General features: G+C 38.9%; 1 protein-coding gene across 2 annotated transcripts; it reads left to right on the top strand.

The window, feature by feature from the left end:
* The first annotated feature begins 919 nt into the window (after window positions 1–919).
* Window positions 920–57221, top strand: svild (supervillin d). Of its 2 annotated transcripts, XM_053511565.1 has the most exons (28): window positions 920–1278; window positions 20917–21380; window positions 27199–27233; window positions 32028–32110; window positions 33249–33361; window positions 35678–35768; window positions 37253–37647; window positions 38333–38465; window positions 43220–43367; window positions 43512–43595; window positions 44002–44082; window positions 44164–44344; window positions 44780–44952; window positions 45080–45235; window positions 47169–47305; window positions 47533–47680; window positions 49499–49644; window positions 49779–49954; window positions 50302–50440; window positions 50629–50929; window positions 51044–51301; window positions 51943–52150; window positions 52240–52373; window positions 52628–52783; window positions 53960–54103; window positions 55418–55530; window positions 55681–55830; window positions 56563–57221. In XM_053511565.1, the coding sequence occupies exons 2-28, from the start codon at window positions 21064–21066 to the stop codon at window positions 56647–56649; spliced, it is 4287 nt and encodes a 1428-aa protein (XP_053367540.1). In that variant the 5' UTR covers window positions 920–1278; window positions 20917–21063; the 3' UTR covers window positions 56650–57221. The 2 variants fall into 2 exon arrangements, with proteins under 2 accessions (XP_053367540.1, XP_053367541.1); XM_053511566.1 differs by lacking the exons at window positions 920–1278; window positions 20917–21380; window positions 27199–27233; window positions 32028–32110; window positions 33249–33361 and adding an exon at window positions 34365–34451.
* Window positions 57222–72089: the final 14868 nt, after the last annotated feature.

Raw genomic sequence — 72089 nt, forward strand, 5'->3', positions numbered from 1 at the left:
ATTGTAAATTTTTAGATAAAACGTAAGCTGAACACACACACACACACACACACACACACATATACATATGCATAAATATATGCATAAATTGCATGCATTAAATTCATGCATAAATTGGGAAAACACGCCATTGGTTGTGCTCTGCTGTATCCGCATTCATCACAGATAGGGGGCGGTGCTACACAAACGGCAGCACTGTTCATACTGACTTTCTGTCGTTTAATCCACCATGACCCACACAGTCTCTCTCACACACACACACACGAGCGTGTCAGCCATGAGGAAAGAAAAAAAAAGAGTATGATGTATAATATGTTGAAAAAATATAAATAATATTATCAATATACTGTATAACGTATAGCAATGCATTTAGCATTAACATAAATTCATGTTAATAAAATGTATACATATGTAAATATGTACACATTTTATAATATTTATAGTTCTTCCTTTCCTAAATTGTTTATACATTTTATATATAATAATACGACAAATATTATAAAAACCTGTATATTATAAATATAAAATATATTATATTATAAAAACCTGTATATACTGTATATTTAGTATAGTACAAATGTGCATAAGTTTGCTAAATTGCTACATGAAGTTTTGATTAGTAATGTTACTTACTTTTTATGAAGGTATTTTTTTGCATGCATTGCAAAACCTTCTAACCTCGAACACAAACTCGGAGATTTTAGTTCCCCATTAAAATCAAAGAACCCAGTGAATGGAGCCTGAACTTAAGCTGAATCCCAAATGACTTCTCCCTCCCTTCCTCACTATGTCAGCGCACTACGTGGCGTATGGAAGGACGCGGGTCCTGGGCAGTGCACTACGTGTGCGGATTTTCATGTTTGGGATTGAGCCTGCGTGTTCGCCTTGTGTTCAGCATGAACGCGGATCAGAGGGCGGGATTTCAACTTTCAGAAACGACTGAGACGTTGAGTTCATTCTGCTCCCAGTAGCCGGACTGTCAGTTGTGTTTATGCTTGCGTTTGACAGAAGTTTGTCTTTTCCAACTTGTCTGATCGCATCGGAAAACACTGCAGACTTCTTGTTTAATCCAGACAAAGCTGTAGGAGCTGGATCGCCTCTGCGCGAACAAAGCCTGGCCATTTGAATGAGAAGTGCACTTTTAGTTCGGAGCACAGCACACTGCAGTCAGGAGGAAACGCACCGGTGATCTCCTGTTACTGTTGCAAATTTAACTGAACTTCAGTGGGAATGGAGTAGCCTTTAAGCCCTGCCTCACTGGGAATAAGCACTAGACAGGTAAGTGCAAACTATCTGAGCCTGCACATGTTAACACAAACGATTTTAAACTCTTTATTGATTTGCTTGAAAACTTCACATTAAGCAATAGTTCATGATCCATCCTGGTGTGTTAATAGTTGATCTATTGTAAATGACTTGTTTATAAAATTAAGCATCTCTCAGGTTTATCTGATCTATCTGGTAGGCTGCTTGATAAAAAAAGAAAAAAGTGTAAATAAAATAATAATAATAAAAAAGTAAAGATTTCTACTCTGCTACTGTATATACAGTGTGGTGAATGTTCTGTTCTGTTCAGTCCTGTTCTGGGGGTTTTCCCTAATCTTAATTAGGTTTCTCATCTTTCTTACTTTCATTGGAAACATATGCATGATGAGGACATGGACAATGTCATTATGTCAAGTCCCTTTAGTCGTCTGCATCTGGACAGTGTTCCGAGTTCTCCGAGCTTCTGGGAAAGTGCTCTGTAAGGCACCTGCAAAAACAACAGCAAATGCAAACTAACAGAGCGGCTCAGAATGACTTCACCACACCTCGCAGGATTAGGGACTTTTATGCTGTTGCATCAGAGAAGCAGTTTCATTATTCTCGCAAACAAAAGACCCTAGATGCTGTTCACACCGAACTAAATATTCATCTGATTCCTATTATTGTATGTAGAGTTTTGAGTCGCACCAGTGTATAACCACCTATTTGTTTTCTTCTGACATTCCCTGGATGTTTAACCTATAAGCCCTTTCAAAGGAAAACAATAATGAATTAAAAAAAAAAACCAAAAGAAGTGCTAAATCCAAGCTATAGTTCTTTCTGAAGGGTGTTATAATCTTGTCGTAATGCATGAATGCACGTCTTCAGAGTGAGGAGTGTGGTGCATGATCTGACATACGTTTATTTGTCAAGGTTCAGTTAAAACATGTCCTCAGGTGAGCAACGATGACAAAGAAAGTGATGGAAAGGCATAGAAAAAACAAAAACACTGTTGAATAGAGTACCTGGTACTGTGCACGCATACTGTACGTGCACACAACAATCTGCTGTCTGTTAGACATGCTGCTAAATGCCTCAAAAGCTCCGACAAGTCCTAACACACATGCCAAGGGTTTAACATTCCAGGTTCTTCTCGCCCACCTTGTTTATTTTGATCCGTGTAACGGAAGATGTACACACAAGCCTTTTTGTGCTTAAGGGATTGTATTGGATTGAGTGAAAATGTTGTCCCTCATAAGCAGAGGTAGCGAGAGATGTTCTTTCCTTTGCCAACAACACCACTGATGACGTGAAGGGGACGGTTTTTGGCTCAGATGAATGGAAGACGTTTTTAGCTGCCTACTTTGTTTCATATCCAAGTTTTCTAGTCATGTGTATCTCATTTTTTGAGAATAAATGATGTTGTTGAACCCCGGCATTACACATGGCAGGCGAGAAACCTACCACTGAGACAGGAACACATCTCAACCCCATACACATAAAGGCCAATTCAATGTATTAAATGTAATACAGAATGAAGAAAAAATGCCAAATCTTTTATTTATTTATTTTTTTGCTTTACTTGGACTGACGAACAGCTAGGCCACACTCGCTTTTCAATGTACAAGTTGTAAACACATTTTATTTGTCATATATACATTACATCACAGTAACAGTCTTTTCTTTATGTATCAAATTCAAATTCAAATTTTATTTGTCAAATACACAGTCATACACAGTACGATGAAATGCAGTGAGATGCTTATATGACCGCCCATGACCTTAAAAAAGAGAAAGAGAATGTAAAGAGAATGTAAAGAGATGTATTCAAGCTTGTTTGAAAGCAGGGGTCAGGGCACAGGGTCAGCTTTGATATGTTGCCCCTGTTGCTGAGAGGGTTAAGGGCCTTGCTCAAGGGCCTAACAGTGGAAACTTAATGGTGACCTTTGACCATCTGATTTTTATCTCAAAACCCAAATCGCCTGACATACTGTAAGATAAATTGCCTCTCTTCTTGGTCAGATATACTCAGAGGCATCTCCTTTAACAAGAATGACAGGAACACAAGCCACACCTCTTTTACTTGGGCTGACAGGCACTTATGCCTCTTTCACTGGGACAGATTTGCACCTTAGACAACCTATTGTACTGGGAATATCATGCAGAGATGTTGAGGCTACGTTTTCCAAATATAGTACTAAAAGAAGATGTGTGTGTGTGTGTGTGTGTGTGCTGTCAGAAAGCTGTTCTGATTCCAGTGCTGCCTGATATGCATGTTATTTTCTTAATGGGTTCCTTCCAAAATGACATCACAGAAGAACTACCCATATTCACCTGGGCTTTTAGCTCCACCCCAGCTGAGAAAACAACGAGCTGAAAATCCAGTGTTGCTACTTTTCCCTCTGCAGACCAGCCATTCAGCATTGCACTCAGCAGAACGGAGAGAGTCTTGTTGCCCTGCCCGGGTTTTTATTTGAGTGTCCTAAAGCCACAGATTTTTAGACTGCGTTTAATGGATTCCAAGAAATGAGACACCAAAACGATAGACCGCAATCCAGCGAGGACCGTGTATGTATTCAAGCCTTTGTAGAGCAAGCAGTTTGTGTTTATAAACATGTTCCTGCATCCACTGCTGTCCAGCATCTTCTGCTAGACATTCATCTCACTCCAGATGTTGACACATCATTTTAGCTCCATCTTGGATGTTTATGGCTTTAAAAGGGAATGCTTTTGCAGCATGCTGCTTAAGTTTAACACTTTATTGCCTCTTATCATTACGGTACAAACTTACTCAAAGAGGATAAGACCCTAGCCAACCCTGAAACACAATCTGCATGGCAAGGTCTTATACTGTTTATATTTTCTCGGTTGTGTTCTAATGTTTTCATTGAAAACGCCTTGAAAGATCTGAAAACGATACCATCAGTCAACAGTTTTAAAGATTGACGTTTCAGGTTGTTTGGAAAGTGGTTAATAATTTTTTTATTTCATGGTTTATATAGTAGTTTCAGCTTCAAGGTTAATTATATGTTATATCAAGGTTTGTTCTAAGATTAGATTTATCTAGTCCTCGTTCGACGTTCTGCGCAGCATAAACTCTGTTGAGATTAATGTGCACATCATGATTTGGTGAGTTTGCAATATGGAAATTGCTTTTTATTTTCTCAGTAACAAAAAGAGGCAGCGGTGGCTTAGTGGTTAGCACTGTCACCCTGCGCACTTCAGTTTCCTCCCTCAGTCCAAAGACATGCAGAGTAGGCCATTCTCTAGTTGTCTGTAATGTGTGAGTGTGGGTGCATGCCCTGCAAAGTATTGGCACCCTGTTCAGGGTGTACCCCACCTTGTTCCCTAAGGCTCCTGGGGTAGGCCCCATGCGACCCTGCATTCAGGTTAATGCGGTATAGACGATGATTTAGTACCAAAAAGAGCAAAACAAAATAAAAAAAAAGAGAATAATAAAGGCTATGTTCAAATTACCAACCTGTAGTGACTCAAATATGATTTTTTTTTATCCTAATGTGACACAGATCTGATTTTATTCTGTTTTTTAAGGGCTGTCTGAACACCCAAATCTGATGTTTTTCAGATCAGATCTGAGTCACTGTCGTACGTGGTCCTAGATTGGGTATATTCAATTCAATTCAATTTTATTTGTATAGCGCTTTTAGCAATTTTCATTGCCGCAAAGCAGCTTTACATAGTCAAAAGAATTATTTAGGTTTGTATGAAATGTGAATTTGTATGAATCAAAAATATATATTTGATCATGCAAATATATATTTGATCATGTATATATATTTGATCATGCAACTTTTTGCCCCTGCGCATGTGTACATGTTGTTGTCATTGGGGAGCATGGGTATTTTATAGCAATGTTAGCACAGTCTGCTAAAACAGTTAAAACAAGGCGTCTGGCTTCCTTCCTTTTTCTGGACCTCAACAAGTACAGCCGACTTACTACATGCCATCCTCTGGAACAAAATCACAAGCATGCTAAAAGTGAATCTGTTGTTTGAAATGAATAAGCGCTCAAACAAATATGATGCGTTTTACCACATCAGATGGTGGAAGCAAAAACAAACCAATGTGCGCGTGAGTGCCGTTTCAGAGGATGGATGCATCCACACTGGAGTCAGATAAAAGTCACTTGTAATTATTAACGTGAACTCTCATGACATGCAAATCCGACCTCACCGAAAGTTTAAATTGGACAGCGAGGTTCGGCAGTTTATAGCTTTTATAATATATAATAAGTGATAACAGGTAGCTAACTAGTTTCAGTAAAGTAACTGGAACTAGATATAAAAGTATGAAGGCATGTTGTTTATTGATAATCCGAAAATAGGCGAAATGCTGTTATACAAAAGGTATAGAATACCTCAACAGGGTATAAATAAAATGCTTTGTTGAAAAATCAACAGCATATACAGTCTCGTTTTTTTTTATTACAAAATGGCCAAACCTACCATCCAGCCACTGGATGTAGTGCTGGTCCCAAACCCGGATAAAATGTGTCAGGAAGTGCCAAGCTGTTCTAAAGCAACCCCTCGACGGGAGCAGCCGAAACACCAAAACACACACATGACCAATACAGTCATGTTTTATTCCATACTTAACGAACAGGCCTAATTATTGAGTAAATAAGAGGAATCTAACGTGTTGTTTAGTATAACGCGGCTAAGGGTTATGAGTCTTTCGAGCCAAGTTATTATGCTCGGTACAGCACCCGAGTGGAAAGTGCGTTTTACTAAACGATCACTTTCTACATTGTTGTATGCATGGTGTGCAACAGTAATCTGAAAATAACTGCCTCTACCACCTCTGTCTTTCTTCTTGCACACTACTTTTCTATCCAGTGACAGTAATTGTGGCTTGGCTGGGAAATACTACACTGTAAATATTTAGTCCTGCTGAGGACGAACATGACAGCGCCAGGATTCTGTGATGAAGAGCTTGGGTTGTACACAGCAGAACGATTCTAATAAGACCTGTTAAAGCACTTAATGTTGTAACTTTAATAGTTGTTGACATGCCGTGATGTCCGTTCTGCACAGCTGGTTACGAGTGAGGAACGCAGCAGGACAGCTGGAGCTGTAACGTTGCAGTATTTTTAAAAATACTTCTTTTCCCATGCTTCCCGTTTTAATTTTACAGTTCATTGAACAAAAATAGGGGAAGTCTGTATAAGTGACCTTAATATTAATCTTGCTTTTACTACTCATTTACTTCCTTTTTTTAGGTTTTGTCAGATAGTGACAGAACAAGAATTAAACAGGCTGGGGAAAAAAAGAGTAAAATGATAATGGACATAAACTAAAATTTGAATACTAGTTGGTTGGTGTAATTGCAGGTTGTCCTTAAGATTGGTGCTGTAAAGTGTCTCACCCAGATGAATAAGTCAGGGATTTTTAGACAGGATCATATAACAGCATTATTCATCTCCGGATTAATGCTTTGTTTTTCATAATTATGCATTTACATTTATATCTTTATTAGATAAAAAGAAACACATTTGCTAAATACAATTTCATGCCCTTTCATGTAGTGTCCATAATAAAAAAAAAAAAAAAAAAATCTTTCAATGATCTTAATTGTCATTCAGATAAAACTTAGCCAATTTAGATTTCACATGAAAAGACATAAACCTGAATAAAAAGTGTTTTATTCTAAAATGAAAAGTTGTTAAGATATTGCAACATGAATTTGACATGGTTACGGACACTACAGGTTTTTTGGGGGGAAACATCCTTCATTTTGCACAGAATGCCGTAATTTAAGCAACATGTTTTACAGGTCATATGCTTCTATAGGCTTACATCAATTTTAGTATCAATACTCATGAAGAAATATGAATAATTTAATTTTTTTCATTATTACTGTTTAAAGCCGGACAGTATAACACTGAAAAATGGTGCATATAAAATAATTTATCCAAAAACAGCTGAAGTTAGCAACTTGAATTTTTGGGGGAATCAAGATTCGTCCATGTTGCATAAACTTAAGAAAAACTTATTTGACACATTTCCTAGATTATATGTATTTAATAAAATAAATAAATAAATAAATAAATAAATAAAATCAGCACTAATACTGTGTTTTGGCCGACTATAACGTAGTAGTGTTAAATAGTGCATGGCTACATAAATGCAACGGTAGCTCCAGCTGCTTTCCAGGGTTATGGTACTTGCTCGCTCTCTCTCTTAAGATTTTTATTTTTTTTTAACTGCTAGAGATGTGTTAGTCTTTAAAATTCTTGGCTCACACCGCCCTCTCCCTTTCTCCTACCGCACCCTCTTTCTTTCATTCTCCTTCTCTCTCTCTAAAGTCATTTAACACCTACTCTTTCAGATGGTGTTAGGTCTCAGAACACACTGTGAGTGTAAACAGTTCCACGTTTTATCTCCCTTCTGTGTTCCGATTGTTCCAGGTTTTCACCTGGAATAAATTCACTCGAGACTGATACCATCATTAAAAGCAAATGAGCTGGAATGTGTGGATTATTGCAACTGCTGCTAAACATGCTTTTAAGCTCTGACCTGGCAGAACAGGGCAGGAAAGATAGGAATCAGAAGGGTAGGAATATTTCTCTGGAATATTTCTACAGTACGCTAAATCTGAAAGTTGTGGAGAGTTGGCTGATCTTCATAAAGCAAGGTCTTTTTTTAAAGAAAACTAAATTAGACTAAAAGTTCATGAGGTCAAGGTTAGGTTTAGGTGTATACCGAATGGCGCTTAAAGAGATGCATTAAAGCCAATGAAAGGCCACCACAAGGATACCAATATTGCATTCGACTTGTACCTTAAAAGTAGAAATTTGGGGTGAGGCTTTGGCTCTTCCAGCTACACAGTGGGGGAAAAAACATGGATGTTGCCACCATGTTCATCTTTTATTAGCAAAAATCAAGAAAAGCGATGAATGATGTGTACAAACTGTGTACTGCACAGTCAGCGTAATAAACTGAACAAGCTAATACGTCTGTATGTTGGTTCACTAAATCAAATACAACTATACATCCAGTTTGTGTAATAAAAATAAAGAAGTGCTACTTTTCCTACGTTTTACGCAGCCATTTGAGTTGCGACATCGCATTGAGAAGATCTCCTTGACGTTCCAAACAGGACTTCCAAATTAAAGAGACACTTTTTCCTATTCAGAGATCAGAAACTTTTAAACTATGCGTTTTAGTGTACCGCAGCATAAATCAAGGCTTGTTATCTCGCTGGCTCTGTCCTGAAGTTGCCTCCACCATTATCTCAGTGCTGGAAATCTCTCCGACAAAGACATGGTTGTAAATTAGTGACAAAAAGAGCCATCCTGGTTAAGGACAAAACAGCGCTGTCTTTTTCATGGCTGTCCTGCAGAGGACATTTTAATGTCTAAATGACCAGAGTATATCTTTTTTGGGCTGAATGAGAGCTTCCGCTGCCACGCCCTTCCTCTTTGTGTTATCCGAGTACACAAAGCTTAAGAGGTTTTGAACGTGTGTTTATTCAGTCTTGCATTGCAGTTGTGAAAAAACCCTGTTGTGAGAGTAAATACCTGGTTTTGCAACAACATTCTCAAGTTCCCCTCTTGCTTAAGTGTGGGTGTTTATTCTCGCACGTTTTATGATTTTATAGCCTTGATTTGGTGCATACAGTATTGTCGGTAGTAGGTTGTGGTTCATTCGGTGTTGGTAGTGTTTTGCACTACTCTTGTACTAAAGACAGTAAACAGCAAGCCGGAAGTAAGGGACAAAGTGCTAAATGAGCAGAAGCACTGATCCAGGAACAACTATTGCTCTAACTGTCATCGGCCATGCTGACACAGGCCTCTGTAGACTGGCACTGCAGTTTGTGTCATGTTGCACGATTAGAAATGATGATGAATTCCTCTTTTTTTTTTTTTTTGCAATGAGCATTCAAATAAATTAGGATTTCTTTTAAATGATCCTTTAATAAACCAGACTTTGTGGGCTGGAGTGGAAAGTGATGTATTGCAATCTCTTTTGGCAGAGCTAGAGAGAGATTTAGGGGAAAGGCAAAAATGCAAAGGCATGCATGCATCTGGGGTGTAAATAAGCACAATTTAGCAATATATCTGTATATGCTATGGATTCTGCGTGGGTGTTTTAGCACAGAGCTTCCCATCCATCCAGCTGCTAGATTTCCCAGAATACTAGTTGGGCTTTTGTGGATAACATAAGCTCTGATGTGAAACGCTTCCATTTCTGTGTTGGCCTGATTGCGGTAATCCCACTTGTTAGTGTGTTTATGGTAGCCGTGCTTCTCTAGTTGCGATGATGGTTTGCTGCCATGCCATAGAGTAAAATCAGATGCTTTAGTAATTAAAAACAAACTGATTTAGAAAGCCTAATTGAAACCTGTGAGGCATGCAGGTATGAGATATTCTACTCTAAGCCAAGCGCAACATAAACACTTAAATAAATATGCGACATTAACATGCCATATGTTTTCATTTTCAGACATGACGTTCCCAAGAATTGCCTGCGTTTATAGCAAGAGCGATTGGATGAACACTGGGAATGAGTAGTTACAGATTGTTGTTTTGGCATAACATCAAAACCAGACCACCTGTTTGCTATATGTTATTCCATGGCCTCAGGGGATAAACACTAATTCAACATTAAAAGAGAACTGGTTAGGCTCCCTACGATAACATCCTTAAGTATCAGCCTTAATTGTTCCATAGTGCGTCAAGTCACGTTCATGACATCCTGGTATTGCACGCTGGCACTGATTAATTCAGACGAGCCAGGTAATTGACGCATGCTTGAAATGCTTGAAATGTAAATGTTTTTTAAATGCACGCTGATTTCTTATCTTGTGTGTTTACTCTATACTGAGTTCTTCAAACAAAACTTTCCAATTGCTTTTAAAGACAGAATATAATGAAACTCATTGACTTTTCCTATACAGTCAGGGTACCTTGCTGTGAAACGCTCTTATCACAGTTTTCGAAAGTGTAGAGTATCCAGTGTATATCAGACTGCCTGAGGCTAGGAATAGCTTGGCACCTACATATCATCAGAAATCCTTTTTTCCATTACTTTGCATACTTATAAAGTGAAGGCTTCTGAATATTATTCAAAAAGATAAGAATATTTCTTCTGAGCTAACGGAGGAATAATGAGTCAACCTTCATTACTCAACTGAGTCACTGAGTTCTACAAGCACTTTAAATAAGACCAACTAACCAGGCTGGGGTCATTTAATAACAGTTTAAAGTACAGTAATTAGGTTCCATAATTGCATTGACCAAAAACAAACAAAAAACTCTTAGATAGAAAAAAACCTCCAAAACTATGTACACAGGGTTTTCAAATCAAATACGGACTTTTGATTGTTCAGATTGTTGTTGTTTTACTCTCATCTAGTCCCCTGCCACACTAATGCACTTATCCCAGCGTATCACTAGTGCTTGGACACCAACAAAGTAGAAAGTTTTCTCAGTTTTCATCATTGTAACTGCTCAAACGCTGGCCCCCCAGGAACTCATTTATTAGTTCTTTCCTTTAATAGAAGAAAATATATATTTTGCAGAACAATGTATATCAAACCTCATACTCTCGATCTCTTATGGTAGCTTGCACATTACAGGAACTCACCTGGGAGTCATTGCTACACCACAGTCCTGGGAGTTATTGCTACATCACAGTCCTGACCTCGATCCAAGTGATTTCCACATGTTTGGGCAATTAAAGGAGTTTCAGACATGAAGCAGGCGGTCTGATCATGGCTCTGGCATAATGAGAAATCTATCTACCTTGATGATATCCAAGCACCAGCAAAACACTGGGCTAAGTGCATTAGTGTAGCACGAAATTATATAAAGAAATAAAGGTTGTTTTTAATCTCAGAACTTTATTCTGTTATTTTGCACAATCAAAAGTCCTGATCTTCAAGTAAAAAGAACTAGTATTTTTTTATCCATTCTCTATTCATTTTAATTCACTTGAGCATTGAATTCTTTAACCTTATTGCAAAACAGTTAAACTGCCCACTAACCCATAAAGGAGGGAGTGGAGGAAGGGGGTGGAGAGAACAGATGAAGAAATGGTTTTTAGAAACAAAGCATTAGCAGATGGGCCTGTAATGGGAAGCATATTTGTCATGTCCCGCGCCTGGTGTACTGTACACGGTGTGATGAGTCCAGGGATATCTGCTGTGTGCCGGCCAGGCTGTTATAGAGAACTGCTTTAGGCCTAAGCCTCTGCTTAGCACATGTAAATGTCAGATTGAGTTATTGGATTACAGACTGATGAAGCATGCTGAGACCCCTCTCCCCATGGCTGGTCACATGAGCTGCAACAATCACAAACACCCCCTCCTCTTCTTTATTTCTCTTTTAGTCACATTCACACTTTCTCTATTAGCTCATTTGGTTTGCTCTGCTGTAACCATGCTGTGCTTCCTGGGTCGAGAATGTGTGAATTCCAAATGTGTGGCTGGAGAGAGATATGTGTGTGTGTGTGTGTGTGTGTGTGCGTGCACTGTGAGCAGGTAAGAGCATTTATAAAACAGATAAGTGCTGTTTAATCTATAATGCTTGGAGGTCACTGTGTAGACTGCTCATGTCTGTCATTTTGGACAGGATAGATTTGACACTTTTTCATAGTCCTTTAAACCCAAGCTAAATTTGTGACACTGCCTTGACATTATTAAACAACACATTTGAGATCTGCAATTGCCAAGTAAAGTGTTGAATGAGTAAAAACTATGTATAAACCGTTGTTCAGGTCAAACCGGGACTTTTGATTGCGCAGGATAGAAGAACACAGTTATTAAAGTGCAAACTAATTTGATTTTGCTATATAATTCCTTGTTACACTAATGCACTTATTTCAGCATTTCACTCTAATCAAGGTAGAAAGATGATCGCACCGCCTGCTTGTCCCCCAGTTAATACTTTAATGGCCCAAACATGTGGAAATAGCTTGAAGCGTACAGAGGATATAGCAATAAGTCCTTGCTGAGTTCCTGTAATGTGCAGGTGGTGTTTGTGAATGACTGTGTGTAGAATCCCACAGACAAATGCATCTCTTAAGCAAGTTGGGCAAAAGTTTTATCTGTCGCTATTCAAGGATCAGGCATTCCACTCACTGAATGTTCACACATGTTTTGCAAAACTTTTGGGATGGAAACCTCAGACACTCCACATAACCTAATACAACTTAAATTCTTAAATTAAGATTTTGATATTTGTTGATACCACAGAATCTGTTATGATATGATACATTATTCTTTATTATCATCTGACTGACAAATTATCCACTTTGTTTAGAATCCAAGGTAGGCGTGTTGTTCTGTGATGATGATGATGATGATGATAATGATAATGATGATGATGATGTAGATAAGCACTGTTTGAAGTATTAGTCATACAGTCAAATCATTATGATAGAATATTTATCTGGTCAGTTTGAAAAATATTAATTAGCTTTACAACTCTGTTGACTTTCCTTTTTTGATAACGGATTTATGATTCTGTCAGTCATTGCATTTTCAATCGATGCTTTGCTCCAAATAGTCCGATTGTTGCACCTTTTATATTTTATATCACAATATTTTATATCATGATACTTGAAAACATTTTCGTGGTATGCAAAGTGTAATATGTTATAACAGCACTACTTTTTTTCCAACCGCAACGGTGTAGTCGGGTTTGAATTAGTTAAGATAGCTGTGTTATCGCAGAAAACTGTGTCATTTTCAGTCAGTAGTTGCTTTTAGTTTGGTTTTTAAACCAGTATTTTTTAAAAAGTATTAGTTCCTAGCTCTCACTTACAGTATGCAAGATCTCATTTATTACTGAGTATTTTTATGTCTATGTCCTTACTGCACTGGTGGACTTTAACAACACTAGTTATTTGTTTAAAGGGTTATTGCTGGCGAAGATTTGCATGAAGCTTCTGGGTTGCTGACGTTAAATGTACGCCCAAAACCCCCAAACCATCACCCCAGTGCTTGATTCTGTATTATGATATGACAAAAATATTACATTGTGGCATATGAAGACATGTTCGTGATACAAAGTATACTAGTTTACTAGGGTTTGCTTACAAAATTCTAAGTGCTTTTAGATAAGCTTGAGCATTACATCACATATAAAATAGCTACAATTCCGTAGAAATATTAGTTCCTTTTGCAGTCAGTAACAACGAAGTCATATATAAAGTAGGGCCTCTCGATTATGGTATAAATTGTCGATACTGATAGCAATACCGGTTGTTGATCACAGGTGTGTGGGGTTTATTTGGATCTTGTAAATGTTCTATTGTGTAGTACTGTTTATTTTTTTCTATTTATAGCTGTATAAAATAGTTATTCGAAATAACAGTGTACAAATATAATTAAGAGAACGTATCCGAGATATCTGAGAAAGTATCATAAATTTAAAAAGCAAACAACATATGCAACATATTCTATTCTGTTATTATTTCATTTAGTTTATTAAGAAACTGAAGCCGACTGAATAACCTATGCTCGACTAAATAGCAAAAATTTTCCACTTCTTGGCTAACAACAAAGATCTCCCACACATGCTGAAATGCGTACTTATTATACTCCCTTGTTATAATGTGCACCATATAAAAGCAAGGCTGCATCAATTAATAAATTAACAAATCGATGTGCACAGCCGTGCTGAATAGTCTCTCAATGTCTGCCTGCATGCATGGAGCGGTAAGGTAAGCCCATTATATACAGTATGCATTGTTATTTTTGGGACTCCCCTACATGGTTTTACTTCAGGAAAAACTTTTGCATATTGCAAATTTGATGCCTTTTAAAGAGACTTGGCACTAATCCCAGACTGGCGATGACATGTTGATTTGGTTGTCAACTTGTGTTTTTTGCGTCATCACAATAGTATTGATTTATGTGATCAGCCAGTTTCCAGTGATTATCGGTGGCCAATCGATCGGAGCATGATTGTAATGATTATTTTGGTCAATATTGAGATCACGATTATTATAGACAGATATAATTTATCAACCTCCTTAAAACCAGTGTTTTCAAACGGCTGACTTGAATTGAACCTTCAGCTAAGCTGAATTGAACCTAGAACCCAAGATTGCATAAAATAAAACAGTTAAATTGCTGGCAAAACCTGACAGCATTGCTATAGAGCAAATGGATGCGCTTGATTTTCACCACGAAACGAAAATGTTATTGTGGAACGGAATGAATAATAGTTTAATCTCGATTGTCTTGTTTTCATAGTAGTTGGAAGCCAATAATCGTTAAAAAAAATGTATTCAATTGCACAGCCTTAAGATAAATGAGATGATACCACCTGTGGTAAGTTATTCTGTAACTGTGGTAAGTTATTCTAGCACATGATGTGAAATCGCATTGCCAAGTACCAACTGGCATCCTGAGCTGTTTCCACAGTGTAACAGAATTTTCACAGTGCTGTCAAGAAAGATCCAAGAGACTGATTTATGAAACGTGGGTGTCTGAGTGCAGTCATTAGGTCTCCGTGCTCCTCTGTTGTTGACCCAAAAAGCTTTGCTCTGGCCTTGAGAGAGAAAAAGAGTTGAGCTCATAACTGCTGTTTTGCGTTTGCACATCCATCAAAGTGATGATTCATAGTGTCCTGGCTTTCACCCTTCTGTATGTTTATTTTATATTTAACAGAAAGTAACTTTATGCCATATTACACTTTGATGATGTCAGCATTATGTGCATGGAAAGTTTATCCATTTACATTAAATTACCCCTTGTACTCTTTTAAAACCATGGATTATTGTTCTAATAATGATATCAAATGTAAATTGAAGAATGTAATACATAAAACAAACACCAGTATAACATGAATTTTCATCATTACAGTGGCTTTAACCATACACAGGTCTGCAACGCTTGTGAAACACTGCTGCTGCCTCCAGCTGCTCTGGTTTGAGTGTAGATTTCATTAGACAAACACGAGGAGCTTGATATGAGCAGGTTACAGGTCCAATGTGTTACTTAAGCTCGTAAAAAAAAAACTGTAAAGGATTAGCTCACAGCACCAGACTGGTTCTCTTACATGCACATGTTGAAGGGCAGGGAGATGCACAGCGTAGCTGGTGGTCCCAGTGTCTGGAAGAAAAGCAAACATTCTGACCCGAGCCATGGAAGCGGAAGGAAGAATGTGGCGTGAGTCCGCGTGTCCGGTTTCAGGGGAAAACTGGTGTCGAAAGCCTGCCCTTGGACCAGCTATGTTTAGGCTGAATATTGGCGAGGCTTAAATTAGCTGGCTCTTCATATACTGTACACGGAGCTGCCAACAGATGGGATTTAGAAACCAGATACATTGAGCCTCATTTTTTAGTGAAAATTCGTGAAAATGTTTGCATAAGCCGAACCAAGCTAAAATTAGCTAAAATTTGTATCCAGGCACCCAGCGCTTATACACAGCTTGATACATGTGGCGCAATATTTAGAACATAAAAAAGAAAAAATGTCACAAATGTCACAATGTGCTTCCGGTGAGATACATGATCTTTTCTTTTTTTTTTTTTTTAACTGCTAGTCATGCTACATTACAGGGCTGCTCAATGCTCTGAGGAACGCATTAACTGCCTTCTTTTGCATAGATGAGCTCATAGATACACGTGACTGACTGGCGTGGCTCTATTTGACAAGAGAACGAGAAAGAGAGAGAGAGATGCCATCCTCTCCGCCCAGAGAGAAGAGGAAATTATGTTCTTTTTTGACTCCCTGCCACATATGGCTAGGGAGCACTGCAAGGCCAAAAGTTTGTGAACACCTGACCATCACACCTGTGTGTCCCACAGTTGAAAAAAAGTATTAATATCACTGGAATGAAGTGTTGGAAAGTTTAACAAGTGCATACGGAATTGAACACCAAGGTCGTGTGATTGGTGTTTGAGCGAAGCAGCAGCACACAGTCAGGAATTAGATCTGCAGAGCAAATTCCCGTAAACAGAAGGATACTGATTTCAGTAACAGTGCGGATGTGAATGCATTACAGTATACTCTCAGGATATGACACAGTGGGCATTTTCAAAGACAGAGCTTCCTCTATTGGCCTGCAGCCCCCATTTCTTTAAGGCAGGGGTCAGAGGTCAAGGACGATGAGAAGCACAATTGACCACTCCTGCAGCTGAGATTGATCAAATCATGCAATATAGATGACAGGCTGGTAGTTAATAAACGTTTTCTTGAACCTTTAACACTAACACAGATATTTGTCTCAGATTGCATTTAAACTCCTTTTTTTTCTGGGATACTTTAAGCCCTAGCAAGCTTTTTAAAGCCCCTTGAGCCATGTTATGTTAGGGGAAAAAAAAGGATCACTCCTTTGTAGAGCTACACAGCTTTTTTAAATGACTTATACTTTTGATTTTTTCTCCTTGTTTGGTGGTAAAAAAAACTATGATATGTTTCCAAATGAAGCAAGTCCCTTTCTCTGGCTCTGAAATGTTTCTGCTCTGGTTTCAGCCTTTATAGGTAATCCTAGAAACTACACATTAGGCCATGAGATAACTTTTTGAATTACGTTCTCTTCTAATCATGGATTCAGAATCGCTATTAAGATTTACTCCAGGGATTTGCTCAGTAAGGTCATCTGTGCGGCTTTGTTTTGGATTGTTGTTGGCATTCTGTGTGTTTTCGACTGACGCTGCTCAGGCTTCATGCCAGAGCCTTGTTATTCCTGGGGGCCTGTCACTGACTCGGTTTTCTCGTTTATAGTCAGTGAAAAATTTTTGAGACTTCTCGATGGGGCTGATCTTATGGATTGTGCTGTGTTTTGTAACTTAGGGTGTAGCTTTTAATATAATCTTGTGCTCATTTCCTCATTCTGGAGTCTCTGGTATGGTGTCAAGATTTAGCAAACATTGACTTGACTTTAGTAGGCATTATCACCTGAGTCGTATAGATTAAGGTGTACAGTTATGTGGTGTTTCTGCTTCTGTTTACTGTTCTTGTTTAACCAACACTTCATCAAATGGTGGACCATATAGTCTGGATGCGGTTTCAGCAAAGTAGTGAATCTAAACATTTGAAAGATATTATAGCAGAATCGATTTTTTATTATAGCAGAATTTATTTTAATGTATAAAGCTGATTGTTGTTATGAAAACAGAAATGCTCATGAATGATTGGATGGAGAAGTATGTACAAGGGTGAGTCAAAATGATCTGCACTTTGGCGGTGGAATTTATTTTAATTAACTTAGAAAAGACAAATACAGTGGAACCTCGGATTGCGAGAAACGCGGTTTGCGAGTTACCGCAAGACGAGCAAAGATTTTTAATAAATTTTGTCTTGGAAAACGAACAAGTCTTGGTTTACGAGTACCGAGTACCATATATGGGCATGCGCTTGCGCTTCTTGTTTTGACGCCGAGCATCACGTGATCACAACTAAGCCAATGGTATTTCTGTCTCTTGCGCTGCAGAATTGTGGGTAATCGTCTTCCCTGCTGGATCTTAGTGCGCATCTCTTACTCGTATAATCAACATCCGTGTGCGTGTACTGTTCACTATAACACTGTAACAACGTGTGTGCGCATAAAATATATTTTATTTTGTGTTTGTATGCATATGTGTACTGTTTATTATAACATGTGTGTGCGGGTGAGTGTAAAGCAAAAGAAAGTCTCATTAGAGAGGTTAAAGATCCATTTTTTCTCCCTCTCTGTAGAGCCTGCACTTTGTCATTGGACACCATGTCCCTTCACACACACACACACACACACACACACACACACACACACACACACACACACAAGGGTTACTGTGAAAGATGAGAAGAGGCAGGTCGGGGGACTAATTCCTCCTCTCCTCTTACTTCAGCTTCACACACAAACACACACACACAAACACACACACATACACACAGCGCCAGTGCGCATAAATGGAAACACTTATCTGCCGGGATTTATCTTCACTTTTTTTAAAAGGTAAAGTGCAGGTTAATTAGTTTCATTTTTACTTTATATTTTGTATTAATTATTTTTATGTATTTATTTTTTGGGGCTGTCAAACAGATTTCCATTATTCCTTATGGGAAAATTCGCTTTAGTTTACAAGTGTTTTAAAATACGAGCTCACTTCTGGAACGAATTATACTTATATCCAAGGTTTCACTGTATATATTTTCTAATATAGTCTCCTTGCTTTTTAATACACTTTGTCCATCTGTCAACCTTTGTTAATTTTGTCCATTTGGCTTTCATATTACCTCAGTTAAAAGTGTTTTAGGCTGAGCTGTGAGCCAAAAATGCACTGCTGTCTTCACTTTTTTATCAGAAGTGAATCTTCATCCTTCTGGGGCCGCTTTCAGGGGACCAAACAGGCGAAAGTCTGATGGAGCGAGATCAGGACTATAGGGAGGTTGCTATACCACCTCAAAACAAAGTTTTTTGCAGAGTGATGATTATGTGGGCAGAAGTGTGCGAACGTGCATCGTCATGCCCTTGAGTAGCAGTCCTCTGCGTTTAATCTGGAGTTTAGTCTTCAGCTCTTTAATCAGCATCTCACTGTAATGAGGTCTGTTGATTGTTAAACCTTTTTTCTGATGATGTTCCAATACTGTCCCTTTAGAATTTCAGAAAATTGTAAGCATCAATTTTCCAGCTAATGGTGGACGTCTGAACTTTTTCTTGGTCTGCGATAGAGGATGTTTCCGTTCCATACTCTGCCGTTTACTCTCAGGGTCATAGTGATGAATCCATGTCTCGTCACCAGTAATGATTCTCTTTAAGAAACTTTGTTTGTTTTCTTTTATCCATTGATGAAATGGGTCATCCATTTTTGCTCGCACCGTAGTTCCAAATAAACCTATGTAACACGTTCACACCTGCAAAGCATTGACTGTGGAGATGGAGATGGAATGGAAATCGCTGCGTGCTTGGTGCGGCCAACACAGATCATTTTTGACTCACTCTCATATATTCTCCAACTCCAGACTTTTTGTGGCATTAGTCAAAAGTAATAATGTTAGAAACTTTAAATTGATGTGTTATTTATGGTTATTAACCAATAATAGACATAACAATGGAGGGGAATTATTGTCACCATTTAGTCCTGAATGGAATGCTTAAACTGATCATAGCTTTTATATAGTTAAATACCCATGGTTTATCTCTTTTATTAAAGTACTGTACGCTTCCTTTTGCTTGTGTTGGACATGCGCTGTATTATTGTATAAAGCAAGCTAGGTTTCTCTTGTGAGACACTGTGTAGCCCCTATAATAAAATACAACTGCTTTTTCCATCTGTAGAATAAAACACATGGGCTGAACTTGAGGCAGCCTGTCAGCAATAAAAGTGTCACATAGTGTCAATGGACAAACATAGACATTGACAAACTGCTTTTATAGGAACGAAAAAGCAGAATTTCTTGCCTTGAGACTTAAGAAGTGGCAATAATTTAATAGTTAACATGAAAGTTTGTTGGGAAGAACAGTTAATCAGAAAGTGTGCCAGCTCTAAGAGTGCATTGTTATATCGCCCGTTTGTGAGCCTCAACTTTGTCACTCGAGACCGCTCTGAGCGCTCGTCAAAGCTGAGATCACCGACATTCCTTCTTCTCCACTTTCAGCTTTCTGTGATTCCCTCTCTCCTCTTTTCATACTTGGTCTTTTCAGAGAGCTCGTTCTCCTCCCTTGCCCTTTCCGTTACTTCTTAGTAAAGTGCTGTTTCATCTTTTTTTTCATGCATTCCACTTTTTTGCAGCTCATTCTGGTCAATTTCCTCAATATACCTTTCACTCAGGCCACATTTGTTTGGTTCATGCTGTTCCCTTGATTCTTTCTTTACCCCTCCCTTCTTGCCTCTTTTTTCCTGCTCGGTCTTTTTTAGGTCTCCTGCAGTGTGATCTATTAAATGCAAGTTCCCAGATGTGGCCCGTTAACCCTTGCTCTGTGCAGCAGCCATCCAGCTGAGCCGAGCTCACTAACATCCCCCTAAGACCACCCCCCGCCGTCCCCTAGACCCCCACTAACTCAAACACGTCTGTACGCAATCTCACAGCCTCATGCTGCTACATGTTTTGATCACTTGGAAGTAAGAGAAGGAAATTCGAAGAGTAATATAGATGTAATCACACGTCCATCCGCAGCAGGATTTAGACATGCAGACACAAGCAGTGCAGTGGTGCTGAAAGCTCGTGCTTAAAACCAGGTCCTGTGTGCTTTGGAGTGCTACCGAATTTAACTTCAGTTCATGTTTAATAGCGAAACGTAGGAAGGGATATACTTTCTTTTCTTACTCTCTTTGTCTTCGAAAAGAATGGCTGTTGAATTTCTTTGCAGATCAAACCAAGGAATTAAATAGCTAATTATGAGGTGTGGGAACAGGGTGAGGTTTAATGTGCTGTTGATGACTAAGCTTTTATGTCTATAGAACTAATTGCAGATTATTTGAAGGTCATTATGGAAATAAATGCAATTTAAAGTCTCTCTCTTTCTATTTCACTCTCTCTCTCTCTCTCTCTTTCTCTCTCTGTGTCTCTCTTGCTTTCGCTCTGGGCTGTGGAGGTAATTTGAGGCAGAGCCTGATGGGCAGGGTGTCACAGAACTTGCTCATTGCTTGTGCATTAAATTAAAGAGTTTGGTTTGGGTAGGACTTTGTATGCAAGCATTTGCAAAAGTTTCACTATTAATCTTAAAACCGAGTGACCTCTACTAATGCTTTTTTTTTTATCTTTCCACAGTGAGATGCTTTGAGCTGCACTGAGTCATCCCCTGGAAAATAACCCGCAAGTCCAACCTTTTTCGCCAGTGAAACTGAATCGAAGCCAAATTGTGCGCTGTTTTTTTTTTTTTTTAAACCCAAGCCCCAATAGCTGTTCGGTAAGACGATGGATGCATTAGAGACTCTGTCAGGCTCTTCGCTGGATTCCAAAGCGGAGCGGATTGCACGCTATAAGGCTGAAAGGCGGCGCGAGTTGGCGGAGCGGTATGCCAACCTGGAGGATCTGTCCTCCAAATATACCAGGAGGGAGAGAAACCGGGACAATGCAGATGCTCCGGACAAAGCATCGAGCACTGAGCAAAAGCCTAAAGAAGTCAGTGTCAGTACACAAGGTCAGCCTGCTGAAGTTACAGCCTCGGAGGAAGTAGAGAATGAGAACGAAGTGCAGAGTGAAACTAACAAGAAACAGAGAACTCGGCACGGGTGAGTTGGGAATCCGTCATGAACCCTTTATTTTTGATATATCATCTTTCTGAGCTGTTCTGCAATAGGTCAAGTTTAGAACGAGGGTTGGGTCAGTGCATGTCCTGCTGTTATGAAATCAGAGCTTTTTCCCTCTCTCTGCTGGGTGTTTTATGCTTCTGAGAGTTTACAACTACTGGGATTCTAAGTAAACACTTGTGTGGGGCAGAGAACCGGGTGATACAAATCAGCCGAATGAGAATGTGCAAATGAGGGGAATGAGAGGCAAAACTTTTCCTTCCTTGTTTGGAGCTTTTTATCTTTTAGGAAGTGGCACACATTGCAGAATCGCAGGCATGTTTGGTCTTGACAAAAAGAATGAGCAAGTTTTCTTGGCTGTGGATGAGTTTTTCGAAAGGAATCACTTGCGGCTTGTGCCTGGATGTGTACAAACAATGCACTGTGTCCCATACAGTGAGTCACTGTCCTGTTTCCTGCATCCTGTATCCTGTATCAGTTCATTAACTCAATGTGAGGAAACTTTAGACTTTTACACCAAGAAGACGTCACATTTAGGGTTTGTACTAAACTGTGCATTGTTATTCTGACTCGGTGCCTTTGAAGAACATGAGCTTATCTCAGCGCAATGATCATGACACGACAGTCCGCCATTGTTCCTTTATCTTCAGGGTGTTATTACATGAGCAACCTGCCATTCTGACTTTTATCCATTTGTCATTGTTCGTAAAGAATTGAATCACTTCCCAGGTCAAGGTCTTAATGTCTTATCAGTTAAGACTTACTCTTTCAGATTGTTTCAGGTGTCTTCTTTAAATCAGGGTCGAGATTAAGGTTGCAAAATTTGATTTCAGAGATTTCTGGACCAGGTGTGAAGGGACGGGGGAAATATATTTGGTGACGGGAGGAAAAGTGGGTGGGTTTGGGGGGAGATTTGAAAGGATCATGCGTTTGTAAATATTGTTAAACAATACCACAATTTTAACATTAACCAGTTTAACTTTAAAAAGTTCCCTAGTCTGCTTTTTTCACCTTATCAGCCTTACATAACCATCAAACCAAAATCTGAAATTTAGTTGGAAAATACTACATTAATGTTCCTTGATCACTATATTTATGTGTTATTTTGGCACCTTAAGTATTTTTGATAAAGAATACTTATACTGTACTATTGCTTAATTATACTTTCAAGAAAAAATGCTGTACTATTATATAGACATATTCAAAGTACTTAAAAAAACAAAACAAAAAAAAAACCCAGTTGTACAAATATAATTAAATAAAAAATAAATCTATACAACAGAATGGTCATCATTGGCCTCCACGGTCCCTGGTTGGACTAGAGGGTCCTAGATGGATGGATGGATGGATGGATGGAAGTGGTGTGGTTGCTGATAATTGCTTTCCGTTAGTAATAAAAGTAACATTTTACATAAAAAGACCACAAACAAAACATATATTTAGGTAAAATTTATTATTATATTTTTTTAATACTAGAGTATCATAGCAACATTTTACTTTCAGTTGACTTGACCTGATGCTTAAATAATTTTAAACACTAGTCAGATCGAAATCCGATGTATTAAACAACCAAGCAGGCAGATCAGTGCTAGACTTAATTCTTGCTATTAATTATTTGTCAGCAACAAATCCCTAATATCTAATTATTTTTGACTTCCGTCGATCCAAGAGCAGCAGCACCATCAATGGTTTTAGTATAAAATACAGAATGGTATGAAGATGTGAAACTGGGGCTGATTTCATTCTGGGCCAGACTGTAGATTCTTGGCATTCAAGTCATTACACAGAAAAAAAACACACCGTAGAGTCGATTTAGCCTGTGTTGCCGAAACATTTGTAACACATTGTCAGCAGGGATTAGGAAGGCGCACGTGAAATATAGTCATGGGTGTAATGAAGCTGAGACAGGTAGGTATTTCATTTGTCATCTTTTTTTCTCAACATGCTTTTGGAAGAACAAGAAAGTAGATCGAGTCAGCCATCACTATCCAATCAAAGCACACAAAAGGAACAGATGTCAGCTCTGTACGTTTTTTTTTAAATGAAAAGGTTACGTCTTTTTTGTTTATTGATATTTAAAAGAAAGTAAAGTAGTAGAGCGTTTCAGACTTAAATCACATCGCATCTACAGTATCTTCTAGTCTGCCTTGAAGTGTGTGATTTGCTCTTCACCTCACATTATTCTCGTTATGCCGATAATGAGATGTTGTGATATACAGTGTTGCATTGATGAAGCCATGTTTTATCTTTATCACTGTGTTCATGTAAATAACTGAATATTTAAAAGCAGAATTCAAGGTAATTTCCCAAGCCAGGATAGATTGACTAAGAGAAGACAAAACTGTGATCATGTGACACTCCACTAGACTACACTGTGATCATGTGACTCAAAAATGATATGAGAAGAATGCTTCGTGTCACATCTCTCTCAAGTGAAGCATGATGCAGGTTTCTCTTTGTTTGGGTTGGGTTGAGATTTTTGAGATTGGCAGATTTGCTGTAAAAAAGCAACTACAGTACTAAACTAATAAAAAAAACAGCTTGAAAGAATGCAAAATCTTAATAGTACTTCATAATTGGAAAGTCACATACACTAGAACTTTGTTTTGGCCAAAACATGGTATTGGTGCCAAAAAGTCTCAAGTAGGTTAAAAAGTGAATTTTCAGATAGGATCGTATACCACCACTTTTTCATGATGCTTAATGCTTCTTATCTCCCGACCCATGCTGCATATTTTGTTAATATACATACACATTTATATTTTTATCAGATAAAATTAAACACATTTGTTAAATACAATTTCAAGCCCTTTTATGTACGTAGTGTCTGTAAATTTTGGAATTCAAATCTTTAAATGATCTTAATTGTCATTCAGAAGAAACTTGACCAATTTAGATTTAACATGAAAAGACATAAACCTTTTCATGTTAAATGTGTAGTATTCCAAAATGCAAAATTGTTACGATATTACAACATGCCTTTGACATGGTTACTGACACTACAGATTGTTTTGCTTTTTAAGCTTTTACCAAAAACCGGGATGCTTTAATTTAAGCATACATTTTTTAAAGGTTATGTGCTTCTAGAAGCTAACACCAATTTCAGTATCAATACAGTATTCATAAAAACATATGAATTTTAAAAAATATAGCCTGAAAATGGCCATTTATTGCACATATACATTTTTTATGGAAACAAGATTGTACACTTCCATGTCGCATAAACTTTAAAAATAGCTTCTATTCCACAAACATTTTCTGTATTACTGAATATGTATAATATAAAAAAAAAAATTAATCAGCACCACTATGGTGTTTTGGCTGCTTGCAAATTAATGCCACAGTGTCAGCTACACAGGACTATTGATATGTCGCGGTAGCTTATTACTATGTGCTCATCAGACATCAGGCTTATAACCTGATGTTGTGTTTGCAGTGTATTATATAATGCTTTTGTCTGGGCATAGTAATAGCACAGGGATCCAGTTTAATGCAGTTAAGTTGGTGGTAAAATGGTTAATCATCAGGCCAGCCTTTCTTTTTTTTCCATCTGCTCTGTGTTTACACAATGAAGGCCCCAGGTTGTGTTTGCACCCTTCTGAGTTTCATGGAAATCTTTCCAGACCACATGACAGTGATAACACACAGTTTGCTAGTATTATGAGATTTCTTGCAATGCATTTAAGGAAAGCGAAACAACTAACATGGATCTTTGTGACTTCATAGTCACTAGTACCCATGATGCCCTTTTTTTTTGTCCGTTTAGCACATTCTCTGCATTCATTGATTTATTAATTTCTCCTCTCTCCTCTGACCTCTTTACCCTTTTTCATCTTTACCCTGGTTGGTCGCTTGGTTGGTCACGGCACATGCAGTTGACTTTTGACTTGTCTGACGGTTTAAGGTCAAGGCTTAAGGTTCAGTGGTGTTTCAGTTACAGCTCTCATGGGACCTGAGTCAGGGGGTCAAGCACACATACATAGTGCTACGAGTGTAACACAATGACACAATGATGAGAATCTGTAACTCTTTTATGTATTTAAATATGCAAAGTGTGTGCTCTCTTTTTGATTCCTTGATATTTAATGATTGAAGACTATTATGGTGGAGCAGCGTCTTTAGCCGCCTGCTGATAAGGTCACGGTTTCTGGCTAGATGATACCAGTTTTACCCAACCGACTGTACCATTTTTTTTTTCGCCAATGGTCCAGGGAGAGTCCTTGTGATCGTTTGAAGTCATAGGGCCACCAAAACATTGTCCGAGTTGGTTGTCGTCATGTCTGGCTTACCTGAGTTTCCACTCTCTGGCATCTTCATAGGCACTAGCATTGTTAAGCTCTTGTAGTATCTGTACGTTGTAGGTGGACTGGATGATATCGAAGATGGTCAAGTCGCTCTCCACCAATCCAGCTGCCTCGGTTGTCCCATTCAATATCAAGTCTTCCTTACTTTCACTTTTTGATTCCTTTTGCATGTTCTTTTTCTTTGAACTTGAATTTTATAATGAATTTAGTTGCTCGATGAATCAAAATTTAAACAAACAAGGAGCTTCATTTATTCTTAAAACAACATACTAATAGTCTGCCTTTTGTTCGTATATGTATTCATGCTTATTTAAGACACGTTATCATGTTCATTCCAGACACCATACCAGCATTTGGTTCTGTTCCTATTGAAGAATAACAGAGGTCAGAAACTCTCCTAAATAACAACTACATGGATACATGAGGAGATCTGTGACTGTTGTGTAGAATAGCTACACAATGAATACATCATTTCAGCATAGGGGAAAAACAGCACCAGCTGTGCGAGCATATAAAGCACGGTTTCAGAGCGGTTGTTGCTTCTTGCCGCGAGCAGCGTGTCACCAGGACCATGTACAAAACACACTCCTGTGACGTCTTTAACTCCAGACATGTGTTGAAACAAAAGCGCTATATAAAGATTCCGCTCTGCTTGTCATGCCACGTTAGTTTGGATATAAAACACAGCTAAGTAATCACTTTTTCCTAAAAACTTTTTAACCCCTACCAAACAAGATGATCAGAAGGAGGAACTGAAAGGTTCCTGGAACCTGGAAGACCTGTTGGTGTGATGGTGGTTGGAAACGTGTCAAACCCATAGTTTTTTTTTTTTTTTCCATTTTCTTTCTGTTTCTGACAAACCCACATGATGAACATGCTTACACATTTGCATGTCAGTAATTACAAACCATTAGTTACAGACACTAAATTCTGGTAAATGCGCTCAGGCTTACTCTGGAGTGGAGCGCTTGATCAGTCATCTGTTCTGGGAAAGGGAAATGGCCGTGACTATGTTTAGTAAGTTTACTTTATGCTTTGTTGCGAATCAGGTTTTCATCAAGCATTGTAGGTGCTGTACTATGTGTGTGGCATTTGTGTTAAGGGTCTTCTTGAATAAGTGTTTTGATCAGGGTTAATTCCCTCATCTTGCATTTGTCTTGCTTATGTAATGGGTACGTTTTAATTAAGGCAGGCAGCTGCACTGCATCTTGTGCCATTTCTGCTGAATGTCTCTCCGCCAGATCCAAACAGATGCAGCAGTCTCACTGTAATAGCATCTTACTCTCACTTCTGCCACATCTGCATTTTCTTATCTAGTTTTACTTTAAATGCAGACAGATTTTATCATGCGCTATATGAAACTGGCTTTATCATGTATCGGTCTAGAATAGTTTCCTCTCCTAACAGACAGGGGGTGGAGTGGACTTCAGGTGAAATTGCGTCATATGATGCATCGTTTCTTCACTGCTATGTCTCTCTCTTTCTCTCTTCCACAGACTGCTGGACACAGAGGAAGTCAAACTGCCAAAGGGTAAGTTACTTTCCCCAAGTCCCTTCAATGGGCCTTTTGTCCTTCCCCTCCCTCTTCCTCTTCTAATGCTGCTGTGCTCCCAGATTCCCTTTCCCTGTTAACTAAGTAGGAAGAGCAGCATCCTGTCATAGCACACAGCTGAAACGTAAGGCAGTAGTTATGATTCAGGATGACGGGGAACTTTCCAGATGACTCCAGGAGGGTACTGGTCACATGTAGTTATAATCAAGGATTTCTGCCAGTATTGCTAATCTTGGTACAGTAAGGATGGTTTAGTCATTAGTTTATAAGTTTATACCATGCCCATATATGGATATTTTTGCAAACAGTTCCTACCCCCTCTGTTTTTAAACATCAATTTAAAAAATATCTCTGTGCACTGAGAACTTGCCCCAAGATCAGCCACAACATTAACACCACATAAAAGTAAATTCTGTCCCAGTTACAGTAAACTGGTCTCATAATCATCACCCAAGGCTCACGCATGTCCACAGGGACCAAAGGCCAGCCCATCTGGTCCGATCCCACAGATAAGCCAATGCAGCACAACCAACAAGACTGTCCACCCGACTTACAATCTCCCTAGATCCCAATCCAGTCGAGCGACCATTGGGATGCACCGGACAGACAAGTTTGATCCATGACGGCCCCACCCGGAGCCCAAAGCACCCAAGAAGGCAAAAAAAAAAAGCATAAAAACAATGTGCACTATTATTAATTATAAAATATAATTAAATATAGGTGTGGTTGAAACTAATTGACTAATTTTAAATTTAAAGTCAAACTAGGTGGTGGTGTGACGTCAGTGTTTTTAAAAACAGCTAATTTTTCCATTCGCATACAATTAATATACCCTGCAGAGACTTGCAAAAAGATCTATCTTCAGTGATACAGACAGACAAATAAAAAACTTTTTTCGAGCAGAAATCGTTTCCTTCACAAAACGGATGTCTTCTCTACAGATCTGCAAGTTTGAAAGACAACCTTTTCCAAATGGTGTGGTGTTGCGGTAGCTCAGACTCATGCTGCGTAGGCTTCATCCCCATGACCTTAAAAAATCCAATAAGATGCCGGTAATCACTGCATTTCCCGACTTCAGTCATTATAAGTAGCACAGTTTGAGTATGAATGACACAAACCAGCTATGCAGAGCCACTAGACACAAAGCAGACAAACAGTCATTTTTTTCTTTTTTTGAAACTTTTCCTATTTATCCTCCCCAGTTGCCTGTAGTGAGTAAATTAGTGTGTGAGTGTGTGTATGTATGTGTGTGCCCTGCGATGGATTGGCACCCTGTCTAGGGTGTACCCCGCCTCGTGCCCTACAGTAAGTCCCCTGGGATAGGCTCCAGGCTCTCAGCGACCCTGAATATAGTATAAAGCGGTATAGACTCCAGATGTAGAACTGGTAGATTTGTTTGTATCCCCCAACTGCACTGCATTCTACAACATGAAATATTAAGTTGACATATACGTTTTGGTCAAACACTATAAGATTGCATTCAGTCACATTTAGCTTTGCCCACAGCACACAATGTGGTAACCAGTCCTGTCTTTAACATTTTGAGTCCTGGAAAAGCCTGTGCCATCAAGGAAAAACTTTATTGATATGATATCCCTGGTCATTTAATACATTCAGGTCATCAGCTGACTTCTTCTTTTCAGTATTATCAGTATTATGCATGATGGATGCATCACTTCTTGCGCATCACTTCTTACCCTGATGTACACATGGCTTTGGCTTAGGGTCAGTCTGAACTCATCAGACCTCAGAACTTTTTTCCATTTCTCCAAAGTGCAATATTTATGCTTCCTAGAAAACTAAGGCCTGTTTTTCTGATGAGCCTTATTAAGAAGTAATTTTCGTATGGCCACAAAGCTGTTTAATTCCAATCCTTTAAGTTATTGTAACATTGTAACCAAATGGGATTGCTCTTACTTTCACTATTAAATATAGCCATGGTGTTTACTGTTGATTTCTTTTTTTTTGTGTTTTAAACATTCATGATTGTTTCTGCCCATATAACAAATTGACAGTTCAGCACTATCCTTTCAGGTTTTTGTAATGTGTTGCAGGGTTCGTAACCCAGTTCCAGTCATTTCAAATCTCCTTAGTTGTTTTTTTTGTTTGATGGAGCCCAAAATTTTGAACAGTCTGAAATGTGACATTATTTGGCCAGGCAGTGATCGAAAGTATTCCACTTATTATGAAAGTAGAACTATTTCTTCAATGATGTTCAATAATTGCAGTGAAAAGTGCTGTCATCCAAAGTCTCCCCAACAGTGTTTAGTTTGGTTAAGATCTACAGTAGGTGCTTTGAAGGCCATTGAGTATAATAATCAGCCTTTTCCATACTCATTAAAACAATCAGTGAGCCTGTGTATAATGTGGATCTTGGAAGAGACCCCTCCCATGAAAAGAACTTTGCCGTGACCCTCTGCTTAAATGGGACAAGTGTATGCACAGCATGTCAGGAAAAATAAAAAAAACATTATTTTTTTTCACCCGGGTTTCCCGATTTTCATCTTTTGTTATGGCAAGCCATTTCCTGTCACATTCCTCAGGTGTAGAACAAATATTCATAACCCCCATCACCAAGAGTTGACAGTTCAGTCAGCTTTGGTTGGCAAACGTTCTCAAACATTGGCTTGGTGTGTGACAGCCTTTTTTTACTGGCACATTCACTCATGTTGGCTGTGTGAAGTTCATAAATGCAGCGCAAGCCAAGTAATGTCATAGTATTGCATACTGGCCTGCTGTTTGGGAATCCCCACTTCAGTAGATCTGGCGGACAGCTTGGAAGCAAAAGCCCTCAGAGACTCACACACCACTCATCTGTTCCACTGGTGGAAAACATCGCCTACAGGACGTGGAATGCTAACTCAGCACATACATTTTCATTACAGAGAGAGAGAAAGCAGGAACGACAGAATGAAAAAGATGACAGAATAGATGTGAAGTTTGGCATGAAATTAAAGCGTGATGTTTCATCTCTCTGGGGAGGAGATGTGATATTCCCATTACGGACCACGGCCAGTTTTGGCTCTCAAGGCAGGAGCAGACCAGCACAAGACTAATCCCAGTACCTATGAAACACTGGCTAACCCTCAGGGTCGCTGCTTCCTTTCTACACTATTACACGGGCATCTGGTGTGGGTCAGAGCATTCCCACGCAGAACACACTCACGCACATACATACATACAGCTGGATCTTTATCTTCTAATCCTTTACAGCTGGTTCCAAATGGCCTGTGTAGTTTTAGACAGTATGTCATTTGCCGTACAGCTGTGATATTTTCACACTGGCTTCCCAGCATATTGTTTAAATAGTAATGTAGTGCCCATCATGATCAGAACTATGGACTGAAACCTGCTCGGATTCCACGATGCTCATTTTAATCTTTAGATGAGATTGTTCTGGCTGATGAGATTGTTCTGGCTTGATAGAGCAAGCCCAGGAACGACCAGTGCGCTGAATCATTCAGATTTAATGTAAACTGCTTACCTCATGTGCTCTCTCACTTATAAACGTTTAAACAGCTCCTATAGATCCTACTGATTTTACATCAAAGGGCTTTTCTAAAAACATTAATGATTTTTTTTTTACTGACTTTCTATTTGCATTATTTTATGAATGTGATACAGTGTTACCTTGGTATACAAATTTAGTCCGTTCCTGAGGTAGGGTTGAAAGGAGAAATTTTGTATTGTGAAACGCATTTTCCCATAGGAAGTAATGTAAATGCAGATAATCCGTTCCAGCAACCAAAAACTATTACTAATATTACCAATTTCCAACACTATAATCATATTTTGCAATCAAAACATTTAGATAAGACTTGTAAATGAAGTAAAATATGAAATAAATAGACTTTAAACCTCACTTAACCTTAATTTATAATTCTTATGGGTACCAGCTGCTTAAAAAAAGAAAACTGAAAGGGGCTCCATTTACTTCTTCTTACTGGGCTCGTTAACATTCCTGGGACCCATGGGACCCATGTCTTCACTAAATGCTTGCACAAAGTGCAAAAAAAAAAAAAAGTAAACTTACTTTGCTTGACTTTCCACTGACATAAACAAGTTTTGAATGGCTCCCAGGCGTATGCGCAACTTGTGCAATAATCAAAGCTTAAATAGCGCAATCTTTTCATTGCATTCACAAAACAGCAGCGAACTAAGAGATAAATAAAAACAATTAAACTAAAAATAATGCTTAAATGCCAAATTATGTCAGTATAGTAATGTCACTTTGCATTTTTTTGGAAAAGAAAGGATTTGACTTGCTTTGAAAGGATATTACAGAAACATGCTTAAACAAATCTTAATCTAAATGTTTGCTATTTTTATTTTTTATATTTGCATTTTTATTAACATGCAAAGGGTTCAAATAAAAAAAAATGTACAGGTTGACGATGAACAAGCACTGCTTGTTTCAAAGGCCCCAAAATTTACTATTGCTTCAAGTTTCTTTAACTCAAAGGTCCAAAAAATTTTTCGTACCTTAAAAGCTCTCTATTTCACTCCTTTTCCAAATGTGCCATTTCAGTGTCTATGTAAAAGAGCTATTTCTGGGCCACGGCAGAGAAGAGCGGGGCGGGTCACTTTTTATATGAGGTCACATTAGGGGGGAATTTAATTGGCTTTAATTTAATAGTGACTAAAAAATTTATTTATTTTTATTCCTTTTTTTTGTACACACACTGGTTAACCTTCTGATTGCCGCTATATGACTAAAAAGTAAATTTCTTTATAAACGGCCTCCTTAAAGTGTCATACACCTGCATCTTACAGACGATAGCAGACGGCAGACAGCAGACGATAAAAAAGAAGACAGCTTTAAGACGAGTGCGTCTGCCAGAACTTCTTGCTGTAAAGTAAGTTTGTGGCGTTTGCCAAATGCTCCAGTTTCTTATGGTTCTTCTTCTGATATGTTGCTGCTTATTCATGGCTGCCTTTAATAGACATCTTTTAAACTCATACTGCTTTGGTTTAATGAGAAGTATTTGAAGACCTTAAGAGGAATTGCTATGACTTCTCCAGTTTATTGGAGAGCAGCGCTATTTATCATACACATCATTGGCTGCAGGTTTACAGCAGAATTTCTTTTCCTTTTTTGTGCGATGTCTGGCCACTGCATTAGACTTTCAGAGATTTCGACTGGGGATTTTAAATTTTTACGACTAAAAATACCTTGGTCCATGGTCGCCATTTCCACGATTTAAGTTCATTTTAAGTCATTGGAAGACGAGCGTATTGTGTGAAGAGCTTGCATAAGTGTTTCTAAAGATGTATTCGAGAACAATATCTGGCCTTTATTAAAGCATTTTTGGATTATCACTGCACAGCTCAATAAATCCCTTTTAAAGATATGTGCATTTGCCCCAGATGACGATTTTGGCTGTTACAGTTAGATGACGCTAAAGTCTCCATCCTAGACTTTTGGGAATCTCATTTGTCAATCTTTGGACATTGTTTAATATTGTTTTCACAGTTGGCAAATGAAGTGGTTTTTCAAAATCATTTTGGCCATGATTTATCAACTCCAAACACTCAAAGAACAAATAATGAGTGATCATTTTGTTGCTTATGACAAAGGGCTCCTTTTTCTCCCTTTTTCTCTTTAAATCTTTTCCCTTCAGCATGATTCACTCTTCCTGACCTCTGTTCCCTTTTAGAACTGCCGCTTGCTCTCATTCAGTTTGAGACACTGTTTTTTCCCATGGTGTGTGTGTGTGTGTGTGTGTGTGTGTGTGTGTGTGTGCGCAATTGTTTGAGGGGTTGTTCTATCTCTAGGAAGCCCTGTCGCGTCCCGCTTGCTATGCCCACTATGCCTGTGTGAGGGCCTTTTAATAAATCCTTAGACTGAAAGCTTAATTGTAGAGCTGTTGAATGGTCTGACTCTGGAGGTTTGTTTTGATGTGGAAAGTACCCATAGTTCCACTCTGTTCCACCCTTTCTTTAATATCCTCCTATTTCTGTCTTTCTTTTTCTTTCTTTCTTGTTCTTGACTAGGATTTGGAGACACCTGAAATCCCGGCTGTCTCACAGGAAGCCATACAGGATGGTCACCATGCCAACAGACGTAACGAGCCAATCAGCACTCAGGACCAGCCGCCTAAAGCCAGGTAAAACAGGAAAGAACATCAGCGAGAAACCATTCATACCAGCTGGTTTGTTTGGAATTTGGGCCTGACAGCTAATCTTTGACATTCCAACTATCCACATATAGTCCTTACAGGCCTTACACCCCAGGTAAGTGTGGTCCATTGCCCCCTTTGGCTCTTCAGTTGTAATGTGCTTCCTGTTTTGTTGAAAAAGGTTAATCATGGGTTACATTCATACCAGTTTCTTGCAGAATTCCAGACAGATAGGCATCTTTCTGAAGCTGTATGTCTCCTGTTTATCGCTTAGAGGCTTTTTGTTCTGCATGTGTGAGGGTTTCTAGATGTTTTTTATGAGATTATGGCATGTGAGGTAATAACATTTCAGAAAATGATTGGCCATCACTCATCAGCAGCAATACCAGAAGCTGAGTCAGAGAACGCTTGAAAGTCTGGTTCTTGTTGCACTGTAGGAAACGCGATCTGCTCTCCTTCTCTCACTGCTCTGCAATGTGAAATCCTGAGCCTGCCTGCCTGCATTGCCTGACTGACTCCAGAAAAGCCACATGGGACTCTGGGTCACTTACATGAGCAGAAGTGAATTACAGCGTGTCTGGGTTTTTATTCATCCAGCTCTGCAATGCACTGTATTTAAAAAAATAAATCATTATTTAAATCTGTCGACTTATTTCAGGAATAAGCTCTACTCTACATAAGGTACAAGATAAGGAAACTAGCTATTTTTTGTGTTGCATTAATGCAAAATTGAGGTTAAAAGGTGATTAAAGCTTGCTAGTTAATTTGCACAAATTGTGTGCACAAATGGTTCTTGGGCAGCTGCATATGCTGCACACATTTTCTTATCTTTTATGTGATTGGCATGATGGTACAATGGCCTTGGACTCTGTCTAAGATTTGTAGACAACTCCCAGACGAGGCTATAAGACTCATAGCCATTTAGTCACCGGTTTCCATTATGCACGGAAAGTTATATTCAACGTAGCATTAAATTCATTTTTAAAAACAGATCTTTAACAAAAACAGCTTGCTTTTACTGCATATCGCCTGGTGATTGTGCTTATCCCACAGCATGGATGAATTTTCAAGTCAGAAGGTAATTTTCTACAACAGCATGGCTCTGACAGTAACATGAATGATAGGTTAATTACTGTATAAAACCCTAAAACTATTGTTTCCATAGCAACAGCCTCGAACCTCAGACACCCAGCGTGACCTACTGTAAGCTGAAAATAAATGGATGAAAAGAAGTGTTGTTTAACAAAGAAACGCGTGTAATTGTTGATATGATGGTGCTTTTTGTAAGGGGATGTTCACATAATATTTATGAAGGAGTGTCAGGGTGTCAGTGCTCTGTAACAATATTCAATTTCTTAACGTGGAAAAAAGTCTTCAGAACGGAGGAGTTTGCGCTTTCTGTTTGCTCAGTCAGCTGCATTTTTTTTTTCATTTCATTAACTTCAAGGAAGAGAATTTAGGAGAGGCTGGTAAGAGACCGACTGTTTATATCAAAAGCAAAAGCAGCAACTTGTCTCGCAGGCATTCCTTCACATTAAATGTAACTATGGGTATTAAAAAGGCACATAAAAATTTTAATTGGTGGCAGATTGCTGTGGTATAAGTAGGACAATTAAAAGTATAACAAACTATTACTGTAGTTGTTTTTTTTTTCAATCATAAAGCCAATGCTTAAATAATCAACCTTTTTAGTTACAGTAACTGTGTCTTAGGATGAATACAAAAGGATATGGCAATCATTTATAGGAGACACAGTCATTAAAGCTCTATTAAACTGGCGCACGTGTCTGTTACAGCTGATAAAGTGATATGTGGGTGTGTGTCTACAGCTGGACACGTACTGCTGACAATCATGTACTGGCGGGGTGTGTTCTGTTATCATGTGAATTATGGCAGGAAACCGTCCGAATGTATATTTTGGGCTGTGTGTGTGTGTGTGTGTGTGTGTGAGAGAGAGAGAGAGAGAGAAGTTGCTTAAATTTTGCCTGCTATCCTTTTCACTTTTTATTCTGTTGGCTGCGGATGCCGTGATGACTCACTTCTAATGAGTGTATACATCCACGCTGATTAACTTGCAGATCCTTTCAGAAACATTACAGAATGTAGAAAATGTCTGAGCTCAATCATTCCTCTGCTTGAAGACATACAGCATGTGGTTTAAGTTATGCGTTTCATGTAAACAACCAAAACACACTGATGCAACATACTGTCTGTAGGATAAGTAGATTATTTTGGCAAAAGCCAGCTTTCGTTTACTTCAATTTACTCAAAACCTTTCGTTTCTTGCTCTGCTTTCTGTTGCAGTCAATCCTTTCTGTCTTCATCAGTTGAGAAAGACGAGTCAGATGGAGAGAAGGGCAATGAGACGCTAGAAGCACAGGATGAAGAGGAAAAGGTAAGAGTGTACACTAGGAAGGCCTCTATATTAAGATGAACGTGTGATGGTCTGTAACATTAGTGTTGGTTGAACAGGAAGTGACTGATGTTGCATAAGAGCAATCGTACAACGTAGAAGGAAACAATTATGAAGAAGTTACTGTGAAAAAACAGACTGTGTGGTTGATTATAGTACCGTAAGTCAGACTTCCAGAGAACATTCTTGAGAGTCATGTCATAGCAGAGTTATTGTTGATTCTCCAGAGAACCATGTGAGATCCATTTCGAATCCCTGCTTTGCATAATTCCTCAAATAAGGGGCGTTCGATTCAAACCGGGACTTTTAATAAAGTTCTGAATGAAGGCATGAAACCGATTTACTCTTGGCCGCAGTAAAACATTAGAATGTTTTAAAGGATAATCCCGACCGAGCCTCCTGTTCGTGTGAACATTCTGCAGGTGGATCGCCTGATTATTGAAATTTTACTCATAAATTGTCACCAACCTGTGGAAGAGACGCATCTGTCTGTTAGGACTATACACACAGTTATTCACGAACACCAATCACACATTACAGGAACTCGGCTAGGAGTTATTGCCACATCTTATTTACAGTCCTGACCTTGTTCTTAGACATTTTACATGTTTGCGCCATCAAAGAAGTTCCTGGGAGGCTACACAACATTTCTTCAAGTTAATTAGGAGAAAATTAACATTAAATCAAGAACTGAGATGGATATAAGTAATCCCCCCCCCCTTTTTTTACCCCTCTGTTTCCCTTTTCCCCCAATTTCTCATTCTCTCTGCCTCTGGGTCACCATGGCCCTGCATTCCTCTCTCTGTCCTCAGGGTGTGTGTGTGTGTGTGTGTGTGGTGGAGCAGCTGATAAAGCAGGCCCCCCAGCTCTGCTTTTCTCTTCCTCTTTCTGTCGCTGGCCAGTGCAGAGGGCAGGATAGGGAATTTGGGGGCTATTGAAGGGAGGAAATGGAGATGGGGGTGTGCTCCTGATAGATAACACACTCTTTGAGTACACACAGAGGGGCGAATCACAAGATCTGTTCTTTGTCTCACTGGACATTCATGACAAGATCACAGGAACATTTCTAAGCGGACATGTGTTGTAAAGAGTTTACAGAGATAGTGGACGTGTAATAAGTCTCGAGCACTTAGACCTGGGGTATTGTTTAGTTATTTATCTTAAAACACTTTAATCAGTAACTACTATGCATGTTTAAGGGTGGAGTTTAAGGGAAACAAATCTGCTTCTGGAAGGCTTTAATAGATTTACTTTAGGAAGTTGTGATTACAGACTCTTCTAAATGTAAATTACTTAAATGCTTTAATAAGTTAAATTACAAAGCGCACTCTAGTAAAACAAATGCATCAGACAAAATAAACTAATAGCAAGCGTCCTGAGAAGGATACTATTGATAACCACCATGAAAAGAAGTTCACAATATCGCCACTGACGTTGTCATGTTCTCGTCTTTGGCTATTTTTCAGGACTCGTCCAGTGACCTCAGGGCTGTTATCGAGGAGCCGATGTCGACTGTGAAGGTTGAAGAGCAGGAGCCCAAGGCGGTCACAGCAGGCTTGCAAAGGCAGGACTCACAAGGTCTCAGGGGCATCCTGAAGAAAAGCCGCTCTGCCAGCCTTGAGGCTGAGGTCGAGCCGGAGAAAAGCGAAACTCATGGCAAAGACTGTGAAGACAACAGGCTGGAGGATAAGCCGAAAGAAATGGAAGAGGAGATAAAGGTGGATGGTGGGATTAAGGTCATGCACAGGGGGAGCAGCAGCTCCAGTGATGCTCCTCGTTCGCCGTCTCTGTGTATGTCTGAAGACAGTGAGGAGCTGGACAGCAGTCTGGATGGTAGCATGAGCTCCTCTTTTAACCAGAGGTATAATGGGATGGTGTGTGTAGTGCATAAAGACAAGGTGTAGCGGTGATTAAAATAAATAATTAGCACTTTATGTTTTAAAACAAGATTTTACTCATTTTAATGCATGTTGTATAGTTAATTCCTTATATTACATACTGTATATATAATATACTATATATACTATAGTTTGGTGTTATAGTACAATTTGTTAATAAAGTGGCAAATTCACATTTATAACAGAGAGACGCTTCAAAATGTCTGAAAATATTAGTCACAGACACTTAGTAATAGATTATCTGTTAGTGGTTGTTCTTACAGCTGCGTCTATTGGGGCCCTTGGTTTTGGCACAGGTTTCATGCCGGTTATCCTTCCTGATGCACTTTTATGTGGGATTGGGACCCGTACTAAGGGTGCACAATGTAGGCGCATGGCCTGGGACACAAACTGCCTTTCCACATGTCAGCCAACAAGCCAACCACTGAGCCACTAAAAAAAATTTTGATCATATTGGTTATGCTTGGCTAGCAATATATTCTATAACCTTAATCTCTGAAAACATACAAGTCAATATACAAGGCAATGTTTCCAATGCAAAAAAATACATACATATCAGTCTGCAGGCCATGGCTAATAAAGATGTAATATACCCAAAATTGTTTTAAAAAACCTTCTCACCATTGCTTTTCTTCTTTTTTTCCACAGACTGGCTGAACTAACAGGTAATGAGGAGGATTGGCGCAGTAAGAAGAAATCCAAAGCCAGCGATTTGGTCCAGACGTCCCTTGCCGACCGCTTCAGCCAGCTTCAGGACTCCGAGAACGCTTGGAAGAAAAAGGTAGACATACACGTACACACAGCAACATATGCTAAAACAGCTGAGGGTCTAGGTTGAAGTCATTTGCTGGAGCTAATGTCACTGTAGAGAAACACACACATTGAAGAATTCCCAAGCAGTAACATTATAGCAATGAGTGGCTTCATACACTGCTTTCATTGTGTCACAAAGAATGAATGCATATCTTATGGGGAGACAAAATACATAACTTGTGCATTTTTCCCCTTTTTAAAGGATGCTTTTGGAATGGATCAACAGTCAAACATGTTGTATGAAGTCTTTCAGACATACATTATAACGCGTTTTGCAATCGTGTGACAGTTTTGACAGCTACATATTAATATTTTTTTAACACAACATTGGTTAATAAAATATGTGACCCACAAGATTAGATAACTTCAAGATCCCCAGTTCAATCCTGAGCATGTTTTACCATATGTGCATGTGTTCTTCTTTTTGTCTGTGTTAGATTCTTCCAGGTTTTTCAGTTTCCTCTTACTTAAAAAAAACCATGCGGATACAGTAGGTGGACTGACCATAGGCGTGAATGAGTGGATGGATATGTACAGTATGTGCTTGGTGCGGTGTGATAAACTGAAGACTGGTGTCATATCCAGGGTGTATATATCCAGTCCCTGCAAATATATATGTATATATCCAATAAACTGTAATATTCTACTTTGCTGCATTAGTGTGTATCACATGCAGTGATGAAGACAGAATGTGTGAAATGACACCAAGCCGGCAGCACAATCTGTTTGTAAGAATGTCAGGATGTTTGCCCTACAGGCTGCTGTGTGACACATATACAGACAAAATTATTCTCATATTTTAAATTCTTGCCATATTGTACTGTTTAGATCCTAAACCACCATAAACTTGCTGTGATTTGCAAAACCAATGCTGTGTGATGAGTCTTTTTGTCCAGACTCTTGGTTCTGTCTCTGCAGGTCACTGCTTTTGTGCCTTAAGTGGACAAGATGACTCTTAACAGCATATCTTTAAGCACTTATCACTTCAGACTCGTTTGTGACTCTGGAATGTCCTTAATGTTAGTGAATTTTCCTTCAGTAATCTTGGCAGTAAGACCTGGCTCTGTGCTGCATACTGAGCCCCATGCTGAGACTGTCTCTGGCTCAATGACTGTGTATCTTTTGATAGAAGAGTCCCTAGATAGCGTTGTTTAGTCACAGGGAATGGACTATATGTCAAAACTGGCATATCTATCTGGTATAACTAGCTCTAGCATGGTTACATCATTTGTTTGTATTCCTTAGGATCTTTATACTGGGCAAAGATTGTAGAGTGTTTACCTTTTTTTAACTGTTGCTTATTATAGACTTGAATTAAGGCACATTTATGTCATGGAGTAACGAAAAGGTCAAGCTGGATACAAATATATTTATTCATTAAACCTCACCGCACCGGCTGCTTTAAAAACAAAACTGACAGACTCTCCCTTTTTTTCTTGCTACCGTCCCTGCTAACATTCTTGGGACCCATGGTGCTATGTCTTCACTAAATGCTTGCACAAAATGCAAAAAAAAAAACACCAAATAAATGTAAAGTCGTTTGGCTTCTGGACATAGACGGAACTTAGCTGGCGTTTGGTTCAGCTTGGTTTGTTTGGTCGTAAATGCTTCGTATGCCGAGGTAGGTTTTTTGCAAAATTTTAGTTCTTAGGGTGAAAATTGTTAAGGTGGATCGTTCATATGCCGATGTACCACTGTATTAGTTAAAGGAGGAAGGGTTATTGTGTGTCTGTGGTAACCGAGGTGCTGCAGTGGCTGAGCTGCATTATTGGAATTCTTTAGATATATTTTTTTTTAACAATTTTATTATTTTCACCCCAAAACTTTGCCTTTTTATGGAGTTTTGTGGATGTCACTGAATATATATCTGGCATGCTATGCTCATTTTTTTGTACTTTAAGAGTGATTGCCATTTGTCAACATGCCTGAATTAGAATTTGAATTCTGAAAACCAGCCATTAGTGACACTTTTGCACTTATTCAGATTTGCACATCTGTTAGAACTTTGTTTAAGCAAAAGAAACAATTTAGACCAATCTTGTGCATGTTGTGTCTATAGACTTAATAAATGGAGACAAGGCTGAGCGAGTTATAGCAACAACATATGTATTTGTATAATATGAGCTCCTCGTGGATAAGCATCAGGCGCTATCGTCGAATAAGACTGGACAGTGTAAACCCGCTCTACAATTCGGATACTTCCTCTAAAACAGATGTTGTCTTTTGTTGTCGACTATGGCCACAGAGGGAGACGTACAACTTTACATTCAGACATAACAGAATGTCGTCACTGTTTGGTGTGATGAAATGTGAAGAAAAAAAAGGGAGGTGATGCGCCATCTTTTACTGCTTGACACAATTTTATATGATTTGCTTCATACCAAAAGATTTACTGAAATGATGTATCATGATTCTGAAGTCTAGTCCCCTTAGGACGTATTAAGTTGCAGCTTTAAACATGAATCAGATAATTGGAAAATAGTCAAAGTCGAGGAGGTCTGAGCCACATGTCTCCACAATCGTTCTTCCACTTTAGATTAATCAGAGAAAAATCTGTCTTCTTTATTTCGTTCTCACACTCGCACTCCCTCAGTGGAAGCTCTCTGGAGAGGAATTTGACAAGTGTCAGCTCAGCTAAAACGGGGCCGAGTGAAAGCCCAGAGGTAACACAATTTCATGAGAATCAGCTCCAGAACCATAACAATGACCTCAGCGCAGGCTTGATATCCACGTGCACCTGCTGTTGAGCTCTTCCACACTGCGGACTGATTTACTTTTCTTACAAGCTATTGAGAATTACTCATAGTTATTCATGTAAAAATGTCACGTAGTTCCTTTACTGTGGTTTTTCCTTTCTTTCTTTGTTTTGCTGTTCTTCTGACTCACATGTTGTCCTCTTTTATTGCTTCTACAGTCTATATTCTCCTTCCTTCCCTACTTTGGACTGTCTTCTTCTACCTATTCTCCCTGTCAGCTTCCGCTTCTGCTTAGCTTATAGTTCTTTATCATCAGGTGAGTTCTTACCTGTGTGTTTGTGATCTCATGTATAGACAGCTTTTCCTTCTTTTTGCATGTCTCTGAGTATGTATCGCATGCCACCTTTTTTACAATTTTTTTCATGGATCTGCTTCATGACTGAATTTGGAACTAATCCCAGCACTATTCATACGGTATAATTTTCTTTCAATACCTCATGCTTAAGGGTTTGGGTCATCCCTGTTTGTTTAGCGAGGTATTGTTTAGGGTATTGGCAGTTCTCCAACACTATTTTTCGGTGCCTCTCATTGAGTATGACTGCACCTCTGGGAATTTAAACGGAATATTGTTCGACTATGGCTCAGCAGGAGTTCTAGGGAAAATTCTGTCTTCCTGTGCGGCTCTGGGGCTGGTTATTTTTTATTTTTTTTATTTCCCCCCAGTCAGTAACAGCAGATTTCTCAGCATAATTGACTCCAGCAACATGACTCTTGACAATAAGCGCTAATGTATGCTTGTTTAGCGCACCCAAACTTTATCAGCTACAATTAATCCCAAAAGTCGAATCGTTAAACGCAAGAATTTACAAGCGCAGTGCATTTTTATTATTTTTTTTTGCCAAGGACACCTGCAATGACTGTATGTTCTAAAGTTCCAGATGTTGAGGTGCATGAGCCGTGTGTTTCTTGAGCTCTGGAGCTCCGTCTGTCTCTTTCCTGCTCGCTCCTCTGGGTCCGTGCTCACGCTTACAGGTCGAGGGTACGTCTCCAGCGGTGCAATACCTGTGATTATTATTCCATGTGGACCTTATTTTTGAAAAGCCTGATTCATGATGGTGGTGGCTGACTAATGTTGACAGACTAGTAATTTATTCCTGCTGAGGGACTGTGGTTTATGATGAAGTTTCTTAGGGGAATTGAAGTGAATTGAATTGTTTTATGGTTTTCTACTGGGTCACATTCATATACGTCTGGCTTTTCTCACAGAGTCAATATGAAGTAATCTGTTTTACTGTGTGGCTATTAGAGAGCTGGCTCGCTCAGTCCAGACTGAAAATTCCCTGGCCTTTATTATGCCAGATGGAAAAGAGTATCAAGTAGTTGTAATAATCATTTTTGCACCTCTGAAAATTCTCTGCAAACACAATTAAACCACTCAGTGTTTTGTAGTGCTAAATGAAAATGACCTCCGGATGATAGCCGTTGAATGTTTTCCTGCCTAATGGGTCCAGATGCTGAGATGGTGGGGCTCATAAATTCCTTGGACAGATATTTATTATAGCAAGTCAGTAGTAGGAGCCTGCGTTAGAGAGGAAGAAACAGACAAAGTAAGGGTAATAGAGATAGTGGAGTAGTGTGACTCATAACGAAGAGCAGACCGAACAGAAACTTTGCATTAATTATAACCGCAGGATGTCTGTTCACTCTCAAGGTACTTTTTATTATACTGTAAATCAATCCATGCTAATTAACTTTGATGGCAGAATTTATTTTCAGGACCAGGGCTGTTGTCATGTGCATGTCATGTTTGTGAGCACTCATTAGTTCTGTGATTGAGAAAAATGTCTAACACCTGAAAGCAGTGTGTGTGTGTGTGTGTGTGTGGAAGCTTAGTTTTCAAAGATTATTTAAAAGAGTATTTGATGATTTTGGTGAGAGATGTCTGGCACAAAATTTGGCAACATGTAATACTGAGAATATATTTTTTTTCTTTCTGTCTGTCTTCCTCTCATCCCTGTCTCGAAAGAAATCTTCATCTGAGGTAGAGACGAAAATGTCCCTATCCCAGCGGATGAGGATCCTGCAAGAGAAGGAAGAGCAGTGGAAAGCCAAAGGGAAAGGAGCTGCCAATGACTCCATACAGTTCTCTGTGGCTGGACGCATGGCCAAGAAAGGTACAAACTCATCCAGATGTTAATATGTTGGCTCTGTTGACTTTGTCCACATTATGCTTCACTGAAATGATTTCATCTTCATGATGATTCTATGTCCGTGATAGTTTCATGGGGTTGACGGTGGTCCATCTGTTTTTCCAACAGGCCTTGTATCCCCTAGTAGAGATGATGTGCCTGTTATTCTCAGCAAGAAAGCATGCGTCAGTACACCAGTCAAGCCTTTAGAAGGTAAAGCGTTGATAAGAAATGAATTTTTTTAACAGAAAAAAAAGTGTTTTAGTGTCATATTCACTTTGGGTTTAAATCTGAATACAAATATAAATATTTGGAACTTTAAGCACAAAAGGATAATGGCATTGCATTACACGTGTACTTTTTTATTATAAAATATTAAAACATATTTAAGTTCTGTGAACCTGAAGTGCATTATCTGTTTCTTCGAACCAGTTTGTTGAGTATTTTAACATTTTAACAAATCATGATTAATCATAGACTATGACTGTAATCAACGATATATTAATTTTATTATTATAATTATATATTAGATTATTATAATTTTTTTAATTGATTGACAGCACCAATATATATATCATTTTTTATTTCATTTTATTTATTTAATTGAATTTTTTTGCAGAGATCTCCACTCGACCTGATGCTGAGGGCGACAAGAGGCTTGACAAACTGGAGTCGTTTTTAGATAAACTTCACAATAAAGGTCATTTCAGCGTATTTCTCAGACAATATTATATTATTGGTTTAGGAAATCATTGTAATAAGTATGTAATCGTGCCAGCAGGTGCGAGCAGCAAACCTTCCACTATCGAGGTGCTGGAGGAGAAGGAGAAGGAGGTGATGAACCTGGATGATGATGAGACGTTTCAGCGGTTTTACAAGTCCCTGTCCCCCACGACTCAAAGCTCAAATTTGCTTTGGGATGAAGAGGAGGATTTCAGCGCTCTTACTTTCGACTCTCCCAAGTATGCAACATTTTTATTCTTTGAGATCCTTATTTTATAGATTCAGCATTTTATATCTCTATATATTTTTTTTATTCCTTCGCCATCATCTTAAGACTAAGCGGCGGCTTCTCATCCTGGGTGGGTGAAGTTTATTATGTGCTTCCTGGCAGGAAGTGCTGCTTTCGGGGTGGTGTAACACTAAGCACTATCTGCCCACTTTTCCTTGCATGGGCTTACAGGCATACATGACTGACTAGTGCCATTATGATTGATATGTGAGAGCACCTGTGCATCTGTCCTTCCTCAGAGAAGGAACAATTTCGCTCCTTGGATACGGCATTTGAGCTTGTGATCCCTGGATAATTGGACGAATGCTTTTCTGTTGTGCGATCCGTTTGTAAGCACTGTTTTTAAATGTTTTTTTCACAAGTTCTTTATGTTGTTCTCCTCCAGGTTAGCCACATCAGTAGCAGAGCACAGGCGGTCGGTGAGGCCCTCCCGCAACACAAAAGGCTCGAGAAACCCTCTACGTGCCCTGGCAGCTCGAAACGACCTGAGACAGGCTTACACTGAGCAGAGACTTAACATAGCAACCATTGAGGCCAAGAGGATCCAAGTGGAGAGAAGTGAGACTTTAAATCGCCTTTCCACCACTGAATACTTTCCACATGAGCTGAAATTGAAGTCATTTGAAGCGTTTTCTGCAGTAATCATAAATATATGTTTCTTTTCCTCATGCTAACGTCTTCTCAGTGGCCAAACACTCAAGGCTGGCTGGCTGCGCCTTAGCCGGATTGGCAAGTAAAGAAAACTTCAGGAACGTAAACCTGCGAAACGTCAAGTCCACTGAAGTGGTGACCAACAACAGCGCCGTGCCTTTTCACAAGCTCATGCTCATCCACATCAAAGGTGGGCATCTCTGAGGGCAAAGCTAAAAGACTGCCTGGGAAGGACATAAAGCAAGGGTTTATTACGGTCAACAACATGTAGTCCTTATAAATGCTTTCCCCTTATTTTGAAAATTAATAGTTTGTAATAATAATTATGTGTTGGGAATACAAGATCAGTTAGATTTTGGGGACATTGCTATTAGTGACAGGGTGGAATATTGGTATACTGGTATAAATACACCTTTTTTTAATATATTTCCCACTGCAGTTACATGTGTCATTTAACACTCCTTTTTTTTCCCTTTACAAACGTGCAGCCTTTAACTCTGGTTAAAGTGTTCGCCATGCACTGTTGCGCAAACATCAATGGAAAGTTTGCTCGGTTCCTGTGAATAAAAGTGCAGACGGTCATGGCACTGTTTCGAACAATCTTCATGCCAGTGTAGTTCCATTATAACATAAATCAGCTTCCACTGGGTAGAATAGAGCAGCTGGGGCTCTTACAAATCCAAAAACAAGAGCCAAGTCTTCAGGGGTAGTATTTAGAGTGATTTATGTTGAACTTTCAATAGAATATTAACCGCAGTAAAGTAAATAAGGTAAATCTGCTCTTTTGTTTTTAAACACCTGTTAAATGGTGTTTAAGGTTCATACAGGTGCATGAAGGTCTTGTACCTTGTGTTTTCATAAGGTACAACATGCTTAGGTTTGAATACATGTCTGGAAAATGTTTTTCATTAGAATAAAAGTAAATAGAATTTGGTACGGAATTGTTCCCACTAGTTTCATTTTATGGTAACAGTATAAGTGCAGACTTGTTGAGTCCTGGCTCATTTCGTCATGTTTTGATTCCAAAGAACCAGACTTTTTTTTCTTTTTATGTAGTCTTGTGGAATAGCTTTCCAGGCTTGATGACTTTTTGGCTCTTTTCAGTCCAGTTCCCTGTACCTGACTAGTTGCAGAGGAATATCATACAGTAACCTATAAATAATTCAAGCATAAAAAAAACATCAAACTTAAGGCATAAACCAGTGAGACACAGGTGCAGATTATGACTGATGATCAGGCCGGTGATAAGTATACTTGTAATGCTGAGTGGATGGAACAGATAAGAGGGGAAATGAGGTTGCTGCTGGGGTTATTACATAAACACTCACTCATCATATTTATACCTGGAGGGGGGCCTGGAGCCTCTCTCAGGAGACTTAGGGCACTCATTCACAGATTACTGGAAATTTGGGAACACCAGTGGTCTTTAGACTGTGGGAGGAAACTGGAATCCACTAAGCACGGGGAGAACATGCGAACTCCATGCACACAGAGACGGGAATCGAGCCTGAACCATGGAGGTGCAAGGCGGCAATGCTAACCAGTACACCACAGTACCGCCACTATTTCATATACAACCATTTTTTTATTGTATTTTTATGCACTTTGCAGCCTGTTACAGTAGAAAATTTTTTCCCATTTCAGTAATCGAATCCACATCAATTAATTTACTTTAATATGAAGAAATGAGCGGAGGCTTAAGACTTTTGCACAGTATTGTACTGCATGTTTTGTATTCCTACTGCAGGGCCAAATAAGTTGAGACAGATGCAGTCATGCAATCAGCACGACATAAATCATAGATTGGCAGATTTAGTCTTAAGAGCTTTAATAATTTCCATTTGATAGTTCAAGTAAAGTTGGCTAGAAAATGACATTAACTTGTTGTTGATACAGCAGGCCTAATGCAGTGGTATTACTACACTTTTCAGTAGTGCAACAAAAACCTTCAACTGACAACATGAAGAGTTCAAAATCATTTAAATGCCTTTAAATGGGTAAATTGTAATTAATCATCTTGGAAGTTGTGGGAAAATGGTTGAATTTTGTTTTTCAAAAGCTGCATGACCTTATAGGGTTTATAAAAGATATGTGCGTTTGTGTTTGTGTGTGTGTGTGTGCAGGCCGCAGGCACGTTCAGGTGCGTCTGGTGGAGCCTACATCCCGTTCCCTTAATAGCGGGGACTGTTTTCTTCTAATCACTCCAAATCACTGTTTCCTGTGGTGTGGCGAGTTCGCAAACGTTATCGAGAAGGCCAAGGTAACCAGCACACACCCTGAATTCTCAGGTTTCCTTCTCTGGCTGTTTTTAGTTCTGAGCAGTTTGAAGTGTAGCATGATGCTCATAGTCTCTTTTATTAGTTTCATTGATACATCTGTGAGTCACACCAGGCCCTGTGAGTCACACCAGAAGCCTTAAGTATGCTTTAGATTAGCGCTCACCCGCAATGTGTGTTCAGTGTGTGCTTGTGTGTGTTCGTGAAACAGGGCTCAGAGATGGCACAGTATGTCCAGACTAAGAGAGACCTGGGCTGTAAAGCCCCACAGGTCACCGTGCTGGAGGAGAACATCAACACAAACAGCCGCACCGCCAAGGATTTCTGGAACCTTCTTGAAGGAGAAACCAAATACAGAGGTGCTAAGACCAGACAGGCACACTCACACACACAGAGCAAATGTGTGCAGATGGAGCGCAGATGCTGAGTTGAGAACAACCATTACATACTTAGTAAACACGCTCAGCCATACGTGTAGAAAGCGCTGGCACGGGACAGCCACATTAAGCCCTCATTAGAGCTGAGCTCTTTGAAGAACAAGCACCTATTTGAGTGGAGTTTAAATCAAATATGATATATGATCTGTTTAATGTTTGATAAACAATCCACATCAATGAACAACGACCACAAACAATCAGTTTGACTTTTCTTCTTTTCTAAATAAAAAAAGAGCACAGTTAACTATTTAGGTCTTCTCAACCTTTTGGTAGAGCACTTTTTTAAATCACAAAATCTTATCTATACATAATGGAACTGTAAAGTGGGTGTGTCTGTACATTGAAGATATTTGTGAAAAAATAATTTGGGGAGGGATGTAAGATGAGTAATAGAACACATCAAGATGGTTTTTGAAATTTTGTGTTTGTCTGTTTGTTTGTGCATGCATCGCATAAAAAATACAAAACAAATTTTAATGGGGTTTTTACATGTGTATTCGGACGAACTTGAGGTAACATATAGCCTTTTTTTCATCACAATCGGCCCAGGGAAAGAGAAGATATGCTACTGAAAATTCCCTTATATTACAATAAAAATCAATCTTGAAAAAAATCATTAGTTCTTCTCAAAGTTGCGCTGTACATTTCTTAATTTGCTCTTATGCAGGTGCAATTGAAATCTACTTAATAAACGCAATCTCACTGCTTCATTGCATGCACTTCACGGTAACACAAACATTTTAGTTCATTCCAAAGTTCATTGGATGGTGTTGTACATTTAAAAAACAAATTTGCTTTCGAGTGTGCAAATAAATTCCACGTGAATGAAGTCGTGGACACATTTGGTTAAACATACATGTTAAACTTAACCTGATTAAGCCATCTCTACCACTCGGTTGAGGTATGCTACAGTAAAAAAACAATAGATGCCACTGTTTCTTTATATAGTTGTATGCATTTTTAATGCTTCAGAACAAACTAAAAACAGTGCCTCGTAAAAATTTCCATTTGCTTTGTTTTGTTCTTAGTGAGGACGAATTCTTTAGTAGGTCTGTTGGAAAATGATTCTTTAAATGTGTGCTCTTTTTGAGAGAGAATGTAAGTGTGTGAACTCAGCACTGCTTTAATTATGTTGATGTAATCTCTAGCAAGTGTGGAAAGGGCTCAAACCACGAATAGATCCATGATTAATTTCAGACTAAATACAAACACGCAACTAGAAAACAGGCTTTTGATGCACAGTATTGCTGCGTAGAAACCGAACAACACACTTGGGAGAAGCGTAAACAAATCATGGACTACAGAAGCGGTGAAGACAATGAGGGAACAGGCCGATGGCAGGGTGTGGGGTAGAGACGAAGAAAAACAAATGCGCATGGCATGAAAAAGCAAGGGCACATGGCGAGCAATAATTCACTCTTTTAGACATGAAAATTGTTAGAGATACCAACATAATCAGCAAAGAAACATTAGTAAGTGGGCAGATTTGCAAGCATAGATTGTATTTTGAGCATTTATTGAGTAACTGCTTTGACTCACATTACATGAGTTTAGACTGAATCAGAAAGTGAAGGCTTTTTTTTTTTTCCTAATACTTGTTTATCACTCTTATGTAACAGATGCTGTTGATAGAGATTAGGTTAAAGTTTTGGAATATTGCCTTAAGGAAGTCAGTGTACTTCAAATGAAGTTCTAATTACGGTAATTTGTGTGTGTGTGTGTGTGTGTGTGTGTGTGTAGCTGCTGGGGATCCGGATGAAGATGAATTGTACGAGAGTGGCATTGTGGAGTCAAATGCTATCTACAGGGTGGTGGAAGACAAGCTGGTGCCTTATGAGGAAGCCTGGGCCTCCATTCCCAGTGTGACTCTGCTCAACTCCAAAGAGGTCAACCCTCTCTCTCGACACATTCATTTTCCCTGGTGCCATTCTGTAAAGCTATGCCACCATAAAAGTCATACATGAAAAGTAATTGGTATGTGTGTGTGTGTGTTTGTCATGTGTGTGTGTGTGTGAGCCAGGCCTTGGTGTTTGATTTCGGCAGTGAGGTGTACGTCTGGACAGGGAAGGATGTGGCTCTGAGTGACAGGAAGGTGGCAGTGCAGCTGGGCAAACAGCTCTGGAGCGGAGCCTATGATTACAGCACCTGCAGAGTCAACCCCCTGGACTCCTCTTCAGCCAATAAGGATCTTTCACTGTGAGTCATACTTCAGCTGGGGTTCATGTTGGAGCATGTGACAAAACTAATCAAATCCATGATTACTACTTACACGTTCTCATCCACTAAACATCATGTCCATGCATGGAACTCATGGAGTTTATGGAGTCATTGGGGCAGTAAGATATATTAAATATCTTTGGGGATAGGTCACATACTCAGGCACGTCTGGAGAGCAGATTTATATAAAAAGCATGTGCCATCACTTTCCCTATTACTTTACTGATAAACTGATGCCCCCATCTGGTGACTCCTGGTATAACATCAAGCAGTGAATGGTTAAATGTTTTTTTTCCAGCCTTGTTGTTTCTCTTATGTGTCTGTAGACAAGGTGAGGGCAGGCCAAACTGGGCTCTGTTCGGAAGGCTTTCAGAGCATAACGAGACAGCCCTGTTCAGGGAGAAGTTTCTGGATTGGGCCGAGCGTAAACCGAACAAAGAAGAGCAAGGAACGGAGGAGGTGAAGGTGGGAGTTAATAAGAATGCACTATCTAATCTAATACTAAACTCTAATTAGCAATACCTAAGTGATTTTATTATCACTGTAAATTCTGTTTAGTTCACTGACCAGGTCAAAAACTGTGAATTTATAATACAGTTACTTATGTGATTAGTGTGCGATGTAGAATCTGTGCTTCTTGTGTCTATGTGCAGAGTCCGGTATACCAACACTTGCCTCCCACCCCAGACTCGGACCTGAAGCCGTGTGACGTAAAGGCTTTGCTGGAGGGAGGAGACAGTCCTGTGAAGATGGCCTTAGAGGGTGTGGATCTTCATAGAGGTTATGGATTGGTCAGTACAGAAGACGGACGTCAGGCTCAGTTAGCCACTCTGGCAGTAGACGCCTGGCACATCCGTGAGTTCGATGATTTTGAGATCCCGGCCGAGAGCGTGGGTCAGCTGCACGAGGGGGACACGTACGTCATCCGCTGGAAGTACTCCATCACCAGTGTGGGTGAGTGAGACGTGATGGATACTGACGTTCTGTCTCGTATTAGAGACACTTGCATAGAAAACTGCATAGTAATGCTGTCCTATGTGTGTGTGTGTGTGTGTGTGTGTGTAAAAGTGGGTAAAAGACAGAAGCCTGGTGAGCTGAGTGCCATAGGGCCTGGCAGAGAGCGCATCGCTTGTTTCTTCTGGCAGGGTCGCCAGTCAAGCGTGAGCGGGCGGGGCACGTCGGCACTCATGACGGTGGAGCTGGGAAATCAGCGGGGGGCACAGGTCCTCGTCACACAGGGCAAAGAGCCACCCTGCTTCCTCCAGCTCTTCAGCGGGGGACTAATCGTCCACCGAGGCTCCAGAGAGGACAGTGCCAAAAACACAGGTACTATCCTGTTTGAATTTAATTAAATCTGATGTTTGGCCAAAAAAAAAAAAAAGAGCATGAGATATGTTTCCCATACTGAATTTCTTGGCTGGAAAGTTTTCGCATCTAAGCTCTCATTTCTGTTGCCAAGCACTTTCTGTGTCAGAGTGTGAGGCGTCGTGTTTTACAGGTTTTGCTTGAGTTAACGGATGATATTCACAAGGGCCAAAGTGGAGCTTAAGGTGAAGCCTTTTCCCCAGACCAGTTATTTTATAACTCCAGTTAGTTAATGAGCTAGCTAGTACAGTTGACATGTACATGTAAATAACAGCAGCAAATAAGATTTTATCTTTAAGTCTAATGCCAGGAATTTTGAGGACCAATTGAACGACTCTTATCTCCTGTTTGGCCAGTGAGTCAGCCTGAGGTTCACACACAGAGGCTTGTGTGTACAGACTCTGTAATAGTGTAGCCTGCCACGGGAAATCACTCAGTATAAACAGTACTTAAGGGAAAGAGGTTTGGATTAGGATTGGGTTCTAATTTGCGTATGCGTGTCATTTTTTTTAGTAAAAAGTATGGTATAAAGTCTAAAGTATGGTATATATCAGAAAGTCACTTATTCAAATGAATAATTTTAACAACCCCGTGTGTGTCAGGTGACTGGAGGCTGTTTTGTGTACGTGGGGAGGCAGCAGTGGAGGCGTCCCTTCTGGAGGTGGAGTGCTGCAGCGCTAGCCTGCGGTCTCGTGCCTGTCTCCTACTGCTGGGCGTACACCAGAGACAGCTGTACGTGTGGCACGGGTGCAAGGCTCAGCCGACAGCCCACGAGGTGGCCAAGAAGGCCGTGGAGCGCCTCACACACACGTGAGTCATCATCATATGTTACATCACACACTCATTTTAGTAACTTTTATCAGAGTCTGTGTGCATGTGTGTGTGTGTGTGTGTTGTAGCTGTCCTCCAGAGCTTGGGTTAAACAGCAACACTAATCTCAAAGTGCAGGAGATAGAAGAAGGCACCGAGCCACAGGGGTTCTGGGATGCACTTGGCCAGCAGGACAGGAAAGCTTATGACTGCATGCTGCAAGGTATAGTTATCTTATTAAAAACTTTCTAATTGAGTTCTGCAGCCTGGGGTTTTCTTTTAAGTCTGTTCTAAATGTCAGTAACATAGATTTATGTTTTTGTTTAATCCGTTTGTTTTTTTCCCCCCGAGAGCATTGTATCACTACCGTCAAGTCATAAAGCAAACCCTAATTCTACAAATGAGAGTATTGAGTTCTATTTGGTGTGTGCTTGTATGTGTGTGTGTGTGTGTGCATGTGTGTGCATGTGTGTTTAGATCCAGGAAAATACAACTTTACACCTCGGCTTTACCGCCTCAGTGCCAGTTCTGGAACCTTCGAAGGGGAGGAACTACTGAGTCCTTCACGAGTGACAGGCGCTGTGATGGCGATGCCTTTCCTGCAGGAGAACCTTTACTCTGCACCTCAACCAGGTGCCTATACATCAGTTATTGAACTCACAAATAAGTTCAGAACATGAAAAGATTGGGAATAACATAGGTACCAACCTAGAGATGCCACTTTGGACACCGACTTTGGACACCGATTCCTGGAACTACTACAGAAGACAGAATTTGAAATGTTTCCCTTGGCTAATGTTTTCCAATCACAAAATTTCCTGGGGTTAGAAAACTCCTGGATGGATTTGGCAATGTAGTATCTGTGAACCGTTCTGAAACTAAGTGTATAAAAGTCCCCTTCCTGTAGTCTAGATTTCTTTAAACAGCTTCTGTGACCTTGTTCACAAAGCAAGGCTCATGAAGACATGTTCATTTGTTAAGGCTGGAATGGCCTTCAGAGAGCTCTGACCTAATAAACCCCACTCAACACATTTGGGATGACCTGCAGCTCTGACTGCACCCTGAGCCTCCTGGAATGGGATGTGAATAAGCACATAAGGTGTGATGATCAGCTTCTTAGAAATCTCTCAGAGAGCTCCTATCTTAGCCTAAAAAGTCCTAGCTGGGAGTCCTAGACTAAAAGTGATTTAGAAAACTACTCAGAGCAACTGCAGCCAACAATCCAAGAGAGATTGAAGGAAGTAAAACAACAAGAAAACCAAACTGGACAGAAGAGCAGTGTTTATTTTTAGCTTTATGTTCAGTGTTAGGGGAATTTTTCTTCTTTCTGCCATTTTGTTCTCTACTATAGAAACTCTTAATCCTCCTCTCTACTCTTAACAATTTTTACCTTAGAAGCTGTTTTTAGGTCTAAGATGTTTCGTGAATCATTTTTATCTTTACTAAGATTTAATCCTAAATTTAAGGGGAAATTCTAAGAAAATGTCATAATTCTAAGAATTTTCTTAGAATTTCGTCACTAGGACCAGCTTTTAGGCTTAAGAAGCTTTGTGAATACCGGCCCAGGTGTTCACAAACTTTTGGCCTCGTAGGTTCATAACCTATTCTTGTGTCATTTGCAGTGCTGACACTTGAAAAAGCATCCAAGCCTAGTAGGCATGGCAGTTATTCTGCGTGTATGAATAAGCATTTAATCCGTGCTTCAGTCTTTTAGCTTGTCTGACTCACACACACCTTAATGCTTAGTGTCCTTGGCTTATCTTTTACTTATGAGGACCACTTTTATTTACTCTCTCTTTCTCTCTGTAGCACTGTTTCTGCTGGATAACCGGATGGAGGTGTATCTATGGCAGGGCCAGCAGCCAGAGGACGCAGAGTGTACAGGCTCCGCTAAGATCCGATGGGACAACGAAAGAAAGTGCGCCATGGAAACTACACTGCAGTACTGCAAAGGTCAGAGGTCTTGGAAAAGCTGTACTTCACCCTTACACATACTTATCCTTATTAGATGCCTAAATAATAACAATTGAGACTTGGGGATGTACAGTTTTTTTAATTTTTTTATTTTCTATTTCCACCATCATCGTGCTTTACATGATTACAACATTGTCCACCATGTAAAAAAAAATAGCATGGATTAACATACAAAGGATTCCTAAACACTTTAGTCCTATATAGTGATCATTGCATATAGCAATTCCTTTTAATCACACACTACATTACACTCTGCAATACTATCTATTCGACCATTATCTATACCGCTTATCCTGAGTAGGGTCACAGGCGCCCTGGCGCTTATCCCAGGTAACTTAGGACACAAGGCGGGACCCATTGCAGGCAGCAAGCACATACTCATTCATACACTACAGAAAATTTGGAAAATGCCAGTCAGGCTACATTGCATGTCTTAGAATTGTGGGAGGAAACTGGAGTACCCAGACAGAACCCACCAAGCACAGGGAGAAGATGCAGACACACAGAGCAAAGGCGAGATTCGAACCCTCAACCCTCTGGGTGTGAGGCAACAGTGCTAACCACTAAGTCACCAGTTTTCTTTTTCTATGAGCAATAAAGTAACTGTACTAACTAATATTGTGACTATTAAGACTTTCCAAGGCAGTTATTCCTCTAATAAGTCTGAGGAGAAATCTAAACGGATGTCACCATCTTAGTTCACTGTTTTCCTTTGTGTGTACTCCAGTTAAACTAAACAAATCGGTGCATTATGGGTATTTCGTGGCCACTAGGGTACATTGTTTGTGCACTACTTATCACATTGCATTATCGGATTAAATGAGTGCACTGGGCATTCTGCATTATGTTCTCTGGCAGACCCAGGAAGTACTGCACTGAATACTGAATAGAGTTTCAGACCCAGCTTCTTTTTGCATCTGATTGGATCTTTGTTCAGCCAGCAACAACAAACCGACATTACTGCCAAAATGACTCGCGCAAACAAGAAAAATATACATTGCAATCAAACTGGCTGATTTCAGGCGGGGATCACATGCTTAAAATCCCCACTTGAATAGAAAAAGTTGTATGTCTGTCTTTTTGAGAAACAATGCAGCTAGCCACAACCCTGAGTACAGTTATTTCCTCATATTTATTTTGAGCAGGTACCACAAACCATATACTGTTTAGCACTGAGCTAGTAGCTGATAGTGGTTTTCTGTTTTCTGGTGCTGAAAGTGTGAGTGGATGATACTATGAGTATGATGCTATGTTCTGCTTTGTTAACGACAGTATCTGTGTGTATGTTTTCAGCAAAGAACTCCAGGCGACCCCCACCCGCCTATCTCATCTTGGCTGGAGCTGAGCCCCTCACGTTCACTAACATCTTCCCGTACTGGGAGAAAGATCCCAGCATCAGGTTGAAGGTACACACACCATGACATACAGTACACCCTTGACCTTACGTGACCTCATATCTGTAGTATAATTGCAACGCTACAAATCATTATATATTTCTTTCATATAGTTGTTTATGTAATGTGCCTGTGTGTGTGCTTGTGTCTGTTCTGATACAGGGTATGAGAAACAAGGTGATCCTGGTAGCGGACGCTCTGACCAAGCTGAGTAAGAATCAGTACTCTCTGGAGGAGCTGACCAACCGGCCACTGCCTGAAGGAGTGGACCCTCTGCACCTTGAGCTCTACCTGTCTGACAAAGACTTTGAGGTACACACATCTGCACATTTTTTCCAGCTTTAACCTTAAGGAGCAAGTTTGATGACTACTGTATGTAAAATTTGGCAAGCGTTAAAAAAAAAAAACACTTTCAGATATCAGAGTCAGGCCAAACACACTTCAGGTAAGGAAAAATAGTATGACGTACATTATAATAATAAAATATTAATAATATTATCATATTATTATTTAGTTTAATTCTATTTTATTTGTAAAGCATTTTTATGAAAATTGTCATTGTCCCGAAGCAGCTTTATACAATCAAAATGATGGAAGTTTGTATGAAATGTGAATGTGAATGAATCAAAATGACCAGATTATTATAATATTATCACACACACACACACACACACACACACACACACATATATATATATATATATATATATATATATATATATATATATATATATATATATATATAAATAAAAGATATATAAATAAATTTTGTATTAAAATATTTATCCAAGTTTTTCTTTTCCTAAAGTGTGTATAAATATTTTGCCTGACTCTTTATGAAAAAATATTGGTAATATTTTTGGGTGGCTGTAACGGCTGGCTGGCTCGCCTTCAAAATACAATAAATTGTAATGCTGAGGTACCACTGTATATATACCCATATAAGGATAGGTTTTACAACTGAATGGTAGGATTAAAGTGGATGTGTTTTCTGGCTGATGTATGGAATTAAAGTGCATGTTTTTTTGTTTTTTTTTTTTGCAGACGGCCCTGGAGATGACACGAGAAGAGTTCAGTGCTCTCCCCAACTGGAAACAGCTCAACATAAAAAAGGGCAAAGGCCTCTTTTAGATTTGTAATGGAGTATTCCTAAAAGGAAGGACGGATCCTTTTTGTGTTAATCTGTAAAACCAGTCCATGTATAGTACCAAATGTACAGTATGAACTTTTTTAAACAATGAACTGACCTGGCAGTTTTGTAGAGAACTTTTCTATAATGCAGACTGTTGTAGCAAAGTAGCTTTATACATGAGTTAAATAAACTTTCTATATACACTAAAAATGCTAAACAAGCTAGGCATGTTATGTATGTCACTTATACCAACGTTTTTTTGGACTAATTATGTACAAGCTTACATTTTGTTATGGGTAATACAAGTGATTGTTTTTAAGAAGATGGTGATTTTTAATGGTTAGCTTCCTAAAGCTTCCGGCTTTCTATTCTAAAGCATGTTTGCTCTTGTTACTCATTAAGAAAATTAAGTTCATTCAAGCCGTATACTGTAGAGATGCACGTGTGCAGATCTGCAGTCTTACAGTGTTACATATGGAGTCTGGGCTCTAATACTGTGGGTTTTCCAGTATATACTACTTATAGTCATGCAATAGCTTGTTTTATGTAATTGAATATAATATAGAGTTTATGGAATTCTACTGTGTGAGCTTTGTGTGTTTACTAAAATTGTACAATTCCTGCTTTAACCACTAGGGGTCGGGCTTGCTCACTTTAAACAGACTACTAGGTCATTAAAGCCAACAGTTTATAAACTACGTAGGAGTAACCATATGTTACTGTATACTAAAGGCTTGCTTTGTGTTTAGTGTGAATCTGTAATATAAACGTGTGAGGAATGAATGAGTTACGGTTGCTGATGCTTTAACTGTGTAACAGCAGTAAACAGTCTGATTTATGTCAATGGGGTACAAACCAGTTTTTTCATAAGTAACTTTTTTTTTTCTAACCATGTTACAGAGATTATTTAAGTATAGCAGTGGTATATATAGCCAAAAATGTATACACACTTTAGAAAAAAATATATATATATACTATGATGTTATTATATTAAATATTTTCATATGACAATATTATAAAGTAATCATTAATTACTTTTTTATAATATCATATGACAATATTATTATATTATGATAGTAGACCTCACCAGGGACAAACTGACCATTTTGATTCATACAAATTCACATTTCATACAAACCTAAATAATTCTTTTGACTATGTAAAGCTGCTTTGCGGCAATGAAAATTGCTAAAAGCGCTATACAAATAAAATTGAATTGAATTGAATTGAATCATATTTTTCCCAAAGTGTGTATACATTTTTATACAATATTAATAAAGTAATAATTAATATTATAAAATCATATGATAATATTATTTTAATGTTATGATAGTATACACCATGCTTTTTTGCGGAAGTGTGTATACATTTTTTTGGCTGACTCTGTATAAGTCCTATGTACATTTTCATATCTACTATGAATAATACCTAAAATAATAACAACAACACACTCACATGTGAAGGTTAGGCTTGCCTATTGATGCTCAGACATTATTCTGCCATAAAGATTTTCCAGAGTCAATTAGACTGTAATCTGGTACAAGAGACTCATCGTTGTGTGGGAAGACATAATTAGTGAAGTCTGGAAAGCTGAATTGCGATTAGAGTGTGATTGCCTTTAGAGAAATGGGCGAGTCTGTAATGAACGCTGTAGTATAAGGGAGGATGGAGATCACACGAGGCGAAGTGAGGAGGTCCGGAATAATCGGATAACACAGTGACACAAAGTGTGACGGTGATCCATCGGTGGCTTCATTGTTTCTCGGTCATCTCTTCTTCTGTCTGTCCTACCCTTCATATGCTTCCATTCGTCATATTTAATCAGAGCAGTCCATTATCTGCTTTTTCCAGGTTATTCGATTCGCTGTGCACATCTGCTCAGCAGCTGGGTTTCCCTGGAGAACCCACTGGAATCCTCTTGTCCCTTTGCTTTAATTCTCTCTCTCTCTCTCTCTCTCTCTCTCTCTCTCTCTCTTTCTGTCTATCTTACACACATACAAAGGTGAAACCATCACTGCAGCAGATGGCAGGGCATTAGACTACCTTGGCTCGTAAAATAACAGTCTGCAAGATTAACACTTGCATTAATCTGTTTATTTCACCACTTTATAGAATGCCATTCAGGTAGATTGATTCAGACTTGAACTCACAGGGGAAACACAATTGGACATAAGAGACTCTTTAATGCTTGCAATTTTGTCTCTTACAGCACCACCAGCAGATTACAATGTCTAAAGCTTGCTCTTATTATTATATTAATAACAGACTACGTTGAGTGCAACAACGAGAGTGAGTTTCAAAGTTTTTATTTCTCACTCGTGTTCTTATCCAAAGACTGAACTCCTTGTCCATCACAAGCTATTAGCTGCATTTTTTTTGTACCTGGAGTTTGAGTGGCATTAATAGCTTTTTGCTTGACAGTGCACTCAAGGCTAAACACGAGAACAAAAGAAAGCTGCGCTCAGTTCCAGCAAATCTGCGTCAAGCAGTCTGCATTTAGGAGAAAATAAAAACGAGCAAAACAAATGATGGTATGTTTTCATTTTCTCTGTAAAAAGACCGTGCTTTGCAGCCATTGAATAAAGTCGACACGATCGTCATTTCAAGGCTAAAGAAAAAATTGGAGATCCTTGAAGCGCTAATCAGAAGTAGAGAAGTGGCTGCAGGTATGTGTTCAGTTGGGAGGGTACGCCAGTTATTAAAAAGCGCAGAATTGCAGTGAATCAGAGCTGCAGCAGCCTTGAGACTGGAGTGTGTGTGTAGGAGAGAGGGAGCATTTTTGAGCACATAATCAGGATAAAAGAGAGAAATCAATGCATCTAATGGGTGATGGTAAAAGTGTGGGTGATGGTACTTATTATTATTATTATTATTATTACTATTATTATTACTATTATTATGATTACAGCTTTTGACTACTTCACAGTTCCACAAGGAAATCTCGCATAATGATATGCTGTTGGATTTGACAATACCAGCATGAGATTGCAGTATCTGAAGGCTGCATCTGAGTAGGACTGACTAATATTGCAGGGACAACAGTGCTTGTGCAGCGGAGGAGGTGGTTTACATACTGGAATAAAAGCAGCATATAAGTTCAGCTGGGATTACAGTTGTTTTTTGTTTTGTTTTGGTTTTTTTCCTGTTCACGGATCATAGCAGGAGCCTCAAATAGTGTCTGAACCTCTATGATCTCCATATCCCTCCTACTATTCAAGGTATATTCCCTTAGTTACAGATCCTACTACTTATACACACTGGACCTCTACAGAAGACTGGACAGATGATATCTGATGTGTTTGTCTGATGTCTGTCTGTCTTTGTAGGTTTGTTTGTGCTTTTTCCAGACTGCTTTTGAGAGCTTTAAAGAGTTTGCTTAAACATTTCATCAGTCTTTTGGGAAACGTTCAGTAGCTGGCTACACTACATACTGAATCTGTAAGAATAATAATAGTTTGTAACACTGACTCAATAACAAACAACTTCAGTGCAACCAATATGAACTGCATAATGTAAGAAGATTACAATATTCCTTAAAGTTTAATTCAGTTATGGACTGTATTAATGCAAATCGATACCTACATGACACATGTTAAAGGGGACCTATTATGCAAAAACAATTTTTTTAGTCATTTTAGACAATGGGTTTATACCATTTTTGTGGTATAGTTTATCATTTTATTTTATTTTTGTACTGGCTGGGGCTTAAACAAGCCAGTTAGAAGATCCCCCTAATTTGAGGTCACTGCTGATAACCACCCAGCTCTGATCAACTCTGCTATTCTGTGGTTGAGCATGATTCAGCAGCATACAGTATATGTACAGTACATATGTACAGTACATACATGGTAAAACAGCGTGTTTGGAAGAGGAAAAAGAAAAAGTTTTATGTATGAAAAAACCTGCCGCATTAGCACACACTATGGGGGAGCTCTGAGACCTGTGTTAACTTGACAAACTTAACAAAAAATGATACAATATTGGACCTTTAAATGCACAGTGTCATGAAGCAGACAGGTGGATAAAAAGGCTTTTTTTCTTTGGTTTTAACATACTCTTGCACCCTTCAAGCACACATGCGTACACACTACTGGTAATTTGGAAATGTACAGCATTGGTAATATAATATCTGATTACGGTAAAAGCACATAGTAAAGCATTTAGAAGAAAAACTGCATATTGAAAAAAATCCTTGCTGTAGTCATACTGTTATTTTAGCTTTTTATTTGAAAGCTTAAAATACTATTAAAACTCTTAAAACATAGCAAGAATCCGAAACATATGTGTGATCCCTATGGAAGCCTTGCTGGTGTGTGATATTTTTTTTTTTAGTCATGTTTCTATAGTTGGTTAAAAGGAAAAAAAAAAGATTTATCATATTCATTATATTGCCTAAAGGTCATGTGAAAAAAAGGATATATCACATACTGATACTCTATACTCTATATGTTTATATATGTTTATTTAAAAAAAAAAAACGGCAAAACAAAAACTGGCTAAATGCTCTGAATTTTAAAAGCTACATTCATGTAAAAGACCCAAAGGAATTTTATTAAATAAAATTTATTAATGAAATAATTTTAGCTTAGTAATAATAAAAACTAACATGAGAGATCAACTTCTACAATTAAAAAGTAATGGAAAATTATTAAATTGTAAACTGCTAAAATAACAATGAAATCAATGAGAGCCAGTCTTGGAAACCACAGGGGGGGAAAAAAGATTATATACAATATAAGGTTAGGAGAAAGTTAACTTTCTAGCTAGTGTTCATTATTTGACATTGCTGTGCCAGGAAGCTTTGTCCTGCGGTGCTTATGAACCTGAGTTACCCCCATATCTCAAATTCAGTTATGCCATCATATAGTTATGCTCTCTCTCTCTCTCTCTCTCTCTCTCTCTGGCTGCCTAAGACACACTTCTACTAGTGAAGCACGTTTTACCCTCTGGACTCCTGGATCCTGATGCTTTACTCCTGTTTTGAGCTTCTGCTTCTGTGCTTCACCTTCTCTTCTTATGAATGGTCCCACACAGACGCTCTAAAGATTCATGTTCTTATTTTTTTAATCTCACCCTTTATTCAGATAATCTCTCCTCAAATCTGTAGTATTTGACCTTCCAAAAAGTATAATCATAAAATCATCCTGTTGCTCTTATTTACATTCTGATCATACTGGACCTTCAGTTCAACACACTTTGTACTGTTTGAGTTCCCTCGTTAATCTAATTACTCTCAGGGTACAGTATGTCACGGTAATGTACATCCAGTTTTCAGAAAAGCTACTCTTTGACTAAGTCTATTGTTTTAAAAATAGGGCTGACCTGAATACAAAATATGAACTGGAGGAAACTAAAACAGAAACGTGAGCCAAACAAAAATCCATTACTGCTTCAGGTGAATTATTTTGGCAACTGGTTTTAAAAGAAAGCTACTAACAATGTAGGTTTTATTAGAATATAGCAACAGTATTATCAGCAAACGAGTTTAAATAATATGCCCAGAACATCAAATCGGCTGCTTTAGTAAATACTTTTAAATTTTAGTAAAGACATTTTACAAATCCTTTTTACTTCATTACTTTTAAAAAGGATGCTGAATACCAGTATGTGAAGTTGCCGCCAACCCCTATCACAGCATAGTATTGGAGACCAACTTTTCCAACTTTTTCTTCAGAATCTCCTTCCCTGTCTTGGTGCTGTCCACATCTCTTTGAAAACTGCCCAAGCATGTTCATAAGACTGCATAAACCAGCCATTAGAGGGAGACAAGCTGGAGACAGAAGAGAACAGAAGTTGAGCAAGACAGTTGAAGGTAAAATCTTTGGGTAGAGCTCTATCACTGCTACACCAATTAGTCGGCTTCAAATCAGGGCGCAAAGGCAAACAGCTCCAAAACTTTCAGATCTTCCAGCTCCTGTTTGTGTGTTCTCTCTATCTTGCTCTCTCTCTCTCATGCCCTCATACACCAGTGCTGTTTCTGGTGGTACATTTGTATTGAGCGTGACCTTAAGCCCATGCTTCTGACAGGAATAGGAGATGACTGATTGATTTCCAAAGCACACAGACGGACACACACTCTCATTCCTCTCTGTTTATTTTGACTCACCTTCTTCTTCGACCCTCCTGCTGTGTTCAACGTCGTTTTCACCTGGGCTTTTCATGTCCATCGTGCTCATCGCTACATTCGCTTTCATCTTTGCTGCATGATCCAGAGACTGTATTGATCAAAAGCCATGGCTCAGAGTGCTGGAATGTGCTTTGTTTTTCTAGTATCTATCCTGCATTTTGGACAGCTTTTCAACAGCTTCTCTGCGTCAACATTTCGTTCCAATAATTAGCTATTTTCACCTACTGCTATTTACTTTAACTGTGCAAGCCACTGTGAAATCCAATTCATGTACCAACTATTAAAGAAAAATCTTTAAACACATTATAATGAGTTTCTTACCGTCCTTGTTATGAATTTACCTCAAGTGACGATTTTTTTCTTTCAAATTACATTACAGAGAAATGCCATCTGCATCTTCAGCCTCTCTTCAAACACATCCACAGATACTAACATTATAATGAACAGCTCATGAGATATTGAAAATCGTCCTCTCTCATTACCTCCTGTTGCTGTCTCATGGCCTTGTTCACAAATTTCACCATCATATCATTGCCTAACTGCCCAAATATGGTCTCTAGCTCAATTTACAAAGCAAAAAGCATGGTTACTTTACTCTACATCTTCACCTTCCTGTTCCTGGAGAGTGTAATAGACACTTCGGGCAGCTAATTGCATGGACTTTGCAGGACTCTGCTGGGATTACGGCTGAAGGAATGAGATCCTGACGGTGGATTCAGTCAGCATGATTGCACTGCAGAGGAGATGTGCAGAGATGGGCATGCAGGGGGATTTTGGTTGATTTCTGCTGGGTCTGATACTGCAGCGCTGAAGCAGATGTTATTAGCACTTTGTCTAAGCAACTGCTTAGTCAAGTGTGTAGTCTTGGCAAAATGGAACTAATGCTTTTGTAGAGATCACTTTTCATTGTCTAATACTATAATACACTTCTTTTGTTCTTTTGTCTATTCTTCTTTTTCATCTTTTGTTCACTCCAGCACATGCATAATCTTATTAAAGCACAGTATAGCGTTTCTGTGATGTAGTCAGTTGATTTCAAACACTTTCAAATCTCCAGCTTTGTGAGAAGGCACTGTATTTAACATGAAACAGCAGTGTGTAAGGTGGTCGATGTTCCCCTGAAATGAAAGCTTGCTCTGATCCTAAATGATATCCCACAGGAATCACGATGAGCTTGCACAGACTGGCTGCCAGTTCCAGGATGAGGAAAGAGCCTAGATCGCTTAGCGCAACCCCTTATTACCTTGATTACATTTTCTGCAGGCGATCAGGAGAATGTGAAGATGTTTTCACATGCTTTATGGTGTTTGTTAAACATAGGCCGAGTCATTAAGCTGGGCTATTTGCATTTTGCAGCAATTGGAGCAAATATTCTGCCTGGTTCAAAGTCGTAATGATCCAGAAGCAGCTTGCGGCAGGACATTTATAGAACCCTAAGATAAAGTTATTTTATGTGTGTATGTATATGAACTAGGTCCCTGTGTGCATTGTTTTACTTTCTGTGTATGCTATAAAAGCATGCCATTTCGTTTGGGATTATTTACAGTAGAACAGAAAATAGGAAAATCTTGCAGCTGACATCACTGAACACACAACTGCTGCATTGTTCAGCATTCCTGTTGGGGAGTGCAGGGTAGTTCTCATCTAGATTTCTGTATTAATCTGCAGTGAAGTGCTATACTGCAAAGATGCTGTGGAAGCAGAATCACTAAAGCATTGCTCATGGCAGATAGTGCAGCTCCTTTAAAGGTAGAACTATACAGGCTGGCTGACCTTGTACTCATGCAAGCTTTACGTCCTGCCTCAATGGATCTGACTGTAAAGGAGGCGGAACGTAATTGCTCACTTGTAAAGCCCCATTTTTTATTTAGCCTATTCATGCAGTTACCATGTGTGGTTTAGTCTGTGAAAAGGCTACCACAACAAATGATTATAAAGAAAACCTCACTCACTCATTCACTTACAGATTCAGTCCTTGAAACACAGTGCTTAGAACTAAATTGAAGCACTTGCAAAGGAAAATAGCCCTCATTTTATATAGTTCTCCTGGCATGCTGTCAGTGGAAATTGATGTGCTACAGTATGTATTTTTATTTTAGAGAATACCATGGTTCAATCTGAAACTAATTTTATTCATTTTCCCCCCTACTACTGTAATGTCTGTGCTACTACATATACATTTTACCATACCACTACAATATATTCTAGTTTTGCTCTTCCTTTGTGCTACTGTGTCGAGATAAAGGCAGCTCTCAGCCCTTAGATTAGAGATTCAGTGATAGCAACATATCATTGCCTAACTGCCCAAATACAGTGCTCAGTATCCCTGCTGCTGAATTGTCACAGTTAACACAGTTATCAGGACAAATACACGACAGCCAAATGCCAAACTGACCAACTGTCACTTCTCTAAATCAGTGACTGCGTATATGGTGGACAGCATAGCTGCAGCGACTCCAACTGTGTCATTGTGGTGACTGATGATTTACCCTGCCAAGCCCGTCCTCCCTGAGGTCATAGACAGCATTTGTTAGCGAAAATCATCCATATGCTTAATTATGTTGCTAACAGCAAGGTTACTTGTTCAGAATCATTTATAAAACTTATTACAATTTGTGAAATTACTGTTATCTTGCTACTAATTCATTTATGTATGTTAACTCATGATAAACATTACTACAAACTAGCTTGCTAATAATGCCAGAAAAGAAAGGTAAGATAAACATGGAAATAATAATAATAATAATAATTATTAATAAATAATTTTTTAATATAGCGCCTTTCCAGAGCTCAAGGACACTTTACAATGAGGAAAAAAAAAAAACAGTCAACAAACAGACACACACAAACAAAAAATCCAGACATGCAGAGGACAGGTGGATTCAAGTGTAACATTCAGAAAACAAATGAGTTTTGAGTAAAGATTTAAATATGGAGATGTTGTTAACAGAACGAAGAGAGTGTGGTAGAGAGTTCCAGAGTTTGGGAGCAATAACAATGAATGATCTGCCGCCCATTGAAGAGAGGCGGTACCGAGGGAAAACAAACAAAAAAAAAAACAGAATCGGAGGAACGTAGTGAACGAGTCGGAATGTAGGGGCAAGGAGATTAAAAAGGTAAGTGGGAGCTAAGCCATTTAAAGATTTGAAAACAAGGAGAAGAATTATGAATTTGATACGGTAGAGAACTGGCAGCCAATGGAGATCAGGCAAGATTGGGGTTATATGAGCAGAGCGTTTGGTATGAGTGAGTATTTTAGCCACAGAGTTTTGAATTTATTGTAATCTGGAGATGGAGCTGGTAGACCAATTAAAAGCGCATTACAAACATGGCTTACTCATATTATGTTAAGGGATTGTAATATGTATGATATGTATGTATGATAAATATATATTAGCTTTTTTAATTTTTTTATTTTATTTTACCATTTTAGCTTAGTAGTTTCCTATTAGCATTGTACCATTTAATATTTTAAATATTAAGTACAGTGCAGTGGCGGCTGCTAGCTTTTGATTTTTATTAGGCCTTAATCATAAAATTCATTATGTTCTTTGCACTTTTTATGCCTTTCGTATGCCCTGTAAAAGATACCCAGATACCCAAAACCTACGTTTGACCAAACACATCCCATTCCCTGAGAAGGTTTCGTCAAAAGGCATGGCCAACGTACATTTCCTGAGCTTTTTCTGAGCTTTGCTGAGCTTCCCTGGAAGTGACGAAGTGACGATTTTGGTGCATTTATCCAATTACCGTCCAGCTTTTCTGCAGTAAAAAAAAAAACTCCTCTGTGCTGCCCATAGAGCTCCAGTGAAGCTGGGCTTCAGGAGGGTTTGACGCGCTGTGCTGCACCGAAATGTATGACAAGAAAATCGCGTCAAACAATCTACAAAAAATACCTAATTTTGAACGAGCTAGTCATGAAGTTGAACGCGTTTTTTGGGTAAACGAACGTGCTCTAAACGTCCTAGACGTTTGTCTTGCGTTTTGTAGTGGCGCTTAATTGACTTCTACACCGGCGTTCGTTTGTCTCTGTCTAACGTCAGCCTGAGGTCCAAATTGTAGTTTGTGTGTTAACCTGTGGGGGCAGTGTGTCGGGAACTGGATATGAAAGCCCGCCGCTACTGGGTTCACTCTCTGACTGCACAACGTCGGATTAAAGGAAGTTTTTTTGAAATGCGAAAATTTCCACATAAGTTTTTCAACCATTAATTTTTTAAATTTTGCCCTTTTCCGCATTTTCCTATGTATAGCATGTAGGATCATGGGATATATCCGGTCCTCCGAAGCATAAAATGAACGCGAAGAAAACGCACTAGAAGCCGTTTCCTTGCGTTCATTGGAAAAAGCTGCATGCAACGTATTTTTAATGCCGTATAAACGTGCAGCCGGACAAACGCACGTCACCAAAGCCCTTGTGAACACTCTCATTGACTCCTATGTGTAGAAAACACTCGCCGCTTGATCCGCGCTCACCGGACGCTACGAACGCAAAAAAAAAAAAAAACTCGATTTTAACGCCCATGTGAACAAGGCCTTAGAGCAGCCGCCACTGGTACAGTGGTACCTTGGCATACATATTGAATCCGTTCCCAGAGGTGAGTTTTTAAAGCAAAATTTCATTTAGCAAAACCTATTTTCTCATAGTAAATAATGTAATTACAGATAATCCATTCTAGCCACCAAAAATATTACCAATTTTTTACCTAACATTTTACCTAAGCTATCCTTAAGGATCCTTTGTAAGTTTTAGCAGCCCATTATGATACCAGGATTTGGCCGATGTGAAAACTGCAATGCATAATAAATGTGCAGTCTGTGCAGTAAAGATGGGAGATTTATAGATGTCCATATCATTAATGAACCTACATCATCTTACACACTGTGCCAAATAAGTGACAAAATGACAACAAAGGTAAATGGGTACTATTAATCAATCATTTTACATTTAGGGTTCATAGACCTGCCCCCCCCCCATCCCCCCCGCCCCCCCAAACAACCCCTACAACCCCTTCCGACTCGCAAGCATTTTCAAAATGCCTAACTCATTCATTATATGCCATATGGATGTGTCAAAATGCTACTAGATTATCTCCTAAGGTTACACTGGCCGTCAGTTTTAATTTGCTTGTTTTTAACATTGTTATAAGTATTATAATGTGTTTTAGGCTATATGGAACAACTGATTAAAGTTTAAATGCTCTTGTGTTCGTTCTTGCAGAATTACACAATAATAAAAATATAAATTTCTTTTTCAACCTATGTTAAGTTGAAATGGAAATTGGGCTCAGTGATGCAATGTTAGCAATTAGAAAATCATAATGCTCACCAAAGCCATCATTTACTTGCCAATATGGTTCATGTCCAAAGCTAAATATCTAACCCAATGGAGAGAGTGTATTTAACACTGGAGTTGCAGTGGTAACACACAGAATATAAAAAAACTAATTAACTGCAAAATTCTAAAATGCTTTTATTTATTTATTTATTTATTATTGCAGGTTTATTCTATGATTGAGCATTTTCCCAGCATATGCTTAAAATCAAACCTTGGAACTCTAAAAAAAACTAAAAAACACAAACCCTGTAGAATTTCTCATTCTGTTTCAATATTGTAACGTCCCTATAGGGATCTATTAAATAAACGGGCAGAACATGACTACACCAACGCTCAAATACATCAGCTGCATTAAAAAGCTCACCAAACTGTCAAATGATGTAGAAGCTGCATGTTTCATGATCTATCACATGATAGAAGTTTCTGGTCATCTACAACACGGGACTCCTCACTGCCAATCAACTCAGCTCATCTATCAATTGGGTAACATCATCCAAAAATATTCTGTGGGACTTAAAAGTCTTATATTTAGCTTCCCTTTCAAAATTTAAGAAAGAATTTGTTTGTACACAATATTATAATTCATTTTAGATCAAGCCCAGCTGAGTGTCATCAAAGCACAAGTTTCTAAAAGGAATTAGACATGAGATAAATCTGCTTTTTGTACAAAGCAGCTAAAATGATCAATATAACTTACTTTACAATATTACTTTTAAAAAGGAATCTAGGAAAAATATGTCTTTTAAAATGCCAAACTGGTAGCTTACTGGTTAGCACTGTCACCTTGCACCCCCCAGGGTTGGGAGTTCTCACTCTGGTCCTTTGTGCATGGAGTTTGCAAGTTCTCCTTGTGCTCTCCGGGTACTGTTGTTTCTTTTAACAGTCCACAGATATGCAGCCTACGGTATGTTGATGAGACCATAGTATTTGATTGGATGTGTGCCCTGTAATAGATTGGAATACAATCCAGGGTGTCCCCTGCAAAACATGACCTAAGTTTCCCTGGATAGGTTCTAGGCCTTCTGTGATCCTACATGGATAGGCAGTATAGATGTGAATAAATAGACTTATTTTTTTTTTAAATGCTATTTTTATGCTAACCAATGCTTCAAAGTCTGTCTGAAATCGTATTTTTTTCATTTGAACCAAAAATAAAAATGTAATTGCCTGAACTCATACTGCGATATGTTTGACTTTATCCATTCTAATCCATTTAAGCCTAACTCCCATGTAGTCATGTGAAAGTAATGAAGCTTAGAGATTAAGTTTCCAAAGTCTTCTAAAGCTTACAGCTTACAAAGTCATTGATTCCAACACACCATATACCATATTTCGACACACATCTACAAATGAACCATACTGCAAAGAGAAATAAGCTTTTAAACAAGCATTTCAGTGTTTTAACCTTCCTATTCTTAGGGCAAGGCTGTAATTAGACAACTCTGTTTATGCTTGTCACATTATAGAACAACTGTGAACCAGTGTTATCTGCATCACTCTTAACATGATAGAACTCACAGGCTATAATCTATGAAGGCTGCTAATTAGTCCACTAGGTATCTGTGTCCCTCATGGGTTTAATTTGATTTATAACAGATTGATTTGCTCGTCACACACCGTCACTCTCCTAAATGAAAATGGTAGTAGATGTAATGGTGATCAGCGGGCCTTGCTGCCAAACGGCAGGGGATGATTATGGCGAGAAGAAGGTGCAGCTTCAGAGGGGCAACTATTCTGTCTACAATGTAATGAGTTTGATCCATCATAAGAAAGAGATAAATGAGGACATGTTTATGTGGGAAAGAGAAAAAGAGAGAGAAAAAGACAGTAAGAGAAGGGGAAAGGGTGAGCTAGTGTCTGTGTTCGGCTGAAAACCCCTTGCTGTGTTTATACCAGAGGAATAATGAACAGTATGTTTCTAGAACTTCTTGATGTAGTGAGTAATGACTTCTGCTGCCTGGATGAGAATTTTCTTTTCTCAGACCCTAGTCCCTCGACTTTTCTATTTCTTTCGGGATTTTCTTCTTTCATTCCCCATCCCTCTCCACCTTTGCCCACTGTCTCACTCCGCAGCAGGGAGGATGATAAAAGGAGAGTAGCTGGTTGCATGTGGGTGTGTGTGTGTGCGCGTACAGTATGTGTGTCTGTGGTTTTGGTTTTTCATTTCAGAACTATCGCTCCATCTGGACCTAGGTGCACACGGCTCACCAGGACACACAGATGGTAAACAGGATTGGGTCCATCATTTGTTCGTTTTATTTATTTTTACTATCCACTGTAACAACATTACACAGCACAAATTCACTAGAAGAAAGATGACACTCACCACATCTGCTATGGTGTCAAGAATGAGAAACCTTCCTGAATTTGAACAGATGCTTACCGATCACTGTCGGCAGCTTTGATCCACCTGTTTTAGACCCACTAATGGAACCTTATATTTGCACAAGCAAATTTTAAAAAGAAGGAAAAGGCAGATGGTTTTAAAGCGTTACAGCTTAAAAAAATCTTAAATGTGTATCATGTGACATTCTGTATATCAGAAGAGCTTATTCCATTCATCCATGTAGGAACCTCTTAGTCCAACTATGGACCGTGGGGGCCAGTGGTGATTACCATTGTAATTATTCCCATTTTTTATGACTGTGGTAGGACCTCCGGTCAACATTCACACACGCATCCACACACTATGGGCAATTTGGAAACGACAGTTAACCTAATTTGCATGTCTTTGAACTGCAGGAGGAACCCAGAGTACCTGGAGAAAACCCACCAAGCACAGGGATAACTTGCAAACTCCATGCACACAGACCCTGAGGAGGGAAGCCTGGACCCATTTAGCTATCCCTATAGGCTTTAAAATGCTAATAAATAACACACAACTTGTTAAAACTCCAGTACCATCATCAACATAACATAATTTATAATTTTTTTTAATATCAGCATATGTTTTACATATAAGTTGTGGCCAGAGTTTCCACACTCTCACCATGAACACTAATATCATAGCAATATTGGGCTTATCATAAAAATCTTAACTGGTCTTTTGCAACATTAAGTGTAACATACAGGGTCAAAATATACTTACAGCACAGCTAATACTTGGAAGATGCAGTAGCAGATGCTTTTTGTGGCCATAAACATCAACTTTTGTTAAAACGTTTTGAATATTTGTCCACAATTTTTGGCAGAATTAATTGAGTTCAATTTAATTTTTTGGTTTCCTGAAACAGACCTAATATTTGAGCATGATTTATAATTTTTTTTTAGGATTAAGGCTTCAAAATGTAAAACTTAGCCTGTTATAATTATTTCACAACCAGGGGTCAACACATATTTCTTGTGGTTGAATGTCTCACATTTACACACTCGTTCACACATAAAACTTTCGTCCAGAAGAATAATCTTGGTCCATGCAGTCAGCTCCAAATCACTTATTTAAGCTTCAAGTTGTTGTTTTTGGAGCTGGGGATTCTTTTCATACAAAAACCTTTCAGTCCATAACAATGTGTGTTACAGTATGTATAATTTAGACTCTGTGTTAAATTTAGAAACTCCAAAATCCTGGGGGTTTCTTCTATTAAAAGTCTAGGTTGTAGATGTCTTCTATTAAAATTTTTGGTTGTAACTTTCTCATAAAAAAAAAAAAAAATTAAAACATATACAAGAAATCCCAGGATTTGTTGTTGCATGCAAACCTCTGTCCACAACTGTAAAAGGTGGCAGATATCATGTAACACAATGTGTATAATCAGTGTGCAATGAACAGTACTGATATTCCCCTACAAGTATTATGTAATTCTTTAGAATAAAGAATCTGTTATGCTTTTATTTCATTTATCCTTTTGATTCATTGGACCAATATACAGCTCTAGTTTCATATACTCTACAAAGAGTTTTAATACTGTCTACATTGGTACAAGGCTTAAATTGTTCTACTAAAATGCATTGCATGCAGAGATAAAGGACTACATCAT

The sequence above is a fragment of the Clarias gariepinus genome, chromosome 14, assembly GCF_024256425.1.
Source record: "Clarias gariepinus isolate MV-2021 ecotype Netherlands chromosome 14, CGAR_prim_01v2, whole genome shotgun sequence".
In the NCBI taxonomy this organism is placed as follows: domain Eukaryota; kingdom Metazoa; phylum Chordata; class Actinopteri; order Siluriformes; family Clariidae; genus Clarias; species Clarias gariepinus.

What these genes read in the sequence shown, in the direction of transcription:
- svild (XM_053511565.1), top strand. Translation starts at nt 21,064, where the DNA reads ATGGATGCATTAGAGACTCTGTCAGGCTCTTCGCTGGATTCCAAAGCG. An exon ending in GACCAGCCGCCTAAAGCCAG is followed by an intron (nt 33,362 to 35,677) that starts GTAAAACAGGAA and finishes TTTCTGTTGCAG; the next exon opens with TCAATCCTTTCTGTCTTCAT. An exon ending in AGATAAACTTCACAATAAAG is followed by an intron (nt 44,083 to 44,163) that starts GTCATTTCAGCG and finishes TCGTGCCAGCAG; the next exon opens with GTGCGAGCAGCAAACCTTCC.